Below are 72089 nucleotides of genomic sequence, written 5' to 3' on the forward strand. Positions count from 1 at the left end.
CTAAGGGATCGAGTACACATTCTTGTGCACTGGTCAAGTCCACCACAAAAGATCAAGAAGACTATTCGTCATGATTTACTTAAGTTCAGTAAATATGGTTATACTTATAAGTTTAAGTATAAGTATGTAGCATTGGAGAAGTTTCAATGTGAGACAGAACGAATAAGAAGAATCAAAGTATGGCAGAAAGATAAAAGTTTCTCAAATCTGAAAAGATGGGAGAGTACTTTAGTATCATGTTTATGATCATCTTAATGATTAAGATACCATATCACAATTGGTCCTCTAAAGTCATCTTAGTGCATTCTTATGACTAAGAAGAGGAGTCATGAATTGTTGAAATGATTAAATCAAAAAGATGAGTCATAGTTCGTTCCAAAACAATTCTTAGAGTCATACTCCAAGATTGTAACTTGAGTGACATATCTTAAAGAGGGTTTGTTAACACTAGTCAAATGTAAGAGTAAAAGGTTATCTACTCTTGTACATTTGAAATTGGTAAGTTGTGATGTTTTGGATAAAACAGAGACCAACTTAGGCCAATTGTGTAAAGTGTTAGTCTTGATAAAGAATCCGCACTATCTCTTGAATATTTGACAAGGGAGTCTTATATGTCAAGAGGACAGTGGGAGTCTTAAAGCTCTTGAAAGTTTCAAGACTTAATCAAGAATAAAACCTAAAGTCCTTCACTAGTACACGACTTGAGGTTTATAACCTATCGTGTTGAAATTTTTGTGCCTATTCAAGTTGGCTTTGCATAGGAGTTCTGAGAGTTCTCAATTGGTTGCACAACTTCTTGGAAGCAATGGCAGGCACCTGAGCTGCCAAATGGCAAGAATTTAAGATTGGACAAGTTTAATCAATATGAGTTTGGATTTGTCACTAACCTTGTCTTGTGATTATGGTTTTGACAAATTCACATGGATAAGAACACATACACTATTAAATCTAAGTGTCATAAGGTTTCTCTCCGATTCATGAAAATGATGGTGAGGAAACACTTTCACTAAGTAGATTTTAGCTAGATAGCAATTATGATATTTGCATTCTCAAAGTCGTTAGTGGAGCGTGTGTGGTTTACCGGCACACTAACATGGACTTGTGAGAAGTGGCAAAGGTCTAAACAATTGAGACTATGATTACAGCATCCCTTTTCATAGTTCTAAAATTGTTTAGACACACATGTGAGCTATCTAAGAGAGGTGTATGATTTTGATAAAGTTTTATCAAAACAATCTAGTATCAGAAATCTGAACTTTGGTAAGAAAGTCAGCTGATTTCTGAGTACGTGTCAAAGCTAGTGGGAGCATAAGTGTTATGCTAATAATCATCATGTTAGTGGGAGCATGATAATTATGACAAAGGTTGCAAGTTAGCAATGTTAATTATAGAAAACAAAAGTTTCAATTCGTGAGGTTGTAGGGGTTGAAAAAGTTGTTTTGCTATAATTAAGGGAGAGGAAATTATACTTCATTTCAATTCTAAAAAGCTTAGATTGAGATTTTAATCGTATTTAATCAAGGATATATATATATATATATATGAATTTCATGTTGGAATGGCTCAACATAAGGAAATTCTATATATGGGTCCATTATTTGCGTTCTAAAATTCGATTATGATTACGGCATCCCTTTTCATAATCTGAATTTTGAGAACTTGGCAAATTGAAATGGAAATATTATAGCAAAAGACTGGTTTAGTCTTTATGTGAGACATCATGAATCGTGTCCCATATGCTTCGGATATAGGATCGATTACATGTGCTATATTCATCCTTTCTAAAAATTTTCAAATGCCTGGGGCATTATGAAGGGAAAAGGTCTAGAATTGGATATGACTAAAATGATTAAGCAATTGTCGAGGACAATCTAAGGTTTACCAAAGATTGGTTGCTCAAGGACAGTTGGAAGTATAATGTTAATTCTGGAAGGACCATATTGACATAATCTGTAAGGAGACAACTCTTGTTCAGAAGTGATAGTCAAAATGGAATATGGAAATGTTTCAAAGTTAGAAATTATTCAATCTGTGTAAGATTAGGAAACTTAATGAAAGAAGGATGTTTCCAAGGAGTTGATCTCCTTTGGAATGCTCTGTAATGATTGTTGTCAAGTCTTTCTGACTTCGTGCATAATCATTAAGAGGATCAATGCATATAAGTTTAGAATCTAACAGATTTCAGTAAATGGCATGAATTTGGAATTCTTGCATTTGCAGTAAGGATTTGGGACTGTGAAAAGAGGATCATTGGAGTGATGTTCAATTGATCTATTTTACAAAGTAAAGATCATAGACAAACATAGTATGCATACTTGGTGTATGGCATGACTAGTGTTTAGAAAAACATAGTGTACATGCTTGGAGCATGGGACAACTATTGTTTTAAATTCAAGTATAAAGTTGATAAAACCGAAACAATGAATAATGAGTAATCAGTATGGTGATAAATAAAAGTATTTATTTATATTCATAGGGTTTGATACCATATTTGATTCATTTATTCTTGTGTTTCACTTTGCATGTTTTGACTTCCAGAATTAAAGTCGCTCTTACTGAATGATTAAGTTATTCAAACCATCCACAGTCGGTCATATGTTGGAAGTAGATATGAATCAAGACTGTCATGGGTTGGTTTGTAGAGGTCCAAGTTGGTGGACAAAGTGGTGCTACAACACTCATGAGTGCTCATAAGTTCTGAGTATTGGATTCAACCCGCGCTCATTTGAATCACTTCATGGATTTTATCACGAGTGATCATGAGACGATAATATCTTATATTCTTCAGACCTAGAGATATGAGTTGTTACTATGAGTTGGTTATACATTGATTGCACGAAAACGCATTGGTAACTCGATGTTATAAAACGTGCCTTTGTGTATGATTCAACAAGTAGTAGAACAAGCCATATGAGTCGAAGTTTATCCATTCCTTTTACCTTCGGGATAAAAGCGATATATGTGGGCCCCTCGATGATTTAAAGATGATACATGTGAGTGCTTGGCCAAGCCAGGACTGATTTGATTTGTTCAATCAGTCAGTCATCATGAATCGGAAATCGGGAAACAACAAATGGACAGAGAGAATGATTGATAATCTATGTCTCAGTCCATATGATATCTAGAATGGAGGAATATATGATCCCTTATCTAATGGACAAGTCATTGACAAAGGTCAGAGTTCATCGACAAGGTCAGAGTTCGACAGAAGCTTTTGAGAGCTACGATTGCTGATCGGTTCCTGAAGTCATACGCAATAATAGTTTTAGACTTATCCAAGTGGGAGACTGTTGGATTAATGTCTAAGTCCATAACTATAATTGGTAAGACTTGACCCGACCCGACATGGTCCATTTGGGTTGCATGGCATCATGCATTTGGATAGACTATAATGAGAGAAATAACACTTAAGGTTGGTTAATATATTATAAGTTCTAATATATTAATAAGGTTATTTAATTAGTATTGATCAAGAATTAATTTGGAATTAATTAAGTGATCAAAAGGAGACTAATTAAATATATGGGTTGATTGTGTAAATCATTCATTCTTATATATGTGGGCTTGTGATCCAAGATTCCTTGTGTTGGACCAAGTCCATGGGGTGACCCATGGATACTCCATGGAGGTTAAAATCCATGGAGCATAAGGAATGGGTAAAGTTATGAGTTACATGGTGTAACCCTAATAGCCACCATATAAAAGAATCCCATGGCTCAAGAAATCGTGCACTAATGTGTGAGTGTGAGGGCTAGACGATTTCAAGGAGTGTTCAAGTTTCTCTCAAGTTATTCCAAGTGTATTTGGTGTTGTGTGAACCATTTGAGGTGTCACACTTGGGGCACTAGGCACTCAAGCTTCATGAAGACATTCTACATCAAAGAGGTATGTATTCTATCTTGTTATATTTATTATTTTGTATGCTAGATTAGGATAATACCTTGGATGTTCATAATTGTATGTATAATAGAGAAAACATAGATCCAAGGTATTTAGGGTTGCATGTACACTTAGGAGTGTTAGAATGCTCATAACCCAACAATTCAAAGTTGACGTATCAAAGCTCTGTTGATTCTTAACCATCATGCTCACACTACGCCACTCCTTACGAAGACCCATAACAAAAATTAAATTGAACTCCATGGCTGATCTGGTGATACCATATCGATTGCATCGATAGATTAATTCATTAAAACGATCATAGTAAACTTCAATCGTTTCACCATCTTTCTGTCTGAAGTCCTTCAGTTCCACTAAGCATTGCTTCACAGAGTTAACTTTTGTCTTCTCACTCCCCTGAAATTTCTCCTTGAGAATGTTCCAGATCTCCTTTGTAGTTGTACAACTCCTCACATAGTTGTAAACAACTGGAGGCAAAGCACCTCTTAGCTCTCTCATGCATCTCTTCTCTAGCTTTTTCAGACGATCAGACTGATTCTCAACTTCGGAACTTCCAGAAGATGATCCAATTGGTTGAACATTCGTTGGTGGATTGAGATTGCCAGAAATGCAATTCCACAGTTCTTCATCCAATCCGTTGAGATAATCCTGCATACAATCAGCCCATTGATCGTAATACTCAGGGATTAGCATAGGAATTTTGGTGGATGATCCTAGAAGATGAGAAAATGAAGTCATGGAATTAAGATTGAAAGACGCCATTGATGTACGGAATAAATCCTTGAGAATTTTTTAAGAAACTTTGAGAATTTGACAACAAACTATATGATTCAAATCAGAATCACTAGCAGAACACTCGATTCAATGATTCAAGTGCAGAATCGAATCACAGACTTAGATCCAATGAATTTTTCACTTTCAAAAAGTGCGGAATTTCTTAAACCAAAAAGTTGATTTAAAAACTTTTGAAAAGATGAAAATCAGATCAGAGATATGATTCCTGCTCTGATACCAATTGATGAAACAAAGAATCGAGTATGAAATGAATCAGAGTTTAATGATCAAAGTCGGATTGTGAGATTTGAACACATATGTAAATATGATCTTGTTTCAGCTCTATTACGCTCTCAAGTTTTACAGAGTACAAATGACAATACTGTAAAGACTCGTATCCATGATTCTAGTAAACACTCCTATTTATAGGAGAGGAAAGCGTACAAAAAATATACTAAGAACTATGCGTTAAGCTTTGAATACAATGCCCTAGTAAAATAGATTACATAAGATACGAAGACTCAGTACATTCGAAGACATGAAACCCTTCGACTAATTACAACTCTATTTACCCTTATAGTATGTTATGTTGTTAGAATAATACAACTATTGAAATAACATATGCCTTTTTACTATGGAGTTTATACAAGAAACATACTTTGTTACAAAAACTAGTGCCTTATACTATACATGCATAGCAGTTATGCTCAACTTTCATAAAATCTATAAGATTCATTATGCCTAGAACTTATCCACAATTAAGTTAGGACTGAGAGCTATTCACATACTTTTTAGTTAAGGGCTTTTTAGTGAGACATTATTCATTAGCTACGTCTAAACACTTAGCATACCCACACTACTATAACCGTTAATCTTCGGAGAGAGATACATATGTATAGATGTATACGGGGTTGACATCCCCACCTGCGGTTGCTAGCTACAACCTCAATCGATCAATCGGAGCGGGTGATAAGTGTCTACGATCGTTACTGCAATGTCTAATGAAGTGTTGTAGCAGGGCATATTCAGTCACATAGCTCGGTTATAGAACTCACTGCAAACATTAACTCGAATCTCTCTCTCTCTCTCATACTACAACTCATAAACTTGATTCTTTCAAAACCGTTTTAAGTAGAAATCACTTATACGAAGACACCTTTTGGATTTTTCAAAGTTTATTTAAATATCGTTTACTTATAAAGAAAATACTTTTTGAACGCTTTTTAAAGTATCATTATTGTTGCTAGCAGAAAATCTGTAACTCTCACCAACCTTATGTTGACCCTCAAAACTACATGTATTCTCAGGGAATCAGTAATCAAGCAAATTCAAACTATGATAGTCATGGATTTCAGACAATTTAGTTTACTACTTTTGTTATGTCCGCCTACCTGTTTAAGGCAATTCATATATTATATTATTATCTGTAAGAACCATGTATTCAAACATCAAGATGGAATACAAATGTTTTTTTGTTTATTTTTGTACTTGTGCTATATATTCAGTTTATCTGTGATCCATGAACTTAGTCGCATAACCCGACATGTTCCACTGCCTCGACCGGGGGTGTGACATATTGGTATCAGAGCTAAATTGGCTATAGAGAACTCGTCACCTTGAAAGAGGAATACAACTATAGCAACTAGTTTCTAATAAAAGTATTATTAATAATAACACTACTTCTCGAATACTTACAGTACAAGGAAATCCGTTAACGTAAGCTAGACCCATCACTAATCCTAAAGAATACCAATAGCCCTGTCAAATAAGGATCAACAAGGCAGGACAGTTGGGAGGCAGGATCATTTCGGCATATAAAACAGCTGCTACGTCATGGCTATATAATTTCACGTTGTGGCCAATCGCAGATTGTGCGTTTTATTATTCTCAGTGCCACGCCGTGGCCAAGCCAAAAATGCAACAATTAATAATTTAATACTTGGAAATTAATACCTGGAACAAGGATGTTAAACAAATCCAAGTTCTCAATTTATCCAGGAGCTACAAAGATGTACAAGGACCTCATGCACAATTACTCTTGGCCCTGTATGAAAAGAGATGTAGCATGGTACGTCGAAAGGTGTTTGACTTGTTGGAAGGTCAAGGCCGAAAACTAGATGCCCCACTGAAAATTAAAACCCCTAGATATCCTGATGTGGAAGTGGGAACAAATAACGATGGAATTCATCACCAAATTACCAAAAACTCCTCGTGGTGTAGACACTATCTGGGTAATAGTGGATAGATTAACCAAGAGTTCCCACTCCGTTCCTATTTAGGAAAGCTCCTCGATGGAGAAACTTGCAGGTGTACTTTAAGGAGGTTGCCTACCGTCTGGATCTGCCAGAAGAGCTTATTCAGATCCACAACACTTTTCATGTCTCCCAGTTAAGAAAATGCATTACGGATGAATCCACAATCATGCCTTTGGAAGACATTCACGTAGACGAGCGTCTGAACTACGTGGAATAACCAATAGCAATCCTAGATCAGAAGACAAAGACCTTATGCAACAAGGTGATAAACTTGGTAAAGGTTCAGTGGCAACACCGAAAAGGATCAGAGTGGACTTGAGAACCAAAAGAAGAGATGAAAAGAAACTACCAAGAGTTATTCAGTTAGATTTTGGGGAAGAAATCCTTGTAAGTGGGGGAGAGCTGTAACACCCCATTTTTCTACTTCCGTAGATTGTAAGATTAAACAATTATTATGAAATACAAAGTAGAAATAAATTACTTTTGAGCCAAAATAATCACCGTTAATATGTAGAAAATATCAATACGATTTCCGTAGATATATAAAACGCTTAAATCCGACTTCGAATGAAGAAGTTATGCTTCTTCGAAGTTTCGCGATTAAACCGTCACGGTTATGTGCGTCGTAATATACGAATTGAATATATATTACTTATTATACTTAGTGATCTAAATGAAAGTTGTAGTAGTCGTAAAACTGAGAGAATGTATATAGAGAACGCCGATGTCTGACTTTGTATGAGCAAGTTATGATTTTTCAAAGTTTCAGTGTAGCAGTGTACGACACAGAAATCGAAATTAAGATGGGTCGATTGTATGGAAAAGTAATCTACACGAGATTCAGAGATCTCGTTCATATGATTATGTCAATATAAAGACAGTAAAGAATAGAGTTCGTATGAAAGAGTTATGATTTTTATACCGACTTTAAAAGTCTAAGCTTGTTAAAAATATAGCTTTAAAAATAAAGTCAAAATTAGCCGACAATGTCTAAAGGAAAGTTATAGACCTCATTGATAGCTACGCGTGGATATAAATCCCATCGAATACAGAGCTCGTATGAAGAAGATACGAATTTTCTAAGAAAACGGAATTTCACGCTCGCAATCGTGCGCACCGACCACTTGCGCGGTGCGCCCTGACACTGCGGCAGATTTGTGACACTGCGGCAGATTTGTCACCAACCAGAAGTTACCACGTCACCCCCTTCGACAAGATGCACGACGCGCTCCGACGTAGTGCGCGACACGCCTCGACTTTCAGCCTATATATTCCTTCGTTTTCAACTCATTTTCTCACAACTTTCCACATATTCTCTCTGGAACACTTTCCACCTTTCAGAACTTTACTCCCTAGTTCCCGACTACTTTAGCGAGCTCGTACGACATCGAAGTGACGACAATTAGAGGCTCTCGGGTCCGAGTTTTGCCCATGTAATCCTTGTTTCACTAGAAACTCTATGTAAGTTAGGCTACACTTACTATGCTTTAAGTGTAACTTGTATCCATAGTCATTGTTATGAATATGTAAATTAAGATTTGTCACTAATCCTAGTAATGAATAATTTTGTTTTTTTAGTTTTTTTCTTTTAGTTTAGCCACGGTTCCTTTTTATATAGAACTTTGATTATTATAAAAGTTATTATATTTTGATGGTATAACCATTTATAATATTTTTCTATTTATCAAATAAATCTTTGTTATTTTTTTTTAAGAAAACCATCAATCAGACAAAATATATCTACACGTAATGTTTGATATATATATATATATATATATATATATATATATATATATATATATATATATATATATATATATATATAGAGAGAGAGAGAGAGAGAGAGGGAGAGAGAGGGAAGAGAGAGAGAAAGAGAGGTAGGTTCATATGTGGATGAACAAGTATTCTGTAGATGTAGGGACCAATGAGAATTTAAGAAAAAATAAATCATTATTTGAATAAATAAGGGTAATTTGGTAATATTAGATATACAATAAATAATATCATAAATTAAGTACGTATCATATCCCTTTATTTAAGCAAAATTGGAATTAGTTTGTTAATTACGCCATTACCATCGCCTCGATTAATTTCTTCATCCAAACCCTAGCATCGCTAACCAGACCACCATCTTCAACCTATGAACAATACTGAAGCATGTCGAACATGTAGGGAAAAAGGGGTTTCGGAGGAGTCGGCAAGCGTTGGAGTTAAGTCACACGTTTGTAAGCAAATTATTCTCTTTTTAGATTTCATTGTGAAGTATATCTTAGAGGAAGTTGAGAAAATAAAGACTACCCATTGTGTGAAGTTATAGCCAATGTTGATTTTTTTCATATAATCACGAGTGGACTTTTCAAGGGGAGATCTTTTTTTTTTTCTATTCAAATCGTGAACATGTTAATTTATAATCTTGCCAAAATATGAATCGGAAGAAGCAGAAGGCTAAGATGGGGCATAACTTTATTACTCATGAGTTTCTTTCTTAAACTTATTAGTGATCATTTTGTTAATTTTTACTCATTTGTTGAATTTATAACTTATAATCATCACAACATCCATGGAGGTCATGAGAATTGGTAGATCATTCGCTATTTTTAATGTCTTTTTAATGAGTTACATTTTATCTTTTTTTCTTAATTTATATGTCAATTGTTACTTATTTGTTGTTAATTTTGACAGGCAGGTCTAAACCGATAAGCGATTGAGAACTATATATTAGTAGCAAAAAACACATCATGTCAAATTCTTGTGCAGGTAACATTCTTTTTTTAATTATATACAATGTTACCTTTCGTCATTAATCGTAATTCATCATTATCATAATTGACGATCCATTTTAGTAGAAACATGCACAGTTGTAAGTTGTAACTAGTAAGGAGTTAAACATATTTTTCTCCTTCTTCAGTCGACCTGTAAGTTTCTTTTTCTTTTAATAAACTCGTTTTTTTCTTTTATTTTACGTACTTGGTTTTGGGTAATTGAATTTATGTCCTCATTTTTGCCACTGGTTCGGTTTAAATAGCTACACAAATAGAGGGATGTTTGCATGAATTTTTCATGACTTTATGCTAGCCGATTCTTTAAGAATACGTATACATGATTCATATTTTTAACTTGCTATTATGTTGTTAATGTTTTATATTTGATATAATTTATGATTTATATCGAGAAAGAGAACATGGAGAATGATAGTACAATATAGCAAAATATATTCTGTCTGAATGTATAAAAAACGATTTTTGGCAATAATATTCTTTCAGAATGGATTAATGTTTTTGTTAGATTTTGATATTTTTGTTCTCCTTTTAGGTTTTGAAGAGGCATACATTAATATGGAAAAAAAAACCATGAAGACGGAAAGTGTATTCCAACGGAATATATTCTTCCAGAGTATATAAAACGATTTTTAACAATAATATTCTTTTAGAATGGATTAGTGTTTTTTTTTTCATTTATAACCATTCTTAATTTTAGGCTTTAAGAATAAATGTATTTCTTAAACATTATTAGTCATATTTTTCTTTTCGGAATGAATGTAATTACTGTTTATAGTCTTATTTTTTAAGAATTAATGTAATTATTGATTCTAAAAGAATAAAATTTGTTTCATATAGAATATGTAGTCTTTGGAAAGTATTTTTTTGATAATATAAGCTATAGAATTCTTAAATCAGGTTAATTATCAAAAATATCTTAAATTAGTCATATTCTGTAAGAATAAAATCGGATATATATTTTCTAGTTTATAACTGTCATTTTGATAACATAAAATCAGTTATAATAAAAAATTACATTAAAATTAAAATTGAATTAATTCTAAAAATTTTATATTTTTAAAATTAGTAGAATTAATTATCCCTTAAAATCCGAAAATTTCCTTTTTTAAATATAGTTTAACTGATCAAAATACTCTTATACTGAAATTTTAGTGATTATATGGTACATGTTATCCCATTGTAGTATCAAAGACCCTCAAATTATGACCATTCATTATATTCATCTATTGGTCTAAAATTGTCCTTGCAATCACACAATAGATGACATCCACATTATAACCTATCCTTATATATATATATATATATATATATATATATATATATATATATATATATATATATATATATATATATTAGGATTCGAGTTTAATGACTTGATGAATAAATTTGAAATACTTTTAATTTTATATTGAATAAATATTTTAAGTTTAGCGACAAGTCAATTTTGTTACGATAACGTTTATATTTATAAAATGACATGATTTGTTATAAAAAATCTATTAACTTTTTTATAAACATAAAATTTTGATAAATTTAATAAAATTTTAACTAAATATAATAATATAATAATAGTAAATAGATAATAATAATGTAATGATTGAGTAATAAATTAGTGAAATGATTAGATTATAATAAAATAATGATAAAAATTAGTAATGATTAGCCTAAACAACACTCTAACAGGGTATTATGATGGAGTGTTCATAACAACACCATACCCTTAAGGATTTTATATTTACACGTGAGTCTCAAACACTTCAATGTAAAACATATATCATTACTACATTATTTAAATTAGGCTTTTTGAAGAATACAAAGCATTAATTATGATTGAGTTTGGGCGTGTACGTGGCATGCGTCTCATATCTTCCACAAGTTGCTAGTATTTTGGTACAATTGAATTTAAAAAGCAATTATCTTACTTTAGGTCCAATATTGATATTTTGTAGTTCATTTTTTCTTTTTATTTAATCGGAATAACGGAAATTATTTTACTATATAAAATTGTAATATATATATATATATATATATATATATATATATATATATATATATATATATATATATATATTCATAAATAAATGTGATGTATTTAGTTTTGTTGATTTATAAAAAGATAGATTGTATATGTTTTTGTTTGAAATAATATTAGAACAATTTCGTAAATAATTTTGTTTTTTTTTAGTTTTTTTTCTTTTAGCTTAGCCACGGTTCTTTTTTATATAGAACTTTGATTATTATAAATGTTATTATAGTTTGATGGTATAATCATTTATAATATTTTTTTTATTTATCAAATAAATCTTTTTTATTTTTTTAAGAAAATCATCAACCAGACAAAATATATCTACAAGTAATGTTTATATATATATATATATATATATATATATATATATATATATATATATATATATATATATATATATATATATATATATATATATATAGGGAAGGGTTATATGGAAAATAAAAAAAAACCCTAATAAAACTCTAAAGATCATAAAAATGCATAAAAAATACTTAGAGATCACAAAACTTTTTTTTTGACTTTAAATATGAAAAAATCGCAGCTTTTTATTCAAATTCGCTGATAAAAAAATAAAAAATCGATTTTTTTTTTGTTTTTTTTTCAAAAACATTTTCATCGAATTTGAAGAAAAAGCTACGTTTTTTTCATTTATAAAGTCAAAAAAAAGTTTTGTGATCTCTAATTATTTTTTTTATGTATTTTTATGATTTGTAGGTTTTTTTTAGGGTTTTTTGTTTTCCATAGAACCTAAACCTATATATATATATATATATATATATATATATATATATATATATATATATATATATATATATATATATATATATATATATATATATATTAGGATTCGAATTTAATGACTTGATGAATGAATTTGAAATACTTTTGATTTTATATTGATTAAATATTTTAAGTTTAGCGGCATGACAATTTTGTTAAGATGACATTTATATTTATAAAAAGGCATGACTTGTTATAAAAAATCTATTAACTTTTTTTTAAAGCATAAACTTTTGATAAAATTAATAAAATTTTAATAGAATAAAATAAAATAATAATAATAAATAGATAATAATAATGTAACGATTGAGTAATAAATTAATGAAATGATTGGATTATAATAAAGCAATGACAAAAATTAGTAATGATTAGCCTAAACAACACCCTTATAGGGTATTATGATGGAATGTCCATAACAACACCCTTACCCACATGGATTTTATATTTAAACGTCATTCTAAAGCATATATCATTACTACATTAATTGAATTAGGCTTTTTGAAGAATACAAAGCATTAATTATGATTGAGTTTGGGCTTGCACATGGTATGCATCTCATATCTTCCACTAATTGCTATTCTTTTGGTATAATTGAATTTAAAAAGTAATTATCTTACTGTTTATATTTATTTAGGTCGAGTAATTATATTTTGCAGTTCATTTTTCTTTTTATTTAATTGAAATAACGTAAATTATTTTATTATATTAAATTGTAATATATATATTTCATAAATGTGATGTATTTTGTTTTGTCGATTTATGAAAAAATATATCATATTTGTTTTTGTTTGAAATAATAATATTAGATAAATTTCATAAATAATTTTGTTTTTCTTTAGTTTTTTTTTCTTTTAGTTTAGCCACGCTTCCTTTTTATATAGAACTTTGATTATTATAAAAGTTATTATAACCATTTATAATATTTTTTTTATTTATCAAATAAACATTTATTATTTTTTTTAAGAAAATCATCGATCGGAAAAAATATATCTACACGTAATATATATATATATATATATATATATATATATATATATATATATATATTAGGATTCGAGTTTAATGACTTGATGAATGAATTTGAAATACCTTTGATTATATATTGATTAAATATTTCAAATTTAACGGCAAGTCAGTTTTGTTAAGATGGCGTTTATATTTATAAAATGACATGACTTATTATAAAAAATCTATTAACTTTTTTTAAAACATAAAATTTTGATAAAATTAATAAAATTTTAGTTGAATATAATAAAATAATAATAAAAAATAGATAATAATCATGTAATGTTTGAGTAATAAATTAATGAAATGATTGGATTATAATAAAGTAATGAAAAAATAAATAATGATTAGCCTAAACAACAACCATTAAACTAAGGTTGACGCCGCATTGTACGCTTACTAAGGTGTTGTTTGTCTTTTTCGAAGCAAAAATACATGAAGTTTGCGGACCACCTCTTCAACTCTCTATAGCAGAAGAGGGGGACCAAACAGCTGCAACATGTAATAATAAGTCTGTTTGTTTTTTTAACCTTTGCACACTACTGCAATAAGTTAAAGTAAGATATGAAGAGGTTTGAAACAAATGGTTCAGTGTTGCGCCACGCAACACACGCGCATCAGTTTTTAAGTCAAACGTCTTCTGAAAAACAAACAGTTGCGAACAGTCAAGTGTTGCGCGTGTGATGCGCGGCGCAACAATAAGTAGTCACAAGTGATTTTTTAGAAAAAAACAAACAACGCCTTAGTTGATTTTGGTGTTCTTAATTGATTTTAAATTACTAGAAGTAGTGGAAATGAATTCGATGTTTATATTTGTTGAAATATATGTTAAAATCCAAAAATCACAAGTTTAAACATAAAACCTATGAATCTATAGGTTGAACCCGAGAAACGGACCCAAAATCTGAGATCTCGAACCTATTAAGAAACCGATTTCAATAGATTCTTAAAATCGAAACCAAAACTAGTGGGCTGAATTTTGTTTTGACCAAAAACCTATCCAAACAAGTTATGTTCCACTACATTTAGGTGTTGTTTGTTTTTTTGAAGCGAAAATGCATGAAATCTGCGGACCACCTCTGCAGCCCTCTGTAGCAGAAGAGGGGGACCAAATGGCTACAACATATAATAATAAGTTTGTTTGTTTTTTAACCTCTGCAGACTGCTGCAATAAGTTAAAGTAAGGTGTGAAGAGGTTTGAAACAAATGGTCTAGTGTTGCGCCACGCAGCACACACGCAACGGTTTTTAATTCAGAGGTCTTCTGAAAAACAAACAGCTGTGAAGAACCAATTGATATGTGTGTGCTGCGCGGCGCAACAATAAGTGGTCAGAAGTTGTTTTTTAGAAAAAAACAAACAGCACCTAAGTAATCAAATCGCCGATGCATTGCATCTTTTTCTGCAAAATTAGATGTTTCCGACATAAAACTAAAAGTTGTAAGAAAACTATTTATCAAAATGAATTAATCAAAGTTCGTTAATTATTCATCGAAATGAAATAAATCGTCGCCGCCGCATCGTGCGGGTATCCTGCTAGTATGTGTGTGTGTATGTGTGTGTGTGTGTATATATATATATATATATATATATATATATATATATATATATATGGGAAATTGAGTAACCTAACCATTTTTGGGTGGTTTTTTAAAATATAACCAACTTTTTTTTTGAAAACTAACCATTTGGTCAGGAATGGGTTATTCTGGACCCAATAACCGGCCCAAGCCCAATACTGTAGTGCAATGGTATATATATGGGCCCCACACACAAAAAATCCGAAATACACGTTCCAGAATTTGCATATCCGAAGTACGACCTACCCGCATTACGGACCAAATTTTCAATATGGATTCATCAAACCAAGTAAGTTCTACACTTCAAGTTACTTTGCATTTGATTTTATAAAACGATTTACATATTCTGGAATTGTCTAAAATGGTCCGGAATACGAGGTACAACTCCGAAATATTATGATCAAATCTGGATTATCCTTTTTTATGTTTTTCTTCTTGTATTTGTATGAATCTCTTGTAAGTACTTTGTAATGTGTTTCTGATCACTTGTTTTAGTCCGGATTTAGGTATTGTAGGGGTTGCAAAATGGTAATGTAGGTCTGGATCACGATGAACGTGGTCCGGAACCCGATGAACTATTCCAGAATGATATTACAGAATATCAACCGGATTAACTATACTTATAATTTTTTTTTCTAAGTATTGTTTAATAACCCATGTTAGTCAAAAGACAAGTTTGTGTGGATGTTGTTAATAAAAGTTGGTTTTACGGACGCTGAAGTTGTATTCCATTTACAAGAGCTTTCGGAATTGTGTCCGATAAAGGTAAAATCGAAAAAAACAATAATTTTATAATTTTAATTTATTTTTATGGTAATGTATTAGAATGTTTTTGAAATTTTATTTTTGCAGATAAAAAACGAAGATGCTAAGTTTCAAAATAAGATAAAAAAATAAACCAACAAAGACACCTAATAAAATTAAGAAAGAAATCAGAAAGGGTGTTAAAATTTAAATTGAAAACAGATAGAATTCTGAAAGATGGCACCGGAGCAAGTGCATACAAACCTGCTATGATAGAATAGTTGCAATTATGTTTTTTTGTGTTACGGATATGTTTCACCAAGTGTTTTTTTTTATTATTATTAAATACTTTTATGCACATTGGTTTTTAAATAGTATATTAATATAATTTAGGTATATTCTATTTTCAGTCTCCAACATCTATTGACTCGAACGATGATGATGAGTTGCTTATAGATTATTCTATACCACATCTTAAAGACGAGCAATGACGTCTTTGTTGATACGACTACATTAAACACGATTCGTGATTATCAATGTGCGAAAAAACGAATGGTAATACTGGAAATCCCATTACCGCCTTCACCAGCTGATGAGCGGAGAAAAGTAGCATTGTATAACATGCAAATGCTCCTATTTACCATGTCTGAAGATATACGACAATTTGTGAACACAATGGACATCGTCAAAGAAACACGTAGGACAACTCCAACAATAGAAGACCGAGTCGAATTGACTGATAATGCTTTCAAACTCTGAGACCTACATGGAATTGTTTGAAAATCATATAGACATGGCTAGTTTGCATCGGATGCAAGTTCCCAGTTATCGGCCAAAAATGTAATCTAATTTTAAATATGGATATTGTAATGTCTTTTGAAACTGAATTTTGTAAACGGAACAACATGATTATCTAAAATAACAATTATCCTTTTTTTCATTAATATTATTGCAAATAGTGTTATAAATCGTAATACATACTTAGATTGGTTTCCACAAATTAGGAAATTGTAAGGGATACATATTTTGTTCTCGGTCAATAAAACCTCCTCTAATTCTAACAACATTTGTTAGACGGTCCCGTTCTGCACGAAGCTTATTGATCCCCGCATTTGCATTTTCAATCCACTTCTTAGCTTGTTTCACTTCTTTCATAGCTTCCGCAACCCATTTTTATTTTTCATTTATTTGTTCCGCTAGATTGTTTGCATGTTGATTTAGTGTGCGACTTTTTTCAGAGTCCCTTTCGTTTGCTTCTTCAGCAGCCTTCATAGCTTGGAAAACGATATCAGACATTTTATTCAGGAGTGGGAAATCTGGGCCTTATGGAAACTGGTTATTATCTGAACAAACATAACAATATTCTTCTTCAGAATTCCAAACACCATCATGAGATGAAGTCATTCCATATTTTTTTCTACGTTGAGGATGCATGCTAGGTGCATTTTAAGGTCCAAAAGCAATGTCTGGAACAAGTGTCCGAAATAGCCATTCCGGAAAGTGGATCCGGAATGAGGGTCTAAAATATTGTCAGGAATCTATGGCATTACTGTTCGAAATGACTACACGTACTGTTAGGAATCTATGAATTTTACTATTGGGAATGACTACACATATGACAGGAATCTATGACAATTACTGTTTCCAATGACAAAACATAGTGCAGGCTATGAATGCAGGGTCAAAGCCTATGATGATGTATGCCAGGTTCATTTTAAGGCACAAAAGCAATGTCTAGAACAAGGGTCCAAAATATCCAGTCCGGAACGTGGCTCTGGAATGAGGTTCTGGAATGAGGGTCCGAAATACTGTCTGAAATCTATGACATTTACTGATCGAAATGACTACACATACTATCAGGAATCTATGACTTTTACTGTTCATAATGACTACACATATGTCGGGAATCTATGACAATTAGTATTTCGAATTTAGGGTCCGAAATAGCAATTCCATAATGTGGCTCCGGAATGTGTTTCCAAAATAGTGTCAGGAATCTATGATCGTAGTAAATGTCATTATATAAAGGAATTCAAGCATCCAAACTCTTTACCTTGTTAAATTTACTACTAAAAATTCATTTTCACATAATTCAAAGAACTAACATACTTCGATTGTGGCTTTCAAGGTATTATAAGGACATCAACGACTAGAAATAACCCTGGACGACTAAATTATGCTTGTCCTAAAGATATATGTGGGTTATCCTTTCATTATTTTTCTTTGAATTAATATTAATTTACACAACACACGTCATGTGTTTGATCTTAAATTTTTAGGGACCACAGTCTGGATTTATCTGTTGGGTTGACAAAGCAAAAGACCATAATTTGTTGATAATCAATAACTTCTTTCAATCGAAGAAGAAACTTGAAACCCCAAATATGCACTTGAAGATAGCATTAATTTGTAGTTGGATTTTCTTTTTTGGAATTGTTGTATACAAGTTGTAAGCTTTATGTTCATCAACTAAGTTTCTGTAACGCTTATTACTTAATCTCATGGTCGTAAAAATCGGTCTAGGCGGCCGATTAATCGGCGCTTGGTGGCCTCCAACCGCCTACGAATAGGTGTTAGAGGGTTAATTAATCAGCCTTGGTCAATATCGGTCAAAATCGGTCCAGTTCGGTCCAAATCGGACTAAATCGGACCAACTCGGACACCAATAGTGATTCCAGCCCACTCTAAAGTCGTCGGCCCAATGGAGCCAACAACCCAAAGCATAATTGTTTTACGTTTCAAAGGGGATTGTCGCACCTTTTTATAGAATGTCTCTACCTATTATTTTTTTGACCAGCGATGTGGGACTGGAGGTTGAATATATCTTCTTCACTTCTTCTTAGTTCACATAGCAGGTGGTTGAAGATTTGAGCTTCAGTTTTCAATGGTGGTTTCAACTGGTGGTTTATCTCCTTAATTGCTTCTAGGGTTCCTTCCGATTTTTCCATTCCATCGCATTCAGTCTAACTCCGGCTCCTCCAGCGACTAAGACTCTGACTCCTCCCCTGCTCGCCACCGTAGCCATTGTCTCTGACTTCTGCCATCATATATGTTGTTCCGTCTTCTACCATTCTCTTCTACCATGAAGATGTTTCTGGGAACTGTACTCGTAGCGTTGGGAGTATGCTATTAAGGTAATTCTTTACTGAGTTCTCAAAGCATTAGCCATCGTCTCCGACTTCACACCTATTTCGAAGTTTGTGTAATTGAATCAGTTTCATAGGTTCATGGTTAAGCTTGAGTTCACAACTATTTCACACCTTTTATGACGTGACCGTTGTATGAGATTACCGTTTCTTAGGTTCATTGTAATTGAATGTCACAGGATGTTTCTGCAACTGAATCTCATAGGATTGTTTGACATCATTTTAATCCGCCTTCACACCTAGTTCAAAGGATTGACGCACATATGGTGTTTGATGAAAATCCTCACAGAGTTCATTGTTGTTCTTGGCGGAAGCAGACATAAATGTTGATTAAGGACTTCAATATGATGAATCTTTTTGTTAATTCCTAACTTTGCTCTTGATTAGTATCCAATTCCAGGCCATCAACATTTGAAACCCCTACAAGCCATGAACCAGACTCTGATGATAAAAACTGCAGTTGGCAACACTGATGTTGTCAATATCTTGGTGAATAACAACTATAAGCTTTTTGTTAGAACAAAGTTCTATTAGGATCGTTAGATTCTATGCAAGCAAACAATTATGAACGTAAATAAGAACACGAGTATGGCTTTGAATATGCCGTATGATTAATGCTTCAACACCTCAGAAGAGCTCGATTAAGAACTTCGACTGTAGAGGTGTTTAGGGTTACAAAACAATAAACGTTATAATCAACTGCGTATTATGCATACATGCATGCATATTTATAGTATAACCCTACTAGATAATCACGGATGGACAGGCCCAAGACGCAACACAATTAAACTCTACAATCTCCCCCTTTGCGTCATTGGAACCGAAGGCTCACTTTGGTTGAGCTGCAGAAGTCTTCTTTATTGTTTTGAACACCTTCGGAATGATAGCCAGCAAATGATGACGAAACGTTATGTACCACTGAAGCATGTCAGTAAAATTCTTCTTGTCAGCCTCCGAGTTCTGCTTGCACCGATGTATAATGTTGATGATGTGCTCTAAGCAGTCGGTTGAAAACAAGTGTTTATCCACAAGAGCGAATAAAAATCTGTGAGCTTCGCCTTTGGTAAACATCACAGTGAGATGTGTTGAATCTATTTGGCCCATATTCATTTTGTTTACATCTCCTGGTTTCGGTGTTGGCTTAATGGTCGGTTTCTTGTTCATGACTTTCGCTATCTCTTGATCCATAGCCGCAACCTCATGGATGTAAGAAGCCAACATCCTCTTCAAGTGTTCCAAAATCGGCTCATATTCTCTCGGATTTGTGAGCAGAATGTTGAACAACAAAATCCAATCATGAGGGTTTAGATTTGGAAGATCTGCTAAAGAAATAATCGACACCGAGTTTGCAGATCCTCGTGTGATTTTGAAATTGACATTCGCAAATTTCCCAGCAGGCGTTGGTTTGAGTACCTTGACAGTGATTATTTTCTGTGCGCTCCATGTCAAGTACTGAGGTTGTCCATACTTCAAATAGAAATCAATCAGCTCTCGGTCAACCTTTGGATGAGGAAAAGGAACCTCAGCAGTCGAGTCAAAGCAGTGAAACGTGAATGTTTTTCTTGTGATTGGCATGTCGAACTGTGAGTCCTTAGAGTTATCACAGTCAAACGAAGCAACAGGTTCCAACCAATAAACACTTGGAAACTCTATAGCTTGATTGATAAGTGCCTCTTTAGTCCATAAGGGAAACAAGGCCTTCTTGCAGTTCAAGGCTTCTTCTTCTTCCTTGTTTCTCCTTTCCCTCTCCTCTGCTTCCTTCGCAACCTTTAAATTCTCATCCAACTCTCGGTCTCTCTTCTTTCTTTGGAGAGCCTCAGCAATGGTTTCTTCCACATCACTATCACTGTCATCATTGATCTCCTTTCGCTTAGCTTGTGAACCAGAACCTGAAGCTACATTATCCTTCAGTTCGGTTGTGACTTTGACTTTCGGTTGGTTAGTTTCTGTTTTCACAATTACCTTCTGTTGAACACCTTCTCCCCCTTGTTTTGGAGAAGTGAATGGCTCCGAAACACCTTTCAATTCGTGTAACATGGCAAGAGCAGGAAGAAGTTTTGTAGTGAGATGAATTCTGATTGTCAAAGTAAGAATAGGATCATGAGCACCAAGAAGATTGGTCAACATGTCCTTAACATCCCCAGCACAGCTACGGAATACGGCCCTTTCGGTTTTCAACAAAGAAATCTCTTTTTCTGCTTGGGCGAGCTGCACTTTCTAAACTTCAATGGTGGAGGATTGTCGGGCCAGATCGTCCTTCAGAGCACTTTCTATTGCTAGATTAGCGTGAAGAGATTCAAGGCGAGAAGTCACTGAGCTGATAAGTGATGAATTCTCGATTTGAATAGATGAACGCACAGCTTCAAACTTGATTTGCTCTTCTTGAAGAGACTTAGAAAAGGAATCCACAGAGGCTTGAACCTTGGCTGCATTCGTGTCAGCATGCCCTTTCAGCGACTCAAGAAAAATCTGAGTGGTATGAACAATGTCAGTAACATCACTGGTGGCCTTTTTGCAAGAGGAGGTAGACGCATCAATGGGTTTTGTGGATTTTTCAATTGACTATGTGTATTGCTCTAGAGCAGTATCCATAAAGGCTTTGAGCACCACTCCACTATAGGACTTGCTGTCTTCAAGCAACTTATCCAACTTCTCATGAATGCTCTGCAAGTGTTAGCTGGTAATAGGAGCATCATCATCCTCATCAGTAGGAAGCTGATATGGACTGAAGTATGTAGAGTCATACTCATCATTAGCACCACCGAGAGTGGCACCAGAGTCGGTTGAGTTAGTGGGTGAAAGAGGTTTAGTGATGACAGGAGGTTTGGTTTCAGTAGTTGCCCCCGTATCAGATACGTTGACCACTACTGTCGGTTCAGGAATAGTGGTGGTGGTAGACTGGGAGATTATAGGAGGTGGTAAGGGAGTTGTAGAAATAGGAGTAGAAGTAACTGGTGGTGGTGGTTGTGGTAAAGAAGTTGTAGTTGGTGATGTGGTAGGTGGAGGAATAGGCGCAACCGAAACTGGAATTGTCTGTTTCGGTGATGGAGGTGGAGTTGGAATTTTGTCATGAATAGGTTCGGTTGGAGTTGGGGAGCGGGGAGGAGTATTACCTCTCGGTGATTCATGATGACTTTCCTCTTCTTCATCTTCCTTGTCATTTTCTGAGCTAGGAGGAGTGGGACTCTTGGACCTTCTGGCCATCTTTTTAATCTTCTTGGGCTTGGAAGAATCTCCTTTATCAGACTTTCGCTTCTTGGACTTAGAAGCCTTAGACTTGTCCTTCTCTGTTGTATCCTTCTTTGTTGTAGCCCTTTTCCCTCGGTTTCCAGCCTTGTCCACAGCTTCCAGGGCAGCCTGCTGTTTTGGAGAAAGGACTCTCGGTCCTGTAGGAGTAAGTTTGCGATAATCAGCCATTACCGTACTCTGGGCTGTGACACATCGATACATAGACTCAGGAATAGAGCCATTGTGAGGGAACTTGATTGGATCAGAAATAATGATCTTCTTGGTGTGAAACGTGGCAATTGACGCGACTAGGGCATCCTTCATTACAGGAATATCCAAAGTGTTAATCGCCCTACGTGTAATAAGAGTCCAGAAGCGTCCACACGAAATCTCTGAATGCCTCGTAGAAGTGTTGAGGCTCTGCACCACTTGAGACCAGATAATCGTCCCATAATCCAGATTAATACCATTGTAAAGACCGTAGAGAAGGGTTAGAAAACCCTTGATGGTGCCATCCGATCCACCACTCCTCTCTGCCAAACTCTTGATGAGAAGAGTAAGCAAACCATTCCACTGTGATGGTAAACAAGACTTCTTAACCTTTGTAACTGTGGTGAGCACATCCGTATACCCCATCTCGTAAAGCATCGAGAATAATTGAGTAGTCGTGATAAAGTCTGGCGAGATGACAGAGGAATCCACGGCAAGATGCATCAACGAGCAAAATCTCCCCTTTGAAATAGAAGCCTTTTTATTATGTATTTGAAAGTAGATGCGTTCTTTGTTCTTGTCATACATGGCAGTAGAGTAGACCTGCGATAAGAGCGACATCGGAACGGCTTCCACCTGTGTTAGGGCTAGAACCAATGGTGAATACTTCAAACATTTAACTACGTGCAGCATATATGAATCATACAAAAACGGGTTGAGTTCGATGATCATATTTTGATTTGGCTTGATCGAAAGCAATGTAGACGAAGCAGTCTGATCGTGAACGGATGAAGAAGTCGCCATTGTTGATCGAAGAAGGAAGATGAACAGTTTGAACTTGCCTTGTAATTTGAGAGAATTTATTGTTGGTAAAAGACAAACAAAAGTAGAACCCCTTTATATACCATTGCCAGGAGAGAGAAATATCATGACGATAATGACGTGATCACTAAAACGTCGCCTGAAAAAGCGCGATGTGACAGTGTGGTTACTCCCAGGAATACGTCAGCACGCGTGGGTATAGAGACCGTTCAAATTCACGCACCCAAATTCTTATCCTCAATCGTCGTTTGAAATTTTGCGTCGTTCCAAAATTCAGGATAACCCCTGTTTAGCCAAAAGATAAACAAAACTCGAACCAACAGCAACCAGAAAGTTGGAAAATAAAATTTTTGTGCAATAGAGTGACAAAAGATAAAGAAATAAAGCAAATGTGTATGGGATGTGAGTGATGTCTCATTATAAGACAGAAAGCAGGGGATTCCGGGCAAGAATCGCTTCCTTCAAAGTCAAGAGAGACTTGAAGTGCTTGTGTGGTTTCCCGAAAAATACGATCAAGTGTTTGTTGAGAAACATTGAAAGGCTTCTTTTAATTGTTAGGCTTTGGGTAGCTTATCTTCAACCGAACTTCGAGTCTTAACATAAGACCGAACGTTGGAAGTACTTGTGAGACCGATGTGGTCTGTTGAACAAGTAGGTAGGATATATTTTATTATGACTAAAGAAGATATAAAAATCTTAAAAACAAAAATAAACTGGATCTTTATGGGAAGAAAAGCCTTGGTGTTAGACGAATTCATAAAAGATCACTCAAAAATAAAAATAAGATTTCAATTGGTAATCAGTAAGATCTTGAATGTAAGAATTCACTGTCAATTCATTATAGGTGTTGAATTTTGGGTTTCACTCAGCACGTGGTATACGCATCTAAGATCATAAACACATATTTTGTGCAACCATAAACCTCAGTGGTAAGGACCGAGAGTCTCAAGGGTTGCAGTGATGAACCGAAAGTAGATGGAGAATATAAGGAAGGTGGTTTAAAGAACCGAAGGTACCTTCTGCTATATAGGTGGGACAAAGCAGAAAAACTCTTAACTCATATGAGAAGAGTAAGGTAGCTCTAGACTGAGTTAATTTTAATAGCCTGATTGGGAAGAAACGATAGGTAGAGATCGATTCATTAAGGCTTTGCTCTTAGTCAAAGAGGCTTTGGTCAACATGCAGCAGCATGCTTCTAGGGACCCTTAACTAGTTCTTATGGAAATGATTGTACCTGCCTTAGCTCCAAATTCTGTTGGATTGGTTCACTTATGATCTAATAAAAAGAAAGAGCAAACAAACACACCACACAAACAAAACAAACAAACAAAACAAAAAAAGTATTTTTGAGATTTTTTTTGAAGTTTTCTGAAAAATAATAAAAACAGAAAGAGAAAGTATTTTTGGAGTTTTGAAGTTTTCTGAAAAATAATAAAAACAGAAAGAGAAAATATTTTTGGAGTTTTGAAGTTTTCTGAAAAATAATAAAAACAGAAAGAGAAAATATTTTTGGAGTTTTGAAGTTTTCTGAAAAGAAAAAAAAATAAAAACAGAAAGTAGTTAAAAGAATAGAGATTAGAGAAAACACAGAATATACAACCGAAACCTTATCTTTATTGAATGAAGCGAAATAGACCGAGCGTTCGGTTCATTTCGGTTCCTTAAAATTCCAGAGCCGAAATAGACCGAGCGTTCGGTTCATTTCGGTTCCCGAAAATTATGGAGCCGAAATAGACCGAGCGTTCGGTTCATTTCGGTTCCTTAAAATTCCAGAGCCGAAATAGACCGAGCGTTCGGTTCATTTCGGTTCCCGAAAATTATGGAGCCGAAATAGACCGAGCGGTCGCTCCATTTCGCCTGTCTAATTTTTAGTGTAAGATTTGAGGATTCGGTACCGACTCTGCTTCCATCATTCCCAGGCCTTGTAAAATTTTATTGAAACTTGCTTCAGGTAAGGCCTTAGTGAATATGTCAGCCAGTTGATCAGAGGATCTAACAAAATGCACTTCCACGTTCCCATCTTCTACATGATCCTTGATGAAATGATATCTAAGTGCAATGTGCTTAGTCTTTGAGTGTTGCACTGGATTGTGACAAATCCTTATTGCACTTTCTGAGTCACAATAGAGAGGAATCTTCTTCATACTCAGCCCGTAATCTCCCAGTTGACTTTGAATCCATATAACTTGAGAAGTGCAAGATGCTGCAGCTATATACTCAGCTTCGGCTGTTGAAAGTGACACGCATGTTTGCTTCTTGGACTGCCAGCTAACAAGTTTTCCATCAAGAAATTGGCATCCACCTGTAGTGCTCTTTCGGTCTAGACCACATCCTCCAAGATCAGCATCAGAAAAAGCTTGAATGAAGAATCCAGATCTTGCAGGATACCAGAGACCGAGAGATGAGGTTCGCTTGAGGTAACGTAATATATTCTTCACTGCCACCATGTGAGGTTCTCTTGGATTAGCTTGAAACCTAGCACAATAGCAAACAGAAAACATAATGTCCGGTCTACTAGCTGTCAGATACATGAGGGACCCTATCATTTGACGATATAGTGTTATGTCAACAGCAGGTATTTCCAGAGATGGTGTTAACTTAGTGATAAATGTCATAGGAACCTTCACTTTAGAGTCTCCTGTCATGCCAAATTTTGTTAGTAAGGTCTTTGTATACGCCTCCTGGTTGATAAAGATACCTTCTGGTCCCTGTCTAATATTCAAACCAAGGAAAAAATTAATCGGACCCATTGCGCTCATTTCAAATTTAGTCTCCGTCAACTTCCTGAATTCAGCTGTCAAGCTAGGATTCGTAGAGCCGAAGATGATGTCATCGACATAGATTTGAACTATCATTAGATGTTCGCCTTCTTTCTTTCGAAAGAAGGTTGGGTCAACCGAACCTTGCTTAAATTTCGACATTTTCAGAAAGCGAGTTAAAGTTTCATACCAGGCCCTTGGTGCTTGCTTCAAGCCATATACCGCTTTATCCAGCACATAGCAATGATCAGGAAATTTCTCATTTACGAACCCGGGAGGTTGTTCAACATACACTGTCTCTTCTAGTTCTCCATTCAAGAAAGCACATTTGACATTCATTTGGAAGACTTCGAAATTTTTGTGAGCAGCATATGCAAGGAAGATTCTTACTGATTCCAACCTAGCTACTGGAGCAAAGGTTTCCTCATAATCTATCCCTTCCTCTTGACAATAACCTTTAACCACCAACCGAGCCTTGTTGCGAATGACATTACCCTCTTTATCCAATTTATTTATGAAGACCCATTTTAAGCCAACCACTGAAGCATCCTTTGGTGTAGGAATCAGCCTCCAAACTCGGTTGCGTTCAAACTCATGGAGCTCATCTTGCATTGCTTGAACCCAATCAGAATGATCAAGTGCAGCATTAATTGTTTTTGGCTCAACCTTGGAGATGAATGAATTAAACATACAGAATTCAACTTTAGAGAATAATGCAGTTTGTTTCGCTTTCAACTGTGAACGAGTGAGCACTTTTTCAGATGATTCTCCAATAATTTGAGCTTTGGGATGGTCCTTGGTCCATTTGACTAATGGAGGATAATTTGGGTCATATGCAGGATCCAATTCAGCATCCACCTCCTCTTCCAATTCTGATTGATCACCCTCGCCTTCGTCAATTGTATTCTCTTTCTCCCCCTCGATTGGCGAAGTGAAACATGTCGCAGTATCAGAATTTGCATCCCCTGTTGGAGATGGATTCTCCCCCTCGATTGAACTGCTATTGAGTGGGTTTGTGGCAGAGTTGTCCCCTACACCTGGACCTATAAGAATCGGGGATGAAATTGGATTCTCCCCCTCGAAAGATACTCCAGTTGTCTTTGGTGCTGATGAACTCTCCCCCTTGAATATTGGGCCGTTAATTGGAGAGTCAGTTGAGGATTGACCATCTGTAGTTTTAAGAGGTTCACTTTCCATTTCTTTGGCAGCTTCATCTATGATCTTTTTGAGATTATCAATTTTGTTATCTGCTGCTTTCGCCTCTGAGTGTGCCGCTTTCTCTGATTCATCGAATAACCGAATGTACTCTTCAAACAAGTTGGATATAGGAACCGACACCTGTCCAGATTCCGGAAATATTTCTGCTAAGTCACCTTCACTCCTTTGCACTTTCTTCATGTAATTATCGTCAAAAGTGACGTAATAGGTTTCTTCAATACGTTTGGAGCGTTTGTTTAACACTCTGTAAGCTTTTGAAGAGAGTGAATAACCAAGAAAAATTCCTTCATCTGCTTTGACGTTAAACTTGTTTCGGTTCTCCTTTGAATTAAAGATGAAGCACCTTGAACCGAACACATGGAAAAATTTGACGTTGGGCTTCCGATTGTTTATGATCTCGTATGGAGTGATCGAGAATCTCTTGTTGAGCAAAGATCGGTTCTGAGTGTAGATGCGGCTGCTACTGCATCAGCCCAGAAGTATAACGGAAGAGAAGCGAAACTAAGCATGGTTCTGGCTGCTTCACACAAAGATCGGTTTCGTCTTTCAACAATCCCATTCTGTTGTGGTGTATAAGGAGCTGAAAAATTGTGAGTGATCCCCTTGTCAGCCAGAAAGTCTTCAAAATCGTTATTCTTGAATTCCAGACCGTTGTCACTTCTAATATTCCTCACCATTTTCCTCAGCTGTACTTCTACTTGCTTGATAAATGTCTTCAACTTGGGAGTTGCATTTGATTTCTGTTTAAGAAAGAAAACCCAGGTGAAGCGCGAAAAATCGTCTACTATAACAAGGATGTACTTACTACCACCGATGCTCTCGATAGCCGAAGGTCCACATAGGTCAGTATGCAGAAGTTCAAGAGCTTCAACAATCTTCGTATTGATTCGTGTAGGGTGGCTCTTTCTGCTTTGTTTGCCCATCTCACACGCTGCACACAGATGTTCCTTGTCAAACTTGAGAAGAGGGAGGCCTCGAACGTGATCACCAAGAACCAACTTATTAATGTCTTTGAAGTTCAGGTGCGATAGTCGCCGATGCCACAACCAGCTTTCATCTGTGTTTGCCTTTGACAGCAAACATATTGCTGGTTTTCCTCGTATTGGGTTGAGATTTAAAGGGTACATCTCTCCCTTGCGTTCAGATTTCAACAGAACCTTCTTAGATTGTTTCTCAATTATCTCAGATCCCTCATCATCAAATGAAACCTTCAAACCTGTGCCCACAACTAATTGTGACACACTAATGAGGTTATGTTGCAATCCTTCCACATATGCCACTTTTCGAATCGAGAAATCTCCATTTGTTATCATATCGTATCCCTTGATTGTTCCATAGGAGTTATTTCCATACTTTACACACCCACCATCTTTCAGGGACCGAAACTCTCTTAGCTCTTCCTTCCTTCCTGTCATGTGACGCGAGCAGCCACTGTCTATATACCATTCATCATCGAACTGCTCATCACTGATTACCTGCAAATTCAAGCAGATTTAGGAACCCAAAATTTCTTGGGTCCTAGTGAGTCTTTCACAGAGAAAGGAATTATAGAAGAAATATCAACCAAATATGTTCTTTTTACTAGAGTGGTTTGATCTTTTCTTTTAATGGTATACACCTTGATTTTAGTTTTATCTTGTTTGATTTTTGGTGCATTACTTGGTGTGTTGTTAGATGGTTTAGGATTTGTCTTTTGACTCCTAGGGTTAGCTGATAATTTCTTATTATGGAACTTAGAATCTGATGCTAGCTTTCCCTTTCCTTTTATGTCCTTCACAGGATTTGTTTTGCATTGGGACTTGGAAGGACTGAAACTGGACTTAGGACCGAAACCTGACTTTCGGTTCTGAGTGACGATGTTGGGACCGAAAGCGTACTTTCGGCTGTTAACCGTAACGTTCGGACCGAATCTTATCTTTTGATTCTGTGAGCCTGTGTAGGGGCCGAAATTTGACTTTCGTTTCAGAGAGCCCTCTTGGGGACCGAAACTGGACTTTCGGTTCTGAGTTTTGGAATAATAGGAACTTGGGCTGAAGTTTTCTTTGCCATTCAGTTTTTCCTTTCCTTTATCCGTTGATTCTTTCTTATGAGGAACGTAGTTGGGATTTTGAGATTCCCAGTGACGTTTTCGTTCATTCAGATTCTTTGCGTATCTTTGATTTCTCAAGCGTTTTTGTTCAGCTAAGTCTTTCTGAGATTTGTGGATATTGAAGCTGGCCTTTAGCTTCTCTTTTTGACTTTCGGTTGTATTTGCTGGAACAGTTGGTTCTGTCATCGGTTCTTCAGGGATTTCTTTAGTTCCACTAGTGGTTGGTTTGTCAAAACTTGAGGGTTTGTTGATGGGTTCAGCAACATATCTTCCTTTAACCCTCCATGACGTTTGCTCAGATAAGCCTACGGTTTCGTCTGCGTTGTCAATAGGGGCAGACCAGAAATAATCATCACATCCTTCAGCATTGTCTATGTCAACCAAGATCTTTAATTCTGCCGTTTGTTTAGCAGTGACTCCTGTAACTGCATATACCTGATTCGGCACAGTTTGAACCTTTTGATAGACCATAGCTTTTTCCTTGAGTTTCTGTGGCTTTTCTTTAGACAAGCGAGCGAATTCAACCGAATTTTCTGAAATAAGGGGTTTCTCATTCTCGGTTTCTTTCTTCATGAACTCAGAGCAATCAACTTCGTCTTCAACTGAGATCTCGCTCATCTCACTTTCCTCATCAAACTCAGACGTATTTTCTAAGTTCATTTTATTTTCTGATATCAATTTTGCGTTAGACGAGTCAAATGATTTAATAGTTTCGGACTTTATTTTTAACCTATCATTTTCATCTAAAAGATCTTTGAGCATACATTTATGTTCCTTAGAGTCAATGAAGGTTTCTATTTTGTCCAGTCCAATTTTGTAATGAATTGACGTTTCTTCTGACGACACTTCTGATTCACATTCTGCTATGACCTCATCCTCCTTAAATTCAAGGAAGGGTAACATCATTTTATGAATCTTCTTTCCTATCTCACAATTTAAATGCAATTGAGCAATATTAAAGTATAAACGCTTAGCAATTAAACAAAAAACATTCCTTTGTTTTAAAAACTTTAAATTGTCTCTTTGTAAATAAATACTTTCGTCCCTAGCTCTATTCAATTCTCCCTCCTTCAGCTCAATCCACATCCTCCTCTCCTCACTTTTTGAAGACACCCTGCTGAGTTGGTCAGTTAGGTTAGAATTCGCTAAGCGAGTTTGCATGAGACTACCACTTAAGTTAGAAAATTTAAATTTTAATTCATTTAATTCTTCTTCATAATCTGTTATTGGAACTTTAAGTGATTCAAGGATGGATTGTACCTTTTTGATCAGCCGATCGCAGTCGTTGATCTTCTCACTTACAGGCTTGGCTGCAAAACACTTGTCCTCAGTCAAGTTCGGTTCCTCACTTACACTTTTGGTTGATGCACCAGGTGTGACCATTAAACATTTACCAGCCGAACCTACTTCCTTTGCCACACACGCCCTTCCATGAGTGGGCTTTCTCACCTCTTCATCTTCAGAATCGGTTGACCATACTTCGACGCCACCGAACTCATCTTCACCTGCATTCTCCTACACAATCAGGGCATTCATAGAGCTGTTAGTTGCCTTCTTTTTCTTGATCTCTTCCAACTTGCGCATGTAGTACGTCTCATCATCTTCACCATCTCTTTTCTCAGCCATTTTCCTTAGCATGCAGTCTTTGGCAAAGTGGTTCTTGCCATGACAGTAGTTGAAGTCGAACCCAGAGTCTCCTGCTAGTTTGCTCTCCTTCTTGTCTTCATCCTTTTGAGAAGAGACTTTCGCTTCGTCCTTCACCTTCTCTGAACTGTAACTTCCCTGCCAGTTTCGGTTCTTGTTGACGGGAAATTTTCTTCGTGCGAACTTCTTTGGATTGGTGACCATCAAAGCATATTCCTCGCTTGTAAGGTCACATTCAGATATATCAGACTCTTCTTCTTCTTCTGCAACGCTTTTCACTTTTGAGACAAGGGCCAGCGATCCCACACCAGAGACTACTTTCGCTTCTTTGGTTACTACACTTTCATGGGATTTAAGTATTCCCACAAGTTTCGCTAGTGAGTAAGATTTAAATTGTTCATGCGCTTTCACAGTTGAAACCACAGCCATCCATTCTGGTCTTAGACCGTTCATGAAGGTCACCTTCTGCTCAATCAGTTTTCTTTCTATTCCATGCTTGATCATATTACTTAGGAGATGATTGAATCGATCGAAAGTTTGTATGAGTTTCTCCTCTGGTTTCTGTTCAAAAACTCCAAATTCTGACAGCAACAAGGTTTGAATGGAGTGTTCCAGATCTTCATCAGTTGAATAAAGTTCTTTCAACCTATCCCAGATTTCTTTGGCCGTCGTGCATGATCCAACCAATCGAAAAGTGTCAGATTGCAAGGCGAATCTTATCATTCTCATGGCTTTCACATTACACAGCAACTTGTCTTTCTCATCCTGTGGCATCTTCTCTACATCTGCCACCAGCTTGTTATATTCCTTTTGGGACTTAACTGTCGTGTTCGTTCCTGAATGAACAAAAGGCCTAAGTGTGATAGCTTCCCAGATGAGATAGCCATTATCTTCAGATCCAACCACGTAGTCTTCAAAGTGATGCGCCCATACTTTATAGTCTTGAGTGTAGAGAATGGGTATCCTGGTTGTTGATCCAATGTTGTTTGAGATGTTGATGGGATTTGTTTGCGAGTCTTCGTGAGACATGGTGAGCTGCTAGAATCAAACCTGTAAACTTGATATTAGGGTTTTATCTGAAAACAGAGTTACCGTCGATATGAAAAAGACGGCTTCTATTTATACGATAAAAGCGGAAACCCTAAGGAATTCTGAATACAGAAGGAATGTGTATTGATCACACAGTCTCCCGCTATGATACCAATTGTTAGAACAAAGTTCTATTAGGATCGTTAGATTCTATGCAAGCAAACAATTATGAACGTAAATAAGAACACGAGTATGACTTTGAATATGTCGTATGATTAATGCTTCAACACCTCAGAAGAGCTCGATTAAGAACTTCGACTGTAGAGGTGTTTAGGGTTACAAAACAATAAACGTTATAATCAACTACGTATTATGCATACATGCATGCATATTTATAGTATAACCCTACTAGATAATCACGGATGGACAGGCCCAATCCGGATACAAAACATAAAGCCCAAGACGCAACACAATTAAACTCTACACTTTTGTATGCTGAATAGCAAAGAAGGCAGATGCCTTTGAAAGTGGATGTCGCCTCAGTTTCTTTGATAGCTTAATCTAAAATTGTGAAATGTTGAATTGTTATAATTTTACATTTATTAATGATATATATAATGTTATATTCTTAGAATTAATGTTATAATTATTAATTTTTTAATAATTAATGGTCCTCGATTAATCTCCGCCTAGCCGATAATCCCTTGACCCTACACCACCGCCGAGCTACCGCCGAGCGATTTCTGCAACCTTGCTAGTTAATCTATGTAATATGTAATGTTAGCTTGTTTGTTATTATACTATGGTAGTTGTAAATTACGTTTTTTCTATCTTTCTGATATGTAACAAATATTAGGACAATATTAATATTTTCCATTACACACTACAAATTAATTACAAACATAATTAATTACAGTTACATTGGCAATAAAACAAACATCAAAGGGTCTGGTATTTCCCATTCTGATGGAGGGGGAAGAGGGTACACGGTTTGTGTCTAGTAGGGAGTCTGAAACATATCAACCCTGTAATATATCTGAACCATATCAGGTAATTCATGGATGTTCAAATGACGTGATGCTGTAATAGCATGACCGCACGCTATACCCACACTGCTCCATTTCCCACATGAACATGTACGACAGTTCATATCAACAACACAAGTTTTTTAAAATCAAAAACTCAATAAATGTCAGACGGGAGCGAAGACGGGATCTTTGGCGAGATCTTTGTTATGTAACAACCCAAATTTCCAATAAAATTCTTGTTTTTAAGTAACGAAATCATTTCCATAAAATAGAAAATTCCAATCACATTTGTTTTCAAAATCCATATCATCAAACAATTTATTCATTATATCAGAGTGTCCCCAATAAAACGCCAGAGAGTGCATGTCGTGCCATCACGTCGGACTCTTGCCCTTAGATCCCGAAGTACCTAAAACAACCAACAAATTGTAAGCTAACGATTAATGAGTTATCCATAACATACCCCACACAATCCGCATAATCATATAACCATATCAACCATACAAGTCATGCATATAAACATATATGGATGTCGTGGGCTCCCCCAGGGTCTTACACGTATGTGCCATGGGCACCCCATGGTCTTACTTGGAATGCCATGGGTACCCCCATATGGTCTTATAACCAAGTGTCATGGGCACCCCCATGGTCTTTACCTGGAATGCCAGGGGCACCCCCACATGGTCTGAAAACCAAGTGTCACAGGCTCACCCCGGGGTCTTCCATGCAAGTATCACAAGACAACTAGCATATCACGTACCACATAATCAACTATCATACCACATAACACGTAATGGGCCGGCCTTGGTCCCTTCGACCCATTGGTGTGGTGAGGAGACCCACCTCAAACGCGAACTATAGCTAAGTAGGTCCAAACTCCGAGTATCAGCTCTGCCACCTCCTAATCATAAACAATTCCTTAGATACAACTCAACCCTTCAAACCCCTTAAAAGTCAACCCTGGTCAAGGTCAAAGTCAACCCTCCGAGTTGACCTAACTCGTCGAGTTATCCCTGTAACTCGTCGATTTCACCCCAAAGCCAGAATCGATGTAACTCCAACCCAACTCACCGAGTTCCCTTGTGAACTCGTCGAGTTCTTTTGTCTGTCAACTCACTTAATGCATTAAGCCCTTTTTCTCGAATCCAAAGGTTTCAAACTTCAGATCCCCCTTCATAGAGATGTCTAGAAGGGTAAAGTTTCCAAATTTACCCCCAAGGATCATCTAATAAGCTCTAAACCCAAACCCTAGTTCCTCTAAGGAAGGTCTTGACTCATTAAGCCCTTAAACTCTCATCCCATCGTCCTAAAACACAGATCTGATGTCCAAAGGTGGACAAATCACGTAAAGTTTCTAACTTTACATCCATGCATGCTTGAAACATTTTCCAAGGTCCATTTTAGGCTTCATAGTGGACATATTGCATGAATGGGACATGGAAGCTATTAAAGTTTGCAACTTTAATCCTCTAGAGGTCTTATAGAGGCCAGATCTACACCCTCAACCTCTGGAAACCTCTTTTCTTTGGACATCCAAGCCAAAGTCCCAAAACCAAACCCTAAACTACAAAAGATGAGATCTAATAAGCTACATGTCAAGGTTATGACTTTATACCTCCAAGATGTAGCCTTTGATGTAGAGTTTCTGGATCCAAGATCTCTCCTCCAAGCTTGATACTTCTCTCTTCAAAACCTCCTTCAAAGATCTCAAGCAATCACTCAAACACTCACAAAACTCAATGAACAAGGAGGAAGGAGATTCTAGGGTTTTCTCTAGGCAAGGAGGCTGGTAGGGAGGCCAGCCCTAGGAGTTAAGTCCTTTAAATAGGGTGCAATACCCAAAAAAAATCAAGGTTTTCCTTTCCAGTGCCAACTCATTGAGTTGGAGTCTCCCAACTCGACGAGTTCCTTTCAATACTTAAAAAGAAATTAGAATTAATTCATACATGGACCACGCGTTACATGTTGCTTGCAACCGTACATACTTTTGCATCCTTTTATGAAGCGTCATTTCAGTATACATGGTGAGTACAGTAGTCAATCTCTCTGAAAAGTAAATATGATCGAATAAGGTTCTTGTATAAGTAATTAAATAATTTAATATTGGACCCGGTATTTTACCTGTCATTAAACTGCGTTCAACGAAAGTACGTTGAATATAGTTATGAATTGCCCCGGTAAGCGTTATTATTGGTACATTGTGTTGATTTACTGATAACACCAAAAACAAATTGGGGAACATCAATGTTGACTACATTCTAACGGATGTTAAGGAAATAAGCTCTTTCCCATTTCGCATTACTGATGTTGGCAAGCACTTCACGAGCATCAGGGGTCAGCCGACGGAAGTTTTCTTCAAAATCAGACACAATATATGAGTTGGATGTCATCTAGAACAAAGGCTGTAATGTTCTGCCAGAGACGCCTCTTGTGTGTATATACTTCAACACACTTTTAGAAGTATACCCATGATAAGAATCAGGGAATACATGCTCTATGCAAGAACTAATGACATCGTCCATATTTGTTATGAAAGATACTTCCCTACATTGTCTTAGAGCTTCTCTTAACCTCATAAGGAACCGGGGTACAACAGTAGAGATTATTTTCCACCGCCATACCAAATGTCATAGGCACAGTCTGGTTGTTCTCGTCACAGTGACCACTACAAACATTGTTTTTAGGTAGTCTCCTCTAAAAGGGACACTACATATGAAGATGACAGGCAAGAAGCAGCCTATCAATGCATGGACCAATATTTTTTTAGGAACAAAAATAAAATAATTTAGATGTAGAAACACTATCAATTTTAAAGAAACAACAGAAAAGTGAAAAACAAAACAAATATACCACCCATCCAACAGTCACAAAACAAGCTTCAAAACGATCCATCAAATCAGTTTTGATGTGAGTGTAAGTATGCGGGTTGGTTCGCCTAAGATTGTGAAAGTAAATAGGCAGGTTGTTAAAGCTTTCTTCGCCGTGACTCTCTGAAAAACTCATTTTGAAACGGTTATAAGAGATAATTACGAATTACTTTGTTGAAGGTAAGGTTCTAAGCACATGTGGATATATATATATATATATATATATATATATATATATATATATATATATATATATAAGGTTGCAGAACTCGCTACTCGGTACCTGCTCGGCCGACTACCGAGTAGCGACTACTCGAGGAGTACTCGGATTCTGTAATTCGTGTAGAAATATTTTTAAGAAAATTTTATATGTCAAAATCATAATTTGATTGAAATATATAACAAAATTAGATACATATGAATACATAAAACCTGTAATACACAGAATTGTCTCAATTTGTGAATAATTACTGAAAATTTAAGATATATATATATATATATATATATATATATATATATATATATATATATATATATATATGGGACAGTTCAAATAAAAACAGTAAATAGTGTGGGAACGTAAAAACACTTTTTTATGTTATTATTCTGCAATGAATTTTGTATCGACAACTTTATGTCATTATTCATCAAAGAATAAATGAATAGTTAAAGGTTAAAATTAAAATTAGAATTTACTACAAAAATGCACATATATTAAGTTTATAATAGAATAATAACATTGTAATGAATATATGACTAATCGAAAGTTAATATTTATATTAGAATTACTTCAACAATACACATATACAAAATTCATTACAGAATAATAACATAAACATAGTGTTTTTACGTTCTCACACTATTTACTCTTTTTATTTGAATTTACTTCTATATACATATATATATATATATATATATATATATATATATATATATATATATATATATATATATATATATATAGTAATAATCACATGTGTGTGTTAAATAATAAATCATTAAGTGTATTATACATATTAATTTTGAAATTCTTGATTTTTTTCTCTTTTTATGACAATTTTGACCCTTTGACCAAGTTTGACCGAGTTTGACCGAGTTGGACGAGTTTGACCGAGTAGGCCCGAGTTAGAGAGATATTGACCGAGTTTTGATTGAGGTTGACCGATTTTTGACCAAGTTTGACTTAATCCGAGTTCACAAAACTCGCCTCGGTGGAGGGCCGATTCCGAGTACTCGGCCGAGTAGGCCGATTTTTACAACACTATATATATAAGACGAAAAATAAGGTTATAATCCGGAATAGAAACTCCGGAACGGAGACCGGCGTTCCGGAATGCTATGTTCCAGAGCATGTGGTAATTTTACCAAAAAAATATATATTGGTTATTTTTGTTAAAATTATCGTTTATAAAGGTTAGATTACTCAATTTCCGAATATATATTATATTAAATTTATTTTTAGATTGTTACTTAATTTTCCAATAAATAGCCCAACTCCTAGTTTAATTACAAAATGGCGCAAATTCTTAAAATGTTTACTAATTGGCAGGGCCGGCCCAAGCTCAGCCGAGCTGGGCCATCGCCCAGGGCATAAAAATTAGTGGGGCAGGTGATTTGGTCCACCAGTTATGGATAGGGTATTTTGTTTTTGGTCTTAATGCGATCCGGTCCAATGTTTTTGCTGATACGGACAAGGCATCGGCTGAAAAAACTGAACGCTGGCAATCAGCCAATCACGAATCAAAAACAGAAGACGAGCAGTCGATTTTCACAATGCCCCCAAAACGGTACAGAAATCGATTTTTACGCAAATTGCACAACCATTCAATTGACGAGTGAATAGCATATTTGTGTCCGAGATGGATTAGTTGATTATATGTATGTTCTCTATAATAGCGTCTTTCATTTTCTCTCTATCCGTTCTTGTATTCATAGCAAAATTGCTAACTTTATTTGGTTTATAGTTAGAATTTGCAATGGTTAATAATTAATGTCTATTATGTTACTTACCGTAGATTTCTAATACCATTACATGATTTAAATACATGTTTTATTTGTTAGATTTTTTTTAGAATTCTTAAAATCACATATACTTTGGTATTCATTTCGGTGGAGAAGTAGGTGTTTAAGGTCTTTGTTGGTTATCACAGCTTCTGTGAATCTCAGATACTTAATTTTGATTACATGTCTTGTTTGCCTCTTTCCCATTTTGACACAGTATGGGCATGGTTGGAAAATGAAGATTCTCTTGGTGCTACTTTGATGGTGCTTTTTTTGCCTTTATTCCTAGACTCCTAGTAATACTTTAGATTTTCCAGAATTGCATTAGGATGTAATTTTAGCAACTTACATCACTCTTAGTGGATGATATTTGTAACAACTTGCATTTTTTGTATTTTAACCATCTAGCCTAGTTTTTGTGTAGTGTTGTCTGTTTTCTTTGTGTTAGTGTTTTCCTAAATAAAATCACCACTACAAACACATTCCTCAAGCATCAAATTAAATTGTGTGTGAATGTTAATATTTTGAGTTGTTCTATACTTCTTTTACTTATTAGTTTACTTATTGTAATCACTACATAACTCCACAACATCTAGTTACTTTTTTACGCCTTCATCATGTGAATATTGCTAGTATCCTACATTCAGTTGTATTCTTGATTGAACAAATGGAAGTGCTGATGCAGGTTGCTAATGAAACTGTGCAAGTGTTGGTCTTACAGGAGCAATTAATTTATGTTACATTTAGTTAAAAAATTTAGTATTTTTTACTTTAGTTGGTTGTAATTAATATTTGAGTGAATTTAGGATACCTACTTTTGATTTCTGAATTTGTATCCGAAAGTTTTGATATTTAAATTTCACATATGGATTTAGCTACCAAAATATGATATCCGAAATTTCGGATATTGAGCACTCCTAATTGTACAGTACAAATATAGGGCATTCCTAAATTTTTTTGCCCAGGGCGTAAAAAACCTATGGACTGCCCTGCTAATTGGAAATTAACTAACAAATCCGAGTTTTTTTTTTTTTTTGTAAGCTTTGGGTTATTAGTTATTACAAGTATCACCCCTTAAAAGCTATGTTGAAAATGTAATCGAACTAAAAGCAACCCCTCAGGAAATGCTTCAAAACCGATCACGCATGTTTGTTATGAATATATGGTTGAACCAAAAGATATATTAAGAAAGTTCATGAAGAATGATGTTTAGAACTTACAGAAGGACCATAATTTTTAGAATCATACAGGTACAAAATGGATATACAAAAACAAAAGAAAGACTCGTACAATAATGTGAGATAAGAAATAAAGCAAGAAGTGGAGAAATTCAGTTCCATGAAACAATTGCTCCAACAGCCAAGCTTCAAGCAAAATAAAACTCTTTTGGCATATGCATACTTATAGAGCTATTTAAGTATCAAACGAATGTCAAAACTGAATTGTTTACATTCCTTTCAAGACACAATCTTTGGGCACTGTATCAAAACTCAAGGTTTGTAGCTGAGTCGCAAACTAAAAGAACATATGTTTTGTGGGACTGAGGATTAATAAACTTTCAAATGGTTGCTGCTATTCATTTTTTTGTATAGAAGACACGAAATGTCAGGTTTTGAAACACTTGAACCAAAAACCCTAACCATTTGCTTTTGTGCAGCCTGCTTAGAGTTTTTCACCTTTCGATTTTATATATATTGATGTGCCTCATGATGTTTATGCTATATAACTTCTTACATCATTTCCCTCCTCTCATTGCGTAATTCTATTATGGCTTCGTTTGAATTAATTGCTCACTTCTTCATTACCCAAGAAGCTGCTCGTTTCCTGTTGAGACTCATTCAACTTATTCCTCTTAATATTCAACAAAAGCTCACTGTTCCCTTGTAGGAATCCTTCATGCGCAAATTCCTCACCTGTTCCTATCAATCTTGCAAAATCCCTTAAATCAAATCACATGGAGTAAAAAAAAGAATGTGCAAGAAACTATCATTCACAAGAAAAGAACCAAAAAATTGGTCAAGACCTAATACTAATTTAATCTAACAATTTGATCTTGTATATATTCATCCAAGATTAAAACCTCTCACCCAAAAAACTATAGAATTTATAAAGTAAGACATAGATAATGTGTTGATTATGTGATTCTTGATTCATACATGAAGTGATGTAAATGAAAAGCTATGGATGCAGCAGCAGGTCAGAGGTGAGAGCGACATCAGAAGGTTGAGAGCGAGAGAGCACGATAGCATATTATAAATGTCTTACAAATATAGTCGAATCTAACAACTTTATCTTATATAAACACCCAATCCAACAATAACTTTGAAATTGGCACCTTTAAACAACACACATATTACAAATGTCATACCAACATAAAATCCAAATAGAATTACTATATATAAGCATAATAGCAATATTAAATATTATAATAATCACTGATAATATATATTCAATAATTAATTACATTCCAGAGGATCTATGCAGCTCCTATTCCTCTCTTCATCTTGGCAACTCGTACCACCACTGCTATGTATATCTTGTCCATGGTTTCCTCAGCAAACCTGAAAAGCTTCCATCTCCACTCCTTCTTGAACAACAGAACTCCAATAACAACCCAAAACCCTGTCACAAAACCACTCGTTATGTCCACGTAAAACCACACCTTTGGCGACTCATCACCTGCTCCGTATCTCTTCTTGATTGTTGTTGTCGATTCTTCATGATTTGAGCAATTCTTTATCAATGGAGGTCCACATAGATCTTTGTTCCCAACATATATTGATGGATCAATAAGAGTCTGCAACTGATTTCCGGTTGGAATTCTTCCTGACAAATTGTTTTGTGACAAATTCAAATGACTCAAAAAATTCAAAGCTGCCATGCTTGGAGGTATCATCCCAATCAACTCGTTTTTAGATAAATCGAGAGAAAATAATGAAGTCATGTTTCCAATGCTGTCTGGAATACTCCCACTGAGATGATTATTAGACAAGTTGAGACCCACCAACATAGAAAGTACAGTTAGCTCAACCGGTATTTCTCCGGAAAGTTTATTGCTTGAAAGGTCCATATTAAAAACTATATCCCATGTTGTTGTGTATTCAAGATCAAAACCTTTCATTCCCTGAATCACATTTTCATCAGCATCAAGAGTGGCATTATTCGAATGTATTGGGCTACTTCTAACCATGGCATTCAACTCCCCTAGACAATGGGGAATGGTTCCTGTTAAGTTGTTGTATGAAATATCCAAAATTTGAAGATATGATATTTTACACAAAGAGAGGGGAATTCTTCCTGTGAAGTTATTTTTGTGTAATCTAAATACCATTAGAGATATAAGTTTTTCTCCCACCCATTCGGGTATATTTCCAGATAACTTATTCTCGCCCAAATCTAAAACTGTTAACTTTTGTAAATTCGCAAATTCTCGAGGAAGTTCGCCAATAAAGTTATTGTCATTCAATTTTAACCGAAGCAATGATGAAAAATTGAGAGCTACAGAGCTTGGAATGACACCGGACAACCGATTTGAGCTCAATCTCATGGTAAGCAAGTGTTGCAGATTCTCAAGACACTTGGGAATGTTCCCTGTTAACCTATTTCGTGAAATATCAAGATATTCCAAATATGTCATTCTGCACAATGACCTTGGAATTGACTCATTGAAAATGTTATTTTCCAAAAATAATGCATTGTAAAATTCATATCCAGACACATGATGGTTTCCTCCATCCGGAAGGTTTGTCAAAGATCCGGCGAGCTTGTTGTGAGAGAGATCTAAGAAAGAAATGATTGGCATCTTCTGAAACCACGTGGGCAGAGTTCCAGAAATCGTAGTATTTGACAACACTAACATCCCAAGTTTTCTTTGATTTCGAAGCCACTGTGGAAATCCATTTATGATATTGCAAGAACTGAGTCGAAGAATTACCAGTTGGAATGGAGGTATCCACTCACGTGAAACATTGAATGTCAACTTAGTGTTAGAAGAGGTATCCAAGTGCTTCAACATGGAAAGGTTAGCAAAATGGGCTTCAAAAACTACTCCTTCTAAAGAATTGTTAGAGATATCTAGGGAACGGAGTTTGGCAAGTTGCCCAATGGAGAGTGGAATAGTCCCATTTAACAAATTTGAATACAAGGAAACTGCTTGTAATGAAACAAGTCTACCTAGAGATGCTGGGATGGGGCCTGTGATGAGATTGAATTCTAGATACAAATATGTTAAAGCTGCCAATTTTCCAAAGGATTCTGGAATCGAACCATTCAATTGATTAAAAGAAAGGTCAAGTTTGGTAAGATTCCCAAGGAATGTCGGAAGGGGACCGGTTAACTGGTTATTAGATAGGTCTAATACTTTTAAAAATCTTAATCTTCCAAGAGATTCAGGAATCGGACCTATCAATCTGCTGGCCGAAAGATCTAAGCCTCTTAGATTGGCCAGCCTTCCAAGTGGTTCTGGGATTGTACCATTCAAAGTCCCATGTAAATCCAACCTCTCCAAGTCATATTGGGAGCATTCTGATATGTTTGTTGTTGAGTCAAGCATTTCTACATCGAAATAATTGAATGACACACTGAATTCTTTTAAGTGACATTGTCTCCAGATTCCAACATGCTCGATCTGCTGAAACGAGTTTTCAGAAAGATCAAGCTCTAGAAGGTTAGGCATAAAAGGAACCGATGAATTTAGCCGGTTTTCTGAAAGGTCAAGGACTCTTAAGGAACTCATGTTTGTTAAAGCAGATGGAAATATGCCTTCAATTGAATTTTCGCTAAGATCCAGGCGTTGGATGTTAGAAAGGGTACTGAAATTCAGATGATGGGGGGATAGATGCCAGTTATTGAGCCTGCAATTTGATAAATGCAACTCTGATACAGAAGGAATCATGTTTAGCAAGTTTGTAAAACTCCCTGCAAAACTTAGATTAAAGGTTGAAAGATCAAGAAATGTGAGGGAGGTCATGTTTTGGAAAAATCCAGGGAGTGGACCTTGGTAATAATTGAAGCTAAGATCCAGGTGCTTGATGTTAGGAAGTATTCTACTAGAATTAAGAAAAGGAGCAAGATCAGCATTGGAGAGTCCACATCCCGACAAACTTAACACTTTTAATGAAGGAATTATGTATAGCACCATGTCCCTGTTTTGTGCTCTGCCAAGATCTACAAAACTCAAGTCGAGATGCTCGAGTGATGAAAGGCCAGAAGTCCATGCCATATCATATGCCAACAGCTCATTCCATCTGAGATCAAGAACCTTTAAATTAGAAAGATTTCCAATCTGAGGAGGAATAATACCTTCAAAATAAGCATAAGAGAGATTGAGGTAGATCAACTGCTTCAAGGATCCAATGAACTCGGGGATCCGGCTTCCTTGAAAATAATTCCCACTTAAGTCCAAGTACTTGAGATGCCTCAACTCTGCCAATGAAGAGCTCACCTCATTACCAACTAAGTAGCAGCCATCACGAACTCGGTAGGAGGTACCATAATCACTAAAGTAGACTTCATGAACTAATTTTTCGTTTTGAAAATCAAGAAATTCGGAGTCTCCTCTGAGATGAAGCATTTCAACCACTCCAGTGACGCTGTCACACTGGATTCCTTCCCACATGCAACAGTCATTTCCAACCCATGATGACAACATTCCAGAAGAATCTTCAACGCTGTGTTTGAACTTGAGAAGAGCAAGTCTCTCTTGCTCAGTGGTATTTCCAACACCCAAACAAGTATATGTGGCTTCAACCAAAAAAATAATTATAAAAATGAGATGGAGCCCCAAACCCCTCTGATTCCCCATTATCAGCCCCCAACTCAGTTTAATTTAGAAAAGCTTCAAGTGAAAAGATTGATTGATTCTTATGAAAAATTGATGTGTTGTTATGATAAAATAACAAGTTCAGTTATAAAGCCATTAGACTTGAAAGTCAACAGACAATTATGTTGCTACTCTTTAGTTAATGTGCTATTTTCTTTTCCTCTTGGCCTTTACAATAAATGGTTTTTGGCTTTACTTGGCCACTAGTCTTTAGCAAAATACGAATTGAATAAACATACTATTTGACAGACAGGAATTTACATTTTCGGAAAAATTAAATATAGTTTATAAGTTTTTCTATCTTATTGTAAATAATAGGGATAACTTATAAACTTAATTTTGATGTTTAATGATTTACGAAACGAACTACAAGAAAATAAGTTTCTTTTTATTATTCGGCTTAACAAGGTTGATGCGTCAAAGCCTAACAAAAAGATAATCCAATGCTTACAATCTCTTAAATAACATTATTCAAAAAATTATATTATAATTCTAATATATTGAAGTGGAAATAAAAATAGTCAAGAGTACTAGTCAATGTGTTCACATTGCAATAAGTCTATTTAGTTTCATGGGAGACTTTGAAGTCAACAAACTAGCCTCCAAAGTTGACGTATTTGTTTTATAATTATTATTTAACATTTGTTGGAGAAAGCATTGAAGAAAAAGGATTACATGAGGAGGAGTTGTCACAAATAACCACCTTCAACACTAATGTCAATTTAACTTTATTTCTAAGTCTAGCTTACAACTTCAACAATATGAAACCTTGGTGTCCCTAAATTACATTCAACATTCAGTTTGTTTATTTGTTTTTCTTAATATTTTTTAAACTGTGGGTTTCTTAAATTGAAAGGTTCAAGCAAAACATGTTTTCCACCTGAATATAATTTTTGATGTTTCATGGGTTGAACCAACATAAATCTAATTATGAACTCTACAAATTGAGAATCTCATATAGCTAAACTTTGTGTACTACCAACAGTCAAGTAAGTATTTAACAAAATGAAGAAATTTTCAAGGCCTGCTAATAATAGCAGATCTAAAACATAAATACATAATGCAACTTATACATAGAAATAGAATTACCTTTTCCAATTAAAATAGATTTTGCCTTCTTGTAGCTTGCACCAAGTCTTTCATATTCGCGAGCTAGCTTTTTACAATGTATACACCTGATACAATAAACAAATTATACTTGTTGCTTATCGAGTATAACTTAAAGGTAATGCTTTTCTAAAATGATAAAAACATTGTGTGTGCTAAAATAATGAATTTTATTATACAAATTGTTACATGAGTTATTTCTTACAAGTATGAAAATGGACTTCATAATCCTCTATAGTCTATACATCTCTAGTCAAATGATGATATGCCTTGGAAATGATTTCATCACATAAACATCCGCATTAAAATTATCCAAACAAGCAAAAAGAAAAAGAAAAGACAATCACACAGCTTATTTAAGTTACTTCTTTCGATCATCAAATATGTAAATGCAAGTGTATGCTAGATTATTGTATAAAGCATAGCCAGCTAGATGACCTTTTTCTCTCTTTATCACCTTGAGACAAAATGTTGAACAATGTATCATTATTTTTAAAATGTTTGTTATACAACTTGAAACTTCTGGTAAATAAATCTCATGATCTTTAAGAAAACACTAGCCATGTGATCATCAATGTCTGTTTATTCATCCTGTGTAAGATGATAAATCAGAAACCCCGTTTTACAATATCCTAGAAAATCTCCTACAATGCAGTATAGCATTGTGTGCGACTAAATGAGGCACCAAACTTGATGATTAAATACATATATTGATCTAAGGAGAAGATTGCATACTATTAACTCTAGTAACAGATCAATATTAACGTATGAAGTCCGATGATTGAATCTACAAGTTAACTCTAATGGTTAAAATTTTTGACCTTGCAATGTTTGATTTTGCAGGAATTAGGCAATGATAGGTCTCGAAATATTTTATTTCATAGCAATTACAGACCATGAAATGCTTGATTTGCAGGAACGGCAGTTTATGTATAAATTTTGGCAAATGTATGCATACATATAGATATATTTTTCTTGTCATCAAGGGTTATGAACGAGGCTTAGCAAAATATTCAAATTATAATGGATGATAGTACAAAATGCTCCATGTGGCAATGACTTTATTTGAAGTTTTGTTGTCTGATGGCACCTGATGTTGAGGAGCAATTGCATGGAAATGACTTCGGATTATATTCTGGATCAAGTTATAGCAACCCCCCTCTTTAGCTATCTATTATTATTATACAATGTAATTATTTTATTATTACGATATGTAACTGTTTTATTGTTATCAATTGATTCAATTTATACCAACTAATGTTTGAAAATACTTGTTATCATTCAAATTAGTCACGTTAAAATTCACCACAAGAAAACGCTCATATTAAGCTGAATACCATAATTTTTTGTTTTTTTAAATCTTCATTTTTTTCATTTTGTATAAAAAAATTCAATTAGTCACAAAATAGGCTTCAATAACCGCCTCCTAAAAGATTCTTCGAGATATCTAGAGAGTGGAGTTTGGCAAGTTGCACAATTGAAACTAGAATACTCTCATTTACCAAATTCGAGGAGACCAAAATTGACTTGTAATGAAACAAGTCATCCTAGAGATTCTAGAATTGAACCATTCAATTGATTAATTGAAAGGTCAGGCTTAAAAAGTCTCCCAAAGGAATGGCGTAAGGGCCGCATCAATTGGTTCTCAATAAATCCAAAAATCTTAAACTTTTTAAAGATACAGGACCTGTAATTCCCATGGATATTCAACCTCTCTAAAGCATATTAGGAAAATGCCAATATGTTTTTTGGTCCTAGAGTCATTGCAGATGAATCTCCATGGCCACAGAGGCTGAGCAGTGGCAGGATTTGAACATGAGTCAATGAGTTATCCACCAGTCCATATCTTCCACATGCCTTACCAAGTCACCACAACCCAAGTGGTTAAGGACTCTTAGGGAACTCATGTTTGTTAAAACAGACAAAAATACGCCTTCAATTCAATTTCTACTAAGATCTAGGTGTTGGATGTTAGAAACTTCTTATTGAGCCAACAACTTTACAAATGCAGCTTGGTAAAGAAAAAATCGTTAGCAACTATTCATAACTCTATGCCAAACTGATATCAAACCATGAAAGATCCAAGAAAACTAGGAATGCAATGTATTGAGTGGACCTTTGAAGGAATTGAAGCCAACATTAGCATTGGAAAGTCCACATCTATGCAAACTTAATATCTTTTAACCAAGGAAACATGTAAGGCACACATTAAGATCCAAGAAACTCAAGTGACAAATGGCCAAAAGTCCATGTCATCAGCTTATAGTTTGAACCTTTAAGTTAGAAAGATTTCCAATGTGATGATGTATAATATCATGAAAACCAGCATGAAAGTTTGAGGTGGTTGTTTCATGGATTTGGCTTACATGAAAAACATCCCAAAATATACGGGGATCAAAAGCATTCAAGTTTGTGAATATAGATTGTGAAGACTTGGAAGTCAAAGGATAATTTCTATCCAAAAACTTGTATTCTTTTGGTCCTCTCGCTATTTTTTTCTTGTTCTCTTGATCAAAATAAGTGGTTTTTGGCTAAGTCTATTTGCCTTTGGCAGCAGTATATGCATTTGACCACAAGTCTCAACAAAATATGAATTGGATGAAACACAGTATTTGACAAACAAGAATTTACATTTTCGACATATCAAAGATAGTTTGTAAGTTTTTTGAAAATGATGATTATAAATTATAAACTTGTTTTTGATGTTTAACAAATTTACAAACTAACTACAAGAAAATAAGTTCTTTCTGTATTATCTTACTTAACAAGGTTGATGTGTCGAGCTTAATAAGAAATATTTTATGTAGTTTCAAATTATAAATATCATCTTATATTTATAAAAATATGTCGTCTTATGAAATGCATTAGCCTCATTAACCAGGACAATTTCGACTTATTTACATGGAATTGGGTTAGATTTTATTTCCAAAATACTATCAAAGGTCTAACAGGTAAACCTAAAACCATGGATAAAAGTGAACAGCAGATGGGTTGAGCAGATTAAATGCATTGAAACTTGCCCAGGATGTAATCCAAATAACAAAACCTCCATGTTACACACCACTTCCCCTGTTCCCTATTAGATTGTATCCTTGTTCCAGCTTTCATTTGGTTGATTTCTTACTTGATTTAACATCATGCCATAGTTTCAGGATATGTAAAATATTCTCAATTTCATAATTGACATTATCCACTATTACCCTGATTTAACTGACAAATTCCCAGAATTGACAGAATTAGGTCACCAAACACAATCTCACCTCAACTTTTTCTTTTCTGTAAGTTAGGTCATGACTTGATTGAACTTACATTGCAACAACTAATCAGCTTACAACCATCAATTTAATACAATGGAAGCAAATTTTACAGATAAAATGAACTTACCTTGGTTAATGCGGCTCCGCGCGCAACCCAGAATGGTTTCTCTTCAATATTAGAAGTCGGAAACACAAATCGACATCTGTGATCTTCAATTCACTATTTCCTTCTATCTGTCTCCTCTTCTTCTTCTTTCGGTCGTGAATTAAAATAGCGGTAAAATCGCGGTTTATTGCGTAATAGGGACCGCGAAAACTTTTTACACCGCAAACCGCTATACGAACTGCTATCACCGCAATATCATGCTGTATCGCCGCTATACCACCGCTATTCACTGCCCAGCTTCTCCTTCTTTCGCTTTAACTTTCATAACTTACGACTTGTCTATCTGATATGACAGATGTTTACTTTGTCATTTAAAAGAATGGGTTGTCATGTTGAGTTTTTTTTATGAATTATTGAGGACTAAAATTGCTAAAATACTAAATTCTAAAACATGAAAGTAAAGAGTCTACTATTATTTTCATTATACAACAAAATATATATATATATATATATATATATATATATATATATATATATATATATATATATATATATATGTTCAAATGTTTCTAACAACTATTGTGTGCATGTATGCACCAATGAGAATTGAGGAAATAATAAATTATTAAATAAATCATTTAAGGGTATTATAGTAATCTCTGCATATTTAATTATGGTAGATAATTAGTATCTTTATTATTCCTTTAAATATGAGATGTCAAAGTCAAAACCTATTGAAAAAACCCTATAACTCTCGTCTCTTTTTATAACATCCGATTCTCCTGCTTCTTCTCCATACATCGCCTACATCACTGATACTTGTTCTTTCGACCACAACGCAACTACCTCTTTCAATCAACAAGGTAAGCAATTAAACCCTAATTCATTTCCATGTCGTCGGTTAAGTCAAATAGAATCAATCTCCAAATGACAAAAAGAATTTCAACCCCAAAAACAAGCATTGTAGAGGAGAAACGAAAATTAGGGCTTGATTCTGGATATTCATGCTGTTGTTTATGTTGCTGTTCCAGGGATATCAAACTATTGCTATCTAATTTTGTCACGAAAGACTTCATCTTTACTGCTGTTTTGTATTTAATCTGATCATTTTTCTTTAGAAAACACATCCAGATGCTATGATTAGGTTAGCTTGTCGACTGTGCTCTCATTCTTCTTTAATTCTAAATATCCATCATTCAAGTTGATTTTGTAATTTCGTTCTTGATTTTCCATTTGTTATTGATAATTGATTGTTCTTGATTTTCCATTTGTTCTTGATACTTGATTGTTTTAAATTTGGCTTGTTTAATGATAATACCTAACAAGTGTTTGTTGAAATACTTAAAAGAGAATCTAAATAATTTAACCTTGTAGTATGCATTCTGTCAGAATTACTAGCAACACATGTTTTATGTAATTGTTAAAAAGATAATTAATTTGTTTGTGTATTATTTTGGTTCAATTAGTGATTTTGAATTCCAATTTATATTGTCCCTCGGTATTGTATATTTGGAATCAAAAATTATATTAGCAGTGAATACGATACTTTTGAATGTATTCTATGTATTCTGTCAGAATGTAGTCTGTCATAATAAAATCTATTTATTCTACCATAATGTATTTTTGTATTCTGTCATATTCTATGTATTCTACTAGAATATATAAAATGATAGTTAATTGCAAGTAACATGTTTTTAACCATTATTAGTTTTTTGTTGTATTTGTGATAGGAATGGCTGGAAGAATGCGTTGATGACCTAATAGGAATAACTTGAAAAATGAATAAAGATTGATCATACTCACAATTTAAGAATGTTGTTATTTTTTAAGAAATTTATTCATTTTTGTTGATATTCTTTTAGAATATGTATAATTATATTAAAATGTATAAGACTTTTAGTCTATAAGAATATGTATGAATTTGTATTTAAGTTCGGATGTATAAGAATATATTAGAATGTTGTTATTTTACAACCTCGGGTTCAAGAATTTTGTTATTCTTCAATAATATTCTAATAGAATAAAACTCTGAAAGAACATCATTCTAACAAAAAATATTCTGACCGAATAAAAATCGGTTATATTTACAAATTACGTTAGAATTAAATTGAATTAATTAACAAAATTCAGATTTTTAAAATCAGGAGAATTAATTATTCCTAAAATTCCGAAAATTTCCTTTTATAAATGTAGTTAATTGTCCAAAATACCATTTTGCTAAATATTGTGTGATTATATGGTACATGCTATCCCATTGTAATATCATACACTTAAATCATATATCCAGATCTGTACATTCTGACATACAATAGTTAGTAAAAACCAAATAACCTAAACATATATATATATATATATATATATATATATATATATATATATATATATATAGAGAGAGAGAGAGAGAGAGAGAGAGAGAGATGTTAGGTTCCGTTGAGATTAAAAATAAAATAGAGATCTTGAGATTCAACCACAACCACATGATTCACATCTGTCGCTCTAACCCTCCGGCGTACCGACACGACATGTCTGTTATAATAATAAATGATTATATAGTGTCGTCTGTTCTTTTATCCTCCGTCACCATCCCCACCACCACAACCGCCACCACCACTACCACCACCTCTGACACCAACTGACCCTATTACTGTCACCTCCGTCACTTATACCACCACCACCTCTGTCACCACCATCTTTTCTGCCACCAACTGTCATAATCATATATGATTAATCAATCTGTGAACAAACATGTATGTATAATCCTTTATGATTAGGAATATACGTATAAACATGTATAATCATATATGATTATACCTCTTTGTCATATAATCATTTATGATTAGGCATACTCTGCTGCTGCCGGTACACTGGAGCGTTAGAGCGGAAAATGAGAAATATATGGCTGAGGTTGAATCTCAAGATCTTTACTTTTTTTTAATCTCAAGTGAACCGTATGTGTGTGTGTGTGTATATATATATATATATATATATATATATATATATATATATATATATATATATATATATATATATATATATATGGCTGAGTTATTGTACGAACCAAAAGATTTGTGAAACTTGCAAACTCATAATCAACTCATCATTTTTCAACACCTAAATCACCAATCGTCTCCAAATGGTGCGTCTAAGCCATATCTAAGCTTAAAAAAATATTTGACAATTTTTTTATTTATTTTCAAAATTTGTATGTATGCACAATCAACAATCATATGGACTGCGGATGTGCACATTTAGCAGCCATATGGACTATGAACTGGTGATTGTCCTCATCAGTAGTCATACAAAAAAATATCGTCAAATCTTTTTTTTTTTTTTCCTAGATATGGTTTAGGCGCACCATTTGGAGAAGATTGATGTTTTGGTTTTGAAAAATGATGAGTTGATTATGAGTTCGCAAGTTCTCACAAATTTTTTAGTTCTTAAAAGAACTTCTCTCTCTCTCTCTCTCTCTCTCTATATATATATATATATATATATATATATATATATATATATATATATATATATATATATAATGATTATTGAGTTTCTTTTATGAATTATTGATAAAAAAAAATAACAACAAATTTTGAATTTCGATTTTCTCTAAAATTCGACAAGGATTTACCGAGTTTGATGTCATACCAAGACATTGATGCCATAACAAGGAATTGTTTGCCTAAGTATTGCACACGGGTGGTACCGAACTACTTCCTCTAGCCTTATTGCTTTCAATATCGTTTTGTCCTCAATACTTTCATTTCTTCTCTTTTCTTTAATCTTCTACCTTTGATTTGGTTATACAAATTACACATAATAATTTTATCTAAATCATTATTTTCACAAAAATACAATACAGGGAAAATGACTTATGATGCAACTATGTTTTCAAATTGTTCAAAAGATATCATCAATGTTTGGCATGTGCAAAAAAATATCATTCAAGTAACACCTTTGTACAAAAATACCATCGAACTACATCTTTTGTTCAAATGTTACATTCTGGTAACCGGCACGTTCAAGTAAGCATATGATCATTACCGGTAAAAAGAAGTTAAGTGGGAAAATAAGAAGTATGTGGCATTGACCGTCAGCATATGTTGATTGACGCTTCTTTACCCTAAAACAAAAACAAAAAATGGCTCATGACTCCAAGAAGGATCGATGGCACCCTCCACCAAGGTTTTCACCATGAAGAGTTTCCCAGAAGCATAATCATACTCGATTGTCAATAGTTTTCATTGTTCATCTGTAACATTCAAAATTACACTTATAAAATTTTGAACATCAACTCGTCATTTCCAAAATAACGGTTTCAATCCACGTCAAACACAACCCAAAGTATAAAAAAATCATCAAAATGCGGAAGCTAAGTCTTACTTTTGAAATGCATAACGCAAAAGATAACATAAATAAATGCCATGCCTTTGAAAATGTCCAGAACTCCCAATCAAGTCAGCTCCTTGCCTTTCGCACCTGAATGACCTACAACTAAACATAAATAGCACTTGTAAGTCTACGATTTAATGAGTAATCACAACACTTAATTACATCACAAATGATATGCATTATGAATCTTACACATAAACAAATAACTGGAACATAAAACGTTTTAACATGCTAACATAGCCGACCACAATCATTGCATTTTCTCCGAGAGGTGTATCTCTTGCTGACCTAGTATTGACCACTTCCCTTCGGGAGGTCTATCATGGTCCTGAATCCACTAGATTCCCTCCAAGAGAATGTATCTTAAATAAATTAATAAAAAAGAAGATTATAAAAAAACTATGTAAGGGATCAAAAACATAACTTTAAAATATAGTAAGGGACAGAAATCTTAATTTATAAAATACCAATAATTTAATTTTTTTTTAATATGACAAAAGAGGAAAACTGTTAAATAAAAATTATTGAAGAGAAAAAATGTATTATACTATGACAGAAAGAAAGTCTCTATTTTCGAATACAGATTTTTTTTCATTTTCTTTTGTATAACGTAAAAAGTTGTACTAAAATATAGATTTAGAGTTGTTGGTATGAAAAAGAAAAACTAAAATAAAGAGAATCATATTTTAATAAAATAAGACACAAGCACGATCCACGAATAATTAGATATATGTTGTAATCACGTGAATCCTTAAGGGACAAGAAAGAGTCTATTTATCAAACTCTTATTAAAATAATACTAACTTTTTTGCTTTTTATTAGTAGGGCAAAGAATTTTCTTAATTCTTAATCCATTGGTAAAGCAATATGGTTAAATATAAAGGCACTACTTGTGTATGTTAAGATTTTATAGAGAATGTTGGCATTAATTATAAGTTCTTCTCTTATTTTCGAAACAACGAGCATCGTTATTTATCATGTACAGAAAAGTTATTAAAAAAACCAACTATTGTTTAATAAAATCATGCTGGATTGTTTGGATTAAAATTGAAAAGTTCAGTTCAAGGCTTCAACCTATTCCTTTATAATTAGTTTTTCCTTCAGCTATTAAAAAAAAAAAAAAAAAAAAAAAAAAAAAAAAAAAAAAAAAAAACCCTGCACACCGAGTCACATTCTAGTCCCATATCAATGAAAAATGGAATTATGTCAGGCAAATAGATAAGAAACCCAAGCTAAACAATAAAATTACATTAAAAGCGTATTTAGAAAAACAAGTTAAAAACAATGGATAATAACAAGTAGTTAAAGTATTGAAGGTAAATTATATAAATTGTGTTTATGATTTATAGTAATATGTGTGGTTGGTTCTTAATTTTTTTTTAAAATTCGAATGGTCTTTATTATTGGTTTTATTGTGTCTTTGGACCCTTACCACTCTTACGAAAACTATTTTGGCTGTGCAGTATTTTTTATAATTTAAATTAGTTTTAATATATATATATATATATATATATATATATATATATATATATATATATATATATATATATATATATATATATAGGTTCAGGTTCATTTGAGACCATGCTAATTTTGTGAGACCGTGAGACCAAATCTAAAAATAATTTTAAAATGCAAAATAAAAGGAAAAATCCAAAAATTCTTTTTTTAATTATTATTTTCGGAACTTTATTTACCTTAAAAAAAATAAAAAAAAATTACCGTTTTTTTTGAAAAATACGTGAAATATTATAATAGAATATTACACTGTACATATTTTAATGTGATTTTTAGAATGTTAGAATATTCTACTAGATTTGCCAGATATATAGAATATTCTAATATTCTACTAGAATATGTCAAAAAATGTATTTTTTTATTTTTATTTTTATTTTTTTGGTATTTTTTTTTGGAAAATATATATTTCGAAAATAATATTGGAAAAAAATTTCAAAAAATTTCAATTATTTTGCATTTTAAAAATGTTTTTGTTTTATCTATTAAATGAATGACTAAGATTGCGTCTCACGGTCTCACAAAATTAGGCCGTCTCACATGAACCTAACCCTATATATATATATATATATATATATATATATATATATATATATATATATATATATATATATATATATATTGGAAAGGGAACTTCTCTAACGAGGGATTCCAGGTCAGCTTTCACGGACGGACTAATCCCCCGTTGCGAACATGAGGCTCTGTCTCATGCCCTGAAGTCACTGCAGACGAACCTCCATGGCCACAGGGGCTGAGTGGTGTAAGGATTTGAACATGGGTCAATAGGTTATCCACCTTCCTAGTTCCTACCCTCTCCGTCGTCGGAGTCCGCGATCTAGCCGACAGTTGCCACCGCCTCATATCTTTCAACAATCCACGCCGCTAACATCATTGCCACCGGAGCTAACACGACAACTAGCATGTGAAAAAATCGTCGATAAGATCCATCAGAGCTAACACCACCGTCGCCATTGGAATAGTTGAAACTGAAATAGAAGGATACCCCATCAGACTCTCTGGTTTCTCCAGCTCCCTCCACCCTCTCCGACAATCTAGTTTTTTGTAAAGGTTTTACTGATATGAATTCTTCGGGGATATCCTTCAGATTTAATTTTTCAGGTTTGCTTAAGATTTTTTCGTTTCTTTTCCCGATTTCTTCGGCGTTTGCTTCATATGCGGTTTCTGGTTTGGTCATCTTATGGTTTGCTTCAACTGCCGAACTCTGATCTAATAAGGATTCAACCCTTAGATAAGTGATCAACTATTCCTTTGTTCTACAAGATATCTATATACATCCGAAACATGGATAAGGGTCAATCTTAGTATTCAAGATTATGTTTCCTGATATATAGATTTGTGATGACTGCATATGACTACTAAATTGAACACATCAATTTCAGTCAGGGCTTGACCAAGCACTTTAGATGTCAGCACCAAATCATCGAGGGGCCCATATATATATCGCTTATCATGTTAAGGCACAAGGAACAAATAAATTCGAATATATAGTTTTTGTCTACTTCATCATGTCACACATGGATATACCATTTATTACTACCAGTTACAGATAGCATTGCAGTAAACTATTGCATAACACAATTATTGAGCAAAACCCTACATGCATCTTGGTTTATAGAATAAACAATATTATCATCTTAGAATTACTCATGATTATATCCATGAAGTAATCTCTAAGTGCGGGTTGTTCCAACACTTACATCTCTATTAAGTACTCATGAGTATTAGTGATATCTCTATGCTATTCCCAATCATTATGGATAATCCACTAATACTCATGATAGTCTTAAATCACTTACTTACTTCCAACATAATGATCGACTATGTAGGTTTGAGTAAATTCCTACTCGGGAAATGCGTTCCAAACATGCAAAAGGAGAACACAATGATAAACTAATTAAAATGACTGATCTTCATCATATATTAAGATCTCCAGTTAATAATCGCCAAATCAAATTAAGACTTATACTGCTTAAATTCTCAAATTTATTAAAAAAAATAAAACTAAAGTAAAAGTGTTAAGCTAACTCATTTGCAAATCTATGCCTCTTGACTTTATCTTACTGTCAGAATTAGTCAGTGATATTGGCTTAGATAATGGATCAACAAGATTATCTTCTAATATAACTTATTGATTATGATGTTATTTGTAACATCTTGTTTTGAGAAGTTTCCTATTTCGGGATTATGGGCAATAAATGGATCAAGTAAAGGCCTTGAGCTTCAAGGGAATAGGGTTTAGACCCTATTGGATGTTGATAATATTGACTATGAGATCCAAGCCCTTGGTTTGTGTTTTTGAGCCAAAGGGTAAAATGGGAAAAGTGATGTTTCGAACTTCTTTCATGAAATAAGGATTCTAGTTTGATATGTTTTAAGTCAAAAGTAATTAGATATCATTGTTACTTAGGGCATAATAATTACGCATGGCGTAATTTAAAGTTATGCAGGGCATAATGTGGGTTTAATGAATTACGCATGGCGTAATTTATGTTACGTAGGGCGTAATCTGGGCAGACCAAAACCCTAATCTTCGGTTTTGAGCCATATTTAAGGCCTCTAACTTATGGGAAACCCTCTGATTACCAGCCTCCATCACCTAAGAACATTCCTTGAGAAACCCTACCCTCCTCTCACTTATTTTTGAGCCTTGGCATCATTTATGAGCTTATTTCTCCATTGGAAGGTCTTGAAGATCAAGGTGGTGGGAAAGTGTATAGAAGAAGAGTTCAAGTATAAACCCAACAAGATTACATCATTCTTAGACCATTGTGAGTAAAAAGCTTCTAAATTGCTCATTGGTTTCATAGATCTAGTCATTTGTCATATTTGCCACTTTTTGGTTATTTTAGTGCATAAAGTTTAGATCTTGAAAGTCTGTGACCTTGGTATGTATAAAGTTGGAAACTTTATCCATCTATACATTATATTTGTAACATCCATAAAATTCATGAAAAATTTAAACTTTTAAAACAACCCGGAAATCATCATTGTTTACAAATAGTTTTCAAAACAGGTTCAATATCAGAGTAGTCCCAAAATCATGAAACAAAATATGAGGAGATGCATTCTCCTTCCCGCGATTCTCTGAGGTACCTGAACATAATCTAAAACTGTAAGCCCAAAGCTTAGTGAGTTCCTCCAAAGTATTAATACACAACAAATAACACAAATATAATAATAGCATGCAATGAGTCCACAGCTAACTAACTGGATTACCCCTGAACCCACAACATAAGTCTAACTTGCCGCCTGGGCCCACAACTTATGTCTGGCTTGCTCCCCGGCCTGTTCATGTCACACCCCCAAACCAGAACGGCGGAAACGTTCGGCGGCGGAGAACGTCATGTAAAGTATCATAACAATTCATAATAGTAAAACAAGCAACAACATCATCCATTGCATTAATAATATAATTTAATACAAGTGTGTTCTATGTATAGTTTGAAAGACACCAAAATATGAATCAAAATAAAAGACGAGTCTTGAACATGCTTCGTCTTCTCAAAAACCTGGTCATCGGTACCTGTCTACTGGTGACCTGAGAATACAAGTTATTTTGAAAGAGTAGATCAACATTTAAGCTGGTGAGTTCATAAGTATTTTAGTGTCAATTGTTTGTAGAAGTTTGATGAAAATTTTTGTAAGTGTTTGATGTAAATGTTTGTATACTTCCTAGAAAATCCTATATTTTCTACTAAATTGGAGAGTAGTCTTCTACCAAGACCCGACTGTTTTGTATGCATATTCTTTTGTAAAAGTGAGTGTTTTTCCCAAGTATATAACTATCATTACTAGAGAATAGTTTACATTACCGTTTATGTGAAAAGATCACTATATGAATGTAAATGGGAAAATGAAGATATACAATACTATTGTATAAAGTAACTACTGATGTACTAACTACCTTAAAACCAATTAGTTTAATTAAGGTAAAATGTGATGAGGTTATAACCATGCTCGATTGACTAGTATAAAACACAACAATCAAAAGTCATCGAATTAGTATGACATTTTTCACCCGTAGACTTGCAGGTCCCACTGTAGCTAGCAGCAAGGTGTGGGATGGTCAATCCCGTATAGATCTATACACAAACTCACGCTCTCCCTCCAAGAGACTCTGGTTACAAAACGTGACACAACAGTATATTGCCATGCCATGAAGTAGTGGCTCACATTAATGTTACATTGTTCTTGTTATAGTATAGTATGTATGTTCCTTCCTGTTCTAGTGTATAGTATGTTCCTTCTGTTTTAGTGTATAGTATGTTCCTTCTGTTCTAGTGTATAGTATGTTCCTTCTGTTTTAGTTATAGTATGTTCCTTCTTGTTCTAGTTATAGTATGTTTGAACTGACTCATGTATGAACTGACTCTTGTAAGTTTCACTGTTCTAGAAGTAGTAAGTAGTAATCCTCTAAACTATACCTATTATAGTTTACTAGTTATGATTGTTTGACTGATACTGATGTATAGAAAAGACTCAATTACTTATCAAGCAACTAAGTTAAGTATAATCCTTAAAATGATTTTAATATCCACATATGTATTTAATAAGTATAACTATGATTTAACCGACATTCGGACTAGTGATCCTACCCTGAGCCCACAACCAAACAAGGAACAGGATTCAAGGTAACTAGCAATAGTCCTAAGTTCGTTAAAGCATACTTATACGTAAATAGATAGACGGATATGATTTGCTATAAAAGAAGTTTGTAAAATGATTTGAAATAGTTTGTTTGATAACACAGTTTTGAAGTCTAAGAAATTCTTTTGTTTGATAGTTATAAATCACATGTGATTGATACTATAACTATATTGTTTTCTACTTGTATTCCCCCCCCCATAAAAGCATTTAAAATCATTAAAAGATAAGTTTAGGGGTATGAACTCACCTGCAATGAGTGATTCGAATGAAAGATCGATATAGGATGCTAAGTATGCTAAGTGAAGTCTCGAGCACAAACGAATCATATTAAGCATATAATGACACATATATGTATCTAATTAGTGTATATAACAACTAATTATATAAGGGAACAACCTTAGGTACTAGGAAACACTTGTAATTAAGTGTTACAATCACATATGATTGTATGTAAGGGTGTTCACGGCCACACTATAAGTGTTTACGGCCATAGGAGAGTTTACGACCACACAGGAAGTGTTTACGACCCAAGGCTTGATCTTATTTAAGGGTTTATGGCCATGGGTTGAAGGGTTCACGGCCACCATGATCTTCATGAAGGGTTCACGGCCCAATGAAGGGTTCACGACCGTGAACTCTTGAAGAATCATGCTTAAAAGGTGTTTGTTTCATGGGGATTCAAGAGCTTCTAATGGATAACAAGTGTAAGGAAATGATACTTACTTAGTGGAAGTCTTGAAGGTGTTCACGACCCAAGAACAAGTGTGTGTTGTTGGTGTTCTTAGTGTAAAGATGGTGATTTGAAGATCTAAACCCAAAAGAGTTGAATTCATGGATGAAATCAAAGGGTTTCACTTGAATAAGAAGGATATTAAGTAATAATGGAAGAATCACTTACGCTTTTGAAGATCAAGGAGGATATCCTTGATGATACTTGAGAGAGAAAGGAGAATTCTTGACTTGAAGATGTGATAAATGAAGGAATAATGAAGGAAATCTATACTTATTAAGAGGGGTTCACGACCAACATGGGTTCACGGACGTGAACCCTAGTTTGCGGCCGTGAACTCCTTGTGAAGGTGATTCCGGCTCGATTTCAACTCAATGATGTCAAGTTAATACTTCCTAACACACAATCCTTGAGTATACTAGCCTTAGAACTCTCAAAAAGACCCTTAACAAAGCTAAAAGTTAACAGAAACAAGTCTGACTTTTGATTGAATTGATTGGCTTTACAAGACAGAAATTTCGGGTTGTCACATCATCCCCCCGTTAAAGGGAATTTCGTCCCGAAATTAGAGTTTAAGCAAATACAGATAGACTAAGGAAAAAGATGAGGATATTTCAGTTTCATTTGATCCTCACGCTCCCAAGTGAATTCAGGTCCCCGCTTTGCATTCTAGCGAACCTTCACTATCGGGATACGACTTTGCTTCGTTTGCTTGACCTCACGGTCCATGATCTGTACTGGTTCTTCCACGAAGTTGAGGCTCTCATTGATCTCGATTTCATCGAGTGGGATAACAAGAGTCTCTTCGGATAGAAACTTTTTCTGGTTCGGAACGTGGAAAGTAGGGTGTACGTTCCTACGTTTGTGAGGTAGTTTGAGTTTGTAAGCTACAAGGCCGATTCTAGCGAGAATCTCAAAAGGCCCTATGTATCTTGGATTTAGCTTCCCATGCTTTCTGAAGCGTATCAAGCCCTTCCAGGGTGAGACCTTCAATAGAACACGGTCACCAACCTGGAATTCCAAAGGTTTCATTCTCTTGTCTGCGTAGCTTTTCTGTCGGTCTCTAGAGGCTTTCAACCGTTCACGGATCTGAACAATCTTCTCTGTCGTTTCCCAAATGATTTCCGGACCTGTGAGAGTGCTGTTAGGAACTCATCCTTTAGCTAACTGTGTATCACCCACTTCAGCCCAGCACAGAAGGGATATGCACTTCCAACCATAGAGGGCTTCAAACGGAGCTGCCTTTATGCTTGTGTGATAACTGTTATTGTAGTAGAACTCGGCAAGGGGTAAATGAGTATCCCATGCCTTCCCAAAATCTATGACACATGCTCGCAACATATCTTCCAGAGTTTGAATAGTCCTATCACTTTGTCCGTCGGTTTGCGGATGGTAGGCTGTACTCATGTCCAGCCTAGTTCCTAGAGAACTTTGTAGCGACTGCCAGAATCTTGAAGTGAATCTACTATCTCTATCGGAGATAATGGATATGGGAACACCATGCAGTCGTACGATCTCCCTAATGTAGGTTCTCGTTAGTTTCTCCATCTTGTCAGTTTCTTTGATAGGCAGGAAGTGTGTGGACTTTGTTAACCTGTCTAAGATCACCCAAATGGTATCGAGACCACCCGTTGTCTTGGGAAACTTGGTTATGAAGTCCATTGTGATCCGCTCCCACTTCCATTTAGGTATCTCCGGTTGTTGAAGTAAACCTGAGGGTTTCTGGTATTCGACCTTAACCTTGGCGCAAGTAAGACACTTACTTACGAAGGTAGTAATCTCTGCTTTCATGTTAGGCCACCAGTATAACTTTTTGAGATCCAGATACATATTATCTGATCCTGGGTGGATGGAATATCGGGTATTGTGTGCTTCGGTCATGACCACGTCTCTGAAACCACCGAGCTTCGTTGTCCAGATCCGATCCATGAGGTACAAGGCTCTGCCACCCTTGACTTCCAAGTTTTTATCCATTCCTATAAGGGATTCACCCGCCACATTTTCAGGCTTCAAGGCTTCTAGCCGAGCCTCCTTAATCTGTGTGGACAGCTGTGAGTGGATAGTCATAGTTAATGATTTGACTCTACGACCAGAGTATTCTTTCCGACTTAGGGCGTCAGCTACTACGTTGGATTTACCGGGATGATAACGAATTTCGCATTCGTAGTCATTGAGTAGCTCGACCCACCGTCGTTGTCTTATGTTGAGCTCCTTCTGGTCGAATATATGTTGAAGGCTTTTGTGCTCTGTAAAGATAGTGCTTTTCGTACCATACAGGTAGTGTCTCCAGATCTTCAGAGCAAATACCACTGCTCCTAACTCATGATCATGTATGGTGTAGTTGACTTCGTGTGTCTTTACCTGTATTGAGGCATCAACGATGACCTTTACTCGTTGCATAAGAAGACAACCAAGCCCTTGCTTGAATGCATCGCAATAAACCACAAAGTCTTCTATCCCTTCTGGAAGGGATAGTATCGGTGCACTGCATAAGGCTCGCTTCAGCGGTTGGAACGCCTTCTCTTGTTTCTCTTCCCAGTCAAAGGTCACACCTTTCTGGGTCAATGTCGTGAGTGGTTTCGCGATCCTAGAGAAGTTCTGAATAAACCTGCGATAGTAGCCAGCGAGGCCTAGAAATTGATGAATTTCGGTAGGCATCTTCGGAGCTGACCAGTTATCAATGTCCTTTATTTTGGAAGGATCCATGTGAATTCCTTCTTCGCTAACCATGTGACCCAAGAATTCTACTCTTTGAATCCAAAATTCGCACTTAGAGAACTTCGCATAAAGCTTCTCTGGTTGTAGGGTTTCTAAAATCTGACGTAAGTGTTAACTATGCTCCTCCTTACTACGAGAATAGATAAGAATGTCGTCGATGAATACGATAACGAATTGATCTAAGTAAGGACGGCACACCCTATTCATTATGTCCATGAATACTGCGGGCGCATTGGTCAATCCGAATGGCATCACTACAAACTCGTAGTGTCCATAACGAGTTCGGAATGCTGTTTTGGGAACATCCTCTTCTACAACTCGTAACTGGTGATATTCGGATCTTAGGTCAATCTTGGAAAAGTAATTTGCCCCTTGCAGTTGGTTGAATAAGTCGTCTATACGTGGTAGAGGGTATCGGTTCTTAACGGTCAGTTTGTTTAGTTCCCTATAGTCGATGCACATACGAAACGATCCGTCTTAACGGTCTAATAAATCCCTTGCTGAACAGTTTGTTAAGTTGACTGGATAGCTGCTGCATCTCAACTGGTGCTAGTCGATAGGGCGATTTGGCTACTGGGGTAGCCCTTGGAACTAAGTCGATTCTGAACTCGACTTGACGTTGAGGAGGTAATCCTGGTAGTTCTTCTGGAAAGATGTCGGGAAAGTCGCGTACTTCTGGGATGTTCTTTATGTCTTTCGTCGCTTGGCTCATATCGAATACATGAGGAAGGAATGCATGGCATTCCTTTCGTAAGTATTTCTGGGCTTGTAGGCTCGAGATGATATGAAGGTTCGTGCCTGGTTTGTCGTCGCAGATAACTAGGGTTTCGTTAGACGGTAGATTAAGACGGACGACCTTCTCAAAACACATGATGTCAGCACGATGCAGACTCAACCAATCCATGTCGATAATGACATCGAAACTTTTAATTGAGACAGGCATGAGGTCGATTGGAAATGAATGGCTATCTAGAGTTAGGGTACAACCTATGTATACACAGCTAGTGCTCTCAGTCTTTCCGTTAGCCATTTCTACAATGAACGGTTCTTTCAGTGCGCGTGATTGTTGTTTAAGTGGGCAAATTTTTGGTTCACGAAACTCCTCTTCGCTCCACTATCAAATAGTATGCATGCAAAAGAGTTATCGAGGAGAAACGTACCAGTGACCACTGTAGGTTCTGCCACCGCTTCCTCATGGCCTATCGCCAAAACCCTTCCCACTCCGCCAGCGTTCCCTGCCTTTGGGCAGTTCCTCTTGTAGTGGCCCACCTCGCCACATCTGTAGCAAGCCTGTCCCACACTAATGTCGGGGACCTGGGTGATTGGCCTAGCCGAAGCTTTGCAGAAACGGGTAGTATGCCCCTTCCTGTTGTAGTTAGAGCACTGCATTTCCCGACAGGGTCCGTTGTGGTGGAAGCTGCACTTGTTGCACTTGGGCAAGCTTCCCGCATACTGCTTCACCGGCGCAGTGGCAGTAGGTGCTATCGCGGCATGAACAACCACGACCTACTGCTTTTTGGCAGAGTTCTGCGCCGCGTTGTTCTTCTTCTTGTTGTCCCAAAACTTTTGTTTGTTGTCGGCGGCTTTATAAGGTTCTGGGATGGCAAGGGTTGTTGTTGTCGGTGTGCGGACTCCATGATTGATGAGCTGTTGTGCCAATCGCTTGGCACTGTCGAAGGTAGTGGGGTTTGAAGCTAAGACATTCCCTTGAAATGGAGGCACTAGCCTGCAAATATACCTCTCGACCTTCTTTCCCTCAGTAGGGACCATTCCTGGACATAGAGCCACCAGATCGCTGAACCTGGTGGTGTAGGCAACTATGTCGGAGCACTTCATGGTTAGGCTCTAGAGTTCTTGTTCAAGTTTCTGAACCTCGCCCCTCGGGCGGTACTCTTCAATCATGAGCTCCTTCAGAGCTTCCCAGCCCATTGCATTGGCCACTATCAGGGTTAGTGACTTGACATGGCTATTCCACCACATCAGGGCTATGTCCGCAAAGGTACATGCAACAAATTTTACTTTGCTTCCTTCCGGAAAGGAGCAGATCTCGAAGATCAACTCTGTCTTTTAGAACCATTTCGAGAGAGAAATGATCCAACCGCTGCCGTTGAAGGCTCCGGGTTTGCAGTTGGTGAAGTCCTTATACGAACACTCCCTAGGTTGCCCGTGACTACCACCTTGGGCGGAGTTAACACCCGATCCACTCCCGCTAGTACCGGTCGTGTTGAATTGAGCTAGGGCTGCCATAACAGCCGCATCCACTATAGCTTGGATAGCTTCCGGATCGAATTGTGGAGGAGGTAGTGGTGGTTGAATTGGAGTTATTGGAGGATTACGTCTCGTTGATCGATGTGGAGGCATCTTTCAACTAAAATTTTACAAAGATGAAGATATTGGTAAGCATTCAATAGTGAGAATAACGAGAGTGATCCATGGACTAAATCACCATAGCCCAACAAAACAGATGAGAGTATGAATGAAATAGAGATCTAACAATAGAAGAATGAAAGCATTTGGATAAAGATTTCCCATGAGATTAGATGTCTGTCAATATCACTGGTATTAAAGATGTAAGTGTGCCAGCTCATAGTCGCATCTACAAAATTCTGCGACATAGTCGCATCTACAAAATTCTACGACATAGTCCTTGAGAAAACTCAGAGCAGCATGGTAAGCACCCATGTTGATATCATCGTTTTGAATTCCTCGGAAGTGAGCAGCCAATGTGAGAATTTCATTCGGATTCATTGAAGGGAAATCAGTGTCAGTGATGGTCCGTTGAGTTGGTTTGTTCTAGAGGATGTGAAATCCAAATAGTGGGCAGTTGAGTTCGAACTTCACTAAGATTTTTCTTCAAAAACCAAGGACTTTGGTAATTCTTTTCCTCATCCACACTTCCTTAAGAGGTTGTGCATTCTTGGAGTAGAATGTTTCAAGCCTTTCTCGCTTAGTCCGGAGGATCACTTCTGGATCGTCATTGGGGTGAAGGGGAGCGAATTTGATATAGTATTTGTTATATGGAGAGAGAGGAAGACCGAGCTGTTCGGAGTCATTTGCCGGAACATCGTAATACATGAAAGGTATGATTTCATGATCACGGAAAATTCCTTCTTGGCATAGAGGAGATATTCCACGCATCGGATCAGGATTATCCTTAAGAGCTTGGATCCGGATGCTGTCCTCTAATGCCTTGTTAATTTCCTACTGAGACCATCCATGTTTTTGCTTTAGGGGATGTCCGGAGTGGAAGGCTTGTTGTTCGGCTGTCATAGGCTTTTTTCCTTTGTCTTTCTTTAATGCAGACATGATGAACTGCATGTTCTCATCAACAACAAATTCCGGAGAAGCATTCGGAAGAGGTTCTTCGGAATTTCATCAGGGATCCGGAGTGGAGAACCCTGGTCTATAGGAGCAATTTTTGGAGTCGGAATAGGAGGAAGCATTGAAGGAGTGGCTCGGAAGGCTTGGACTGTGAGGAGTGATTTCGCTTTGGCAATTTGAATAGCCCTTTAGAGAACGTCAGGCAGAGAGGATGGCCAAGAGACTGCGGAACATATCCTCTTTTCTTCCTCTGTCATCACCTTTGGAAAGAGCTTGTTTGGAGCTTTGAGACCAAGAACTCCATTTGTAACAAACTTCTTTTCATCACTGTCTTCATCATCATCATATTTGTTTCCTACAAGTCCGGAAGCAACATGGACTTCATCATCAGAATTAAGATCTTCATCTCGGAGTTGAAAAACCCAATAAGGCTTCTATGGTTGACTGGGACCTTCTCCCCCTCTTGCATCGGTGGCTTTCAGAACCGATGCAAGCAGTAAGGAGTCCTTCATATCATTAATCTTGGTGAACACTTTTTGAAGGCCCGTGTTGAATTTACGAGTAAGCGCATCATATGCTTCGGAAGTAGGTGCTTGAGCAGCGAGATGATCGAACAGGTGTCCAAGAATGGCTAATATCTCATCAAATTTTCGATTCGAAACATCAACAATGTTCCAAGTGGATCGAAGGAGTTTGATGAGGACTTGTTGAATTATGAGATTCATCTCATCCTTCTTCTTGATTTCCTTCTCCAGCCTTTGAATTTGCTTCTCATGACGAACATGGGTCTGCTTGATAAGATCATTAGTAGCAGAAACCAAGCCATCATGGACTTTGAGCATTGTGGTGATCGTATCAAGGTAGTGATCAACCGAGGCATCGTATTTATCTTGAACTTCTTCTAAGGAGTGCTTGAGCCAGAGTGAGATAAGTTGATCTAACTGAGCTTCTCTTTCAGCAATTGAAGGTCCGGACTGAGTAGATAGGGACCGAAGAATGACATCTAACTTGGAGTCCAGTCCGGACACCTTTGTGTCCATCTTGGTGTTGAGATCAACCACAGAAGTTTCAAGAGTGGTAACCTTCTTCGTAGTGTCCAGAACTTTGGATTGGATATCCAACAGAGCAAACAGATCAATGTGATTTCCGGCTGAGGATCCGTTGTTGGAGCTGGAAGGATGAGGAGTGTGTTTTGGAGATTCCAGAGTGATTGGAGTGACAGAAGGCCCAGGTTTGTTGGTGGCATCATTATGAAGCTTTTGCGTTGATTCAGATTCATGCTGAGTAGAGGAGGAGGATCCGAAATCAAATGCTGGCTTGGACGAAGATGGCTTAAGATGAAGTTGAACTGAGGAAAAGATGTTAGCATCAGCAACGTGTGCAACATCTGTTGTTAGAATCACTTCTTCGGAAAATTCATCATCCGAAGCTTGAGAGTTTGAAGCAAGAGGAGTAGGCCGTGGAGTTTCTCCGGATGTGAATTCAAGATCAGTAAGCTCATCAGTAGGAGCAGCACATGGAGGGTTGCTTTGAATGGCTCGGTTCCGCATGGAGATGAGAGTGGCTTCTACTTGGGATGTTGTAAGTTCCGGATGCCTTGAATGTACCCTATTCAAAAAAATTTCCCACAAAGGATCGTTAAATCCTGGTCGTCCTGTACCCTTTCCGGGTATCAAACCAGTTGTGGCACCGGAGGTTGGAGGGACAACTCCAGCCTCAGAATGCTTAGGGTCCGAAACAGGGGTTCCGGAGTGTGTGCGTGATGAAAAAAGTGGGATATCAAATTTGACACATGGGTTTGTTCCAGGGGGCAAGGAACTTTGTTCAACACCAGCATCATATTTTTGAGAAGGTGAGGGTGGATTATGTGCAGACTCCCCGTGAGTGTGTGTTTGTGATTTTGAAACATCGAGGGGTACCTCGGATGAGTGGATGGGAGGGGTATTCAAACGGACAGAGTCAGCCAGAATTTCATGAGCATCTTCCTGTGGAGAGGAAAAGCCGACTTTGGTTCTCTTTTGTGGCTTTGACTTAGTAGGAGAAGTTTTCCACTTGGCGGACTTCTTGGTCTTCTTTGGTTTAGATGATGTTGGCTTGGCCACTTCTAGAATGGGCTCAATGGGGACTTGGGTAGACTGTGTTGGGTCGAACACAGTCGAAGTCTCCAAATGTATTTGTAAATGAACAGAGTCAGAAGGGATGCGGTCCAACATATGTTGAGGTAATCTCCGGACAGGACCAAAAGAAGATTGGTCTTGAATTCCATATGATATAACAGTCTTGAAAGAAACGCATACATCTGGAGGAATCATAACAACATGAATAGGTTCCTTAAGTTCCTTGAAGAGTTGCTAAATCGTTAGAGCCCAGAACCTAGGGATTGACATTTCATTCTCCTTCCTCTTGATGGCAAACTTGCAGAAGTCTTGCCATAGCACTTCCATAAGATCAACCGCATTGTCGCGTCTGGAATAGATGTTGTAGACCACATACAGCCAGTCCTTGCTGAGAGTATTCCATACCGCCATGCTTTCCGGATAGTCCTCGAATGATAAGATGCATCAGCACGGTCCAGTGTCCTGAAACGGCTGATTTCTTGAAGTCCTTTGCTTTGTAGTCCTGGTTATACCCAATGTGATTCAAGAACAATTGGAACTCTTCTGCAGTTGGTTCTTGAACTTTGAAACCCCTAGGGTTTTGTTTTACACCAATCGCTTTAAGAAATGTGGATTTGTGGATGGGTACTATTTTGTCGCCAATGAGTTTCGTCTCCAACACATTGTCTTCTTCTTTGATTCTGGTAAAGGCTTTGTGAAGATGATGAAGTGGAAGAGGTGGTTTAGGGACTTTTGTGAGAGGGATGGAGATGGAATGGTTTGCAACGAACTCAATCATGACTCTAATGGATTCATTGCAATCCATAGGGTTTAGCGAAAACAACTGGGTTGTATCCCTGAGAAAGGGTTTAGGCGATGTAGACGATGATGATCCCTTGGAGCGTTTCTTCTTTGCAATCGATTTCTTGGGAGTGGAGGCAGTTGGTGCGTTTTTTGGTGAAGAAGATTGGGAAGCCATTGTTGCAGAGGGATGAATGCTCGAAGAACACGATTAACACAAAGAGAATTTGAAGTGGGAGGGTTTGAGCGCGTAAAGAGGAAAAAGGGGGTTTTGATGGGTATATATAGGTAAGGGAAACGGGTCGGGTTAAGGATGGTAAAGATGAGGGTCCGAATTTCAACCGGGTTGCATTAAATGAATAACCGCTTTTGGGGGTAGATTTGACATGGGAAGGGAAAGGTAGGGTTGTTTTGTAGCTTGAAATAGAAAACCCACACGAAGATTAGATGGTTGCTTTTGGAGACGTGCAGTCGTGGAATGAAAATCAAGGAAGATTGGATAAGGATCCTCACAAAGTAACCGTTGTAAGACGTTTCGCCTTAAAAAGCTTTGGTATTCCAGATGATCGATTCCGGACAGTGCAAGATCCGGAGGATAAAGAGATGAGCTCCGGAATATGGTCTTTTGAAAAAGGTCCGGAATAGAATTAACCTGGAGAGAGTTTAAAGTTCCGGAGTAAAAATATTGTCGATTCCGGTGCAAAATTCCGAAATGATGTTTTTGTTTTTTTGTTTTGTTAAAGAATTTCCGGAAGGGATTTGAAAGACATTCTGGAACAGGATTTGAAAATTCCGAAAGGGCATTTTGATGTTCTGGAACCAAAAGTTCTGGAGCATGGTTTGAATGAGTTTCTGATTCAGGAGAACAATACCTTTCCGGAGTGGAATTCCGGGATGACCTTATGAAGTGAATTCCGAGATGAAAAATTTGATCACTATGACTATGTGGACTTTGAACAAAAAATAATCAGGATGAACTGTACAACTTAAAACTCAAGTGATGGTTAGAAATAAAGACAATTAAAATGTTCCTATGTATTCCGAGAGAAAGTAGTTCCGAGATGAAAAGTTCTTTTTAAGATCGGAACTAATTTTCTTTCGAATACTTCCATCAAAGAGAACAAGTCTCTTGAAATAACTGAGGATCTGGCATCATCACACCCATCTTGTTCAGAAAAACATTGAATTTGGTTTCGTCTAATGCCTTAGTAAAGACATCAGCAATCTCATCGTCAGATGGAACAAAATGAGTTCAATGTTACCATTTAAAACATGATCTTTTATGAAATGGTACCGTATGTCAATGTGCTTCGTCGTGGAGTGCTGAATTGGATAGTGAGAAATCGCAATGGCACTTTGAGAATCACAATAGATAGGAATTCATTGGAAATGATAACCATAATCCAAGAGTTGAGACTTCATCCATAGAACTTGAGAGGTACAGCTGGCAGCAGCAATGTATTCAGCTTCGGCCATAGAGAGTGCAATGCAGTTCTGTTTCTTGGATGACCAACTAACCAAACGACCACCTAAGAATTGACAGCCACCTGATGTGCTTTTTCTATCGAGTTGAATAACACCATATTTTGAATCTGAATATGCTTGAAGTAGGAAGCTCTCGTTTGCTGGGTACCAGATTCCGAGACTCTTTGTACCTTTGAGGTATCGGAAAATTTGTTTCACATCCAAAAGATGAGACATCTTTGGATTGACTTGAAATCTGGCACATAAGTATGTGGAAAACATGATATCCAGACGAATTGCTGTGAGATAGAGCAGGGATCCAATCATTCCTCTGTACTTCTTTTCATCAACTGCTACACCTGAAGGGTTGGCAAAGATCTTGTGTCCGAATCTCATTGGTACCTTGGCTGAGGCACAGGTGTCCATTGAGTACTTTTTAAGGAGTTCTGAAATGTACTTCTCTTGGTGAATGATAATTCCTCTTTTAGTATGTTTGACTTGGAGACCAAGAAAGAAGCTTAACTCCAGATTCATGCTCATTTGGAATCGATTGATCATTAGTTTAGCAAAGTCAGCAACCATAGATGAATCCATAGATCCAAAAATGATGTCATCCACATAGATTTGAACCCGCATGAGATGCTTTCTATTCGATCATCAGAATAGAGTGGGATCTAGAATACCTCTTTGGAAAACGGAGCGCTTGAGAAAGTCAGTGAGGGTCTTGTACCGTGCGCGACGAGCTTGCTTGAGGCCATAGATTTCCTTCCAGAGTTTGTAACAGTAGTTCGGAAAAGAAAGTTTATAAAAATCGGGGGGCTCGTGAAGATATACTTCAGAGTCAAGTTCACCGTTAAGAAAAGCACTCTTAACATCCATTTGGAAAACTTTGAAGCCTTTGTGAGCAGCATAAGCTAGAAAGATGCTGATGGCTTCAAGACGAGCAACAGGAGCAAAGGTCTCATCATAGTCGAGCCCTTCAATCTATGTAAATCCTTTTCCCACTAATCTAGCTTTATTTCGAATAATAACTCCTGCGTCATCTAGCTTGTTGCCAAATACCCATCTTGTACAGACAATGGGATCATTTTGAGGAGGAGGCACGAGAGTCCACACTTTATTTCTATCAAATTCTGCCAGTTCTTCTTGCATGGCTGTAATCCAGTCAGCATGGTCTAATGCTTCCTTGATGGATTTGGGTTCAACCATGGAGATAAATGCCGAAAAATGACATTTGTTTTGAACACTTGAGGCAGAGCGAGTTTGTACACAAGCATTATGGTTTCCGATAACTTGGTTTGGAGGATGATCCTTGGTCCAAACATGTAACCTTGGAAGTTCTTGAGCGGCAGACGATCCAACTACTATAGTAGAATTGAGTTGCTCCCCTGAATGGTTTGAACGTGAGGGTGATGCTCCTCCTGAACTTTTGAACCGGAGAGGTTAACATCATCATCAGAAGGGAACTCAAAGAAATTTTCATTATCATCAATGTTGACAGGATTGGAGTCGTCAAAATTAGCAGCTACATCTTGGAAACCATCCACATTTGATTCAATAGAAGGTTGACCAATCTCTCCCTCAACCTGAGAAGGTTGAAACGGTTCGGAATCAAATGGAGAGAGAGAAAGAAGAGGATCGGAAACAGGTTGAGAAATAGGGGCTTCCGAAGTTGAAAGTTGCCTTGATCGAGATTCTGAATCAATGGCAGTTTCGGAAGGTCCAAAGAGAGTTTCAAATTCGACTTCAAGGATGGTTTGCTGGTTCGGACATCCTGGCGCTGGAGCATCGGACTCCATAATGTGAGTTGTAACATGAGTTGGGCCAGAATTCCGAACGGAATTATCATCGAATGTAACATCAAATCTTTCTTCCAACACACGAGTTCTTCGATTAAGAACTCTATAAGCCTTTGATTTTGAAGAGTACCCGAGGAAGATGGCTTCATCAGCTTTAGGTTGGAACTTGGTAACCTGATCACAGTTGTTCTTTATGAAGCATATGCATCCGAAAACATGAAGAAATGAGATTGTTGGCTTCCGACCATTCATTTCTTTGTACGGCGTCATGTTGAGGCGTCGATTGATGATACTCCAATTTTGAGTGAAACACGCAGTTGATACGGCTTCAGCCCAGAGATAGAGTGGTAGATTTGCGAAGTTAAGCATGGAACGAGCAACTTCAACAAGAGTTCTATTGCCTCTTTCAACTAC

The 72089-nt window shown here is 36.0% G+C and overlaps 1 protein-coding gene and 1 long non-coding RNA gene across 5 annotated transcripts; one reads left to right on the plus strand and one right to left on the minus strand.

The window, feature by feature from the left end:
- Positions 1-37521: 37521 nt before the first annotated feature.
- Positions 37522-38770, plus strand: LOC145132025 (uncharacterized). Of its 2 annotated transcripts, none has more exons than XR_013717840.1 (2): positions 37522-37763; positions 38572-38770. It is a non-coding gene; the product is annotated as an uncharacterized LOC145132025 (long non-coding RNA). The 2 variants fall into 2 exon arrangements; XR_013717841.1 differs by lacking the exon at positions 38572-38770 and adding an exon at positions 38104-38368.
- Positions 38771-39120: 350 nt separating this feature from the next.
- LOC145132024 (uncharacterized) lies at positions 39121-48561 on the minus strand. 3 transcript variants are annotated; one of them, XR_013717839.1, is made up of 3 exons: positions 48199-48556; positions 44797-44882; positions 39121-39813 (listed from the first exon to the last, which is right to left on the minus strand). XR_013717839.1 is itself a non-coding variant. In XM_079066666.1 (3 exons), exon 3 carries the CDS (start codon positions 43534-43536, stop codon positions 40363-40365), a length of 3174 nt encoding a protein of 1057 aa, XP_078922792.1. In that variant the 5' UTR covers positions 43537-43628; positions 44797-44882; positions 48199-48561; the 3' UTR covers positions 40000-40362. The 3 variants fall into 3 exon arrangements, 2 of the variants coding, with proteins under 2 accessions (XP_078922790.1, XP_078922792.1); XM_079066666.1 differs by lacking the exon at positions 39121-39813 and adding an exon at positions 40000-43628 and having other exon boundaries at positions 48199-48561; XM_079066664.1 differs by lacking the exons at positions 39121-39813; positions 44797-44882; positions 48199-48556 and adding an exon at positions 39999-44786.
- Between the last annotated feature and the right edge of the window lie 23528 nt (positions 48562-72089).

This window comes from Lactuca virosa, chromosome 8 (genome assembly GCF_052849685.1).
Source record: "Lactuca virosa cultivar CGN04683 chromosome 8, Lactuca_virosa_CGN04683_v6, whole genome shotgun sequence".
NCBI lineage: Eukaryota > Viridiplantae > Streptophyta > Magnoliopsida > Asterales > Asteraceae > Lactuca > Lactuca virosa.

What these genes read in the sequence shown, in the direction of transcription:
- LOC145132024 (XM_079066664.1), bottom strand. Translation starts at nt 43,689, where the DNA reads ATGGGGAATCAGAGGGGTTTGGGGCTCCATCTCATTTTTATAATTATT.